Source organism: Cupressus sempervirens, chromosome 2 (genome assembly GCF_028749045.1).
Source record: "Cupressus sempervirens isolate cs-2001-9-10 chromosome 2, ASM2874904v1, whole genome shotgun sequence".
NCBI classification, from domain to species: Eukaryota; Viridiplantae; Streptophyta; class Pinopsida; order Cupressales; family Cupressaceae; genus Cupressus; species Cupressus sempervirens.
This window is the reverse complement of record NC_143119.1, coordinates 582,338,050-582,410,138: the sequence shown is the minus strand read 5'-3', so window position 1 is coordinate 582,410,138 and position 72,089 is coordinate 582,338,050.

The window sequence follows — 72,089 nt, the reverse complement described above, 5'->3', positions numbered from 1 at the left end:
ACATTTTTATAGTGTATCTTTCCTTGGAAGAGGACATGGACTTGTTATAATCCTCAACCCTATTAGGAGTTGGTTTTACAATACTTTGCAATTCTATTAATAGAGATAGATACAAAAACCTTAACATAGTGTTCATATCTTGAATATTTGGTTTGTCTTCTTGGTGACTTATTCAAAAATAATCATACAATTTGAATGATATATAAAAACATAAAATTTATATCAATATTAATCCTAGAAAATCTGCATTCAAACATTATATCATTACAATACAATGCCACACTTTGCTAAACAAAAGTGTTCTTCATTTTTTACCAAAACCTTTATTCTATCAACCTTGTTGCTTGATACTTTTCTAAATATTTTGAATTGTCTTTTGTTACATGTGGATTAAAATATAGGATTTCATCCCAACATTGATAAGTACTTTTTATGGTGAACCAAAACAATTTCTAAACCAAAACTCCTTTATTCTATCTTTACCTATGTTCTAAACTATTAAGTTGCTCCTGGTAAAACAAAAATAACTTCATCCATATAGAGTAAAAAATTTAGTGATTTTCCTCATGTGTCATATGCATAATTTTCTTCCTTATTGTAAGTTTGTATAATCCTATGTACTTCTAGCGAACTGCACTAAAGAAAATAAGTTGATTGTCTACTATTATGTTGATGTGCACTTAGACAATTTTTTGAACAACTATACTTCAAAGTTATCTTTTCATTTCTCCTTCTCAAAGTAAGATATATGTTTCCATCATTTACAACCTTAAGATATTTCCTTATCAAAATTTCCAAAAATCTCCATGGAAACATGGGAAAAATTGGCTAAGTATGCAAAATTTCAAAATTAATGAAGCATTCACATGGCCATCAAAATTTCAAAATGTAGATCATTTTTATTAATTTACCATCTTTTACATATATACTCCCCCTACGATTATACTTCTAACTTATATCTCCCTTTATAGTGCTATATACTATGCATGCTATATTTTTACAATCTTTCATACTAACAGTCTCCCCCTTTTACATAAATGATAAAGGTGAGTCTGAATTATATATACATGTCAAAATTTTTTTTACCTCAATTATGCCATTATGCTAAATGAGTGGGAAGAAGAGAAATACAATCTACAAAGTATTTCTATAGATTGGTGAACTCTTTGTCGCAATTATCTTTAAGCACATCTAAAATTCTAGTAAAGCACAAGGTCCATCAAATGCTACATTTGTTGCATCTAGTCTTGGATAAGAAATTTTTGCATAAGATTATTTTGCTTCTAAAAAATTATCCAACTACCTTTGAAAAATTTCAATCTTAAATTTCATGTGTTTCCTTAGTAGTGAGAATATTTTTAGGATTCTTTCTTTCTTCATCTCAAGAATTCTCAACTCATCATTGATCTTATTAATTTTTTTCTCTTTGTCCATAGTATTCCTATATCCCAGTCTATGATTCATTTATTTTATCACATCTAATCTACAAAGCACATCTCCTACTAAAGGCACATTCTTATCATAATATACTCATTCTTCCTATAATGGGGTATTACAACATTCCTCCTAAGAGTCTTGTTGTTTCTAATTTAGAATTTAATGAAGAAGATTCTCTCTCTACCATAGGTTGGTATTGAGAGTGTACTAAAACACTATCTCTAGGTTTCCAAGTAGGATTTGGATCTACTTTTTTGTTTTTTGTCTTTTTGAACCCATCCGAGGTAAATTAGTATATAGTGGTACTTCTGGATTGGCTCTTGTATAGGCTCGTGTATTCTTTCTCTTATCTGTCATTTGTAGAATCACTTGCAAATAAGCATTGGCTTCAAAACCTTGATCGAGTCGTCACCCTATTTTGGGGAAAATATAATATGAAATGGCTTTGGAAACTGAGAAAAAATGACACAGGAATAGATAAATAGATCCGACACACAAAGGGGGCCAATCAAAAAGACTTTTAGGACTGCAACTCTTGCTTGGTGAAAATGACACTTTAAAAAAATGGTATATGTAAGTTTTCTCTTTTAGTATTGGGTATATTGTAAATTCTCAAGGCTTTTCACTAAAAATATCCAATATAACATTGGCAAGATTTAATAGTAACAAAAGAAAGATGTATAACAATAGCACTAGAGACTACAATACGTTTTACACAATAACATGTGTTGGACAACTCCCCAGTAGAGTTGCCATTTTGTTGGTGTTTTAAAAATACCAGGTAACAAAATACCTAATACCAGGATATTGAGGATACAACCTAGTCTAAGGGTTATCTACCTCCAATGCTCAACTAAGAACTCTTTAGATCTGGACCCAACTTTAATAAAATTTCAGGGATTCTCTACTCTTTAAGCTCTGCAAGGCTTAGGCGGGTGCACCTTAGGGATAGAAGGCTTGATACTTTATATTTTCTTCACACTTCAATCATTCACTAATATTATTTCATCACACTTATCCCCTATAGAAAATATTGGTCACAATTATTCTTAGTTTTGATGATAATTCTTGGTTACAACAACTAACTATAACACATAGAGATTAATTACAAACAAGTGATGACCAATGATTTAAATTCTTCATACATGAAAGTAAAAATTAATTTGATTTTAAAATTTTTCTTCATGCAACTCCATGATTTCTTCAACATGCAACTAAATAAATGATTAGTGGCCTATCCATTGGCATTTAGAGTCTATCCAATAATTTTGACCTAATTAATTGCCTTACAATAAATTATATCAACAATTAACCCTAAAACCCATTCCTATGAATATCCTTCTTATATAATTCAAAATCATATCAATTTAATGAAGCATTTACTATTGGAATACTTAAGAATAACTGGGGGGGGGAGGTGAATTAGTTATCCAAGGTTCAGATGTACAAACAAAACTTTTCATAGCTTGGTGAACCCATAAAACATTTATCAATTCATGCATGCATCCATTAGATTATGCAATCTCTTAAAACTTGTAGGTTACTATTAAATCAATTTGCAAGAATGCAAACATGAAACATAATAGATTCATCAACATGCTTGACACAATGATTTACATGGAAACCCAACTTGGGCAAAACCACCAGTAACATGCTACTCTTTTTCACTCTTCTGAAGTGATGCCTTGTGAAAGACCAACCTTGTTAAAGGTTACAATGCACACTATTAAATATGACCCTATTAAAGGATTTCAATCACCCTGTTAGAAGTGAGCCTTATTAGAGGACTTTAGACTATTCACTTGGAATGTCACCCAGATAAAGGATTTACAAATGACTATTAGGTCAACCTTAATCCAAAGGATTTACCCTAGACTGATACAATTATTAGAGAGTAACATTAAGGCTTGATCTGATAATAACTTACAACTCCATTTGCAAATTATAGATCTCTATTCCAATCCTCCATTCTGCTTGGCCTTCACACATTTCAACTCTAATAGCTTGTTCACCCTTCAAGCATTCATACCCTTAAGCCTTCTTTCTTAACATTCCAATGCAAAATCTTCTCTTAGGTCACTTGATGGAGCAAAACCCTTGACTCCTTATCTTCCTTAAGTTCTCACACATGACAACCTTTGCTTTTGATCAACCATTCCTATAAATAGGAAATTAAGATCTTTTTTCTGCTCATTCTCCATCATCCAATTTAGGGTTAGGATAGATTAGGTAGGATACAATGATTCTACCCCATATTTACTATCTCTTCTAAAAATTTCTCCTTCAATCCTCTTTGACTTCTCCTCAAAATGGTTTACCTTGAATTCTATGCCACCAGCTCATCAATGTTATCTTCCACTTGGTTCACATAATCCAAGCAAATAAACTTATCAGCTTAGATCCATTGAATTCATGATATTCCAAATAATACAATGAATCGACATTAACTTGCTTCTAATGCTTGACACATACTACATTGCTCAAAATCCTCTGTAAAATCACTCAGCATGAACTAAAGTTCACTTGTGCTTGGCACCAACTAAAATTTACTCAACGTTCTTTTTTTTTCTTGGCATACACTAGAATAGAATTTTACTCGGCTCAAATTATTTTTCTGCTTCGCTTGCAATGACTTTTCTCGGCATCTACTATCCACTCGGTCAAGCTTGGTAGACAAGCTTTCTTTATCTTGTTCTTCTAAACTTTCTTAGTGTAAGAAACCTTTCTAACCTTAAGTATATTATGAATACATCATGTTATCAGTGTCTTAACTGATTCTTGTACTTCTTTATATAATCATAACTCAACCTTTCCTCTAGTTGCTATTGTTACATCTTTTGATCAAATCCTCTTCATCAATAAAATAAGTGATAGCACTTAAATCATATAAGTAGTTTTCTTACTAGAAAATATTAGGTTTGACATTAGTGACAAAACAATGATTGAAACATATTGATCATATTTCTTCAACATTATTCTTCAATCTATTCTCACAATCTCCCTCTTTGGCATTGATGGAAAACCAAACTAATCAACCAAATTGACTAGGTTAAAATAGTAAGACCAACAAAATACCAAAAAAAAAACAAATAATTCCTTGTAGTTACAAAATTCTTCCTTATAACTCCCTCTGAATTACTTCTTGTATCTCCCTCTTACTAAGTGGATGTTAGGATTTCTCTTTCTTTGTTCTCCTGATTCTCCTGATAAGTAACTATCTCCCTCTTTCTTGCATTTTCCTTTATCAACAATTATCTTCCTCTTTGAAAATAATACCAAAGACTTGTCATCTTAATATGAAAATATGAACTTATTTAGTTTCTCCCTCTATTACCTTACTTGTGATTAATTTGAAGTTTTAGCTCATTTACTACTTTACAAAGCTCTTAAAGTAAGATCCACTACATCAATCTGTAACATATGAAAATCAGCTTGTTTGATGTAGGATACTCCTTTTGTTACTTAGATAGCCTTTGAGAGGGGTATAACCCCTAGTTTACCTCTTAGATGATCATGAGCATCCTTAGGTAATGCATTTGTGAAGATATTAGCAATTTTCTCTTTTGTGTTAACATACTCAATCTTCACCTCTTTATCTTGAACTAATTCTCTTAAGTAATGATGATTGCAATGTGCTTAGTTTTAATGTGCATCATAGGATTGTTTGATATATTTATAACACTTATATTATCACAATAATTTGTCACTGGTTCTGTGATCTCTTCCTTCATACCTTTGATTAACTATTTGATCCATACAATGTTTGTACAATTTAAAGTAGCAACAACATATTCAAATTCAGTAGTAGATTGTGAAGTGTAATTTTGTTTCTTGCTAGTCCATGTAACCAAACTCTTGCCTAAGAAAAATGCTCCTCCATTGGTGTTCTTTTTGTCATCAATGTTTCCAAACCAATCAACATCAGCATAGGCTCTTAATTCAAATTTCTCATTTATTTTTATACTATTGACCAAACTCCTTTGTTCGTTTTAGATATTTCATTATTCTCTTTACAACCATCAAATGATTCTCTCTAGGATTAGCAGAGAATCTTGAAACTATCCCTATAGATAATGCAATGTTAGGTCTACTATGTACTACATATTGTAATTTGCTAATCATAGACCTATATAATGTTTGATTTACCTTAGTTGAATCGTCATTCCTTGACAACTTGTGTCCTATTACCATAGGTGTACTTACTAGTTTGGAATCCTCTAGTCCAAAAGTTTTAAGTATTTCCTTGACATATTTTGACTGAGTGATGTATATACCATATTTCATATGATATACTTGGAAACCCACAAAGAACTTGATCTCTCCAAACATAGGCATCTCAAATTCTTCCTTCATTTCATTTGCAAAAGTCTTACATAAAGCATCTTGACCTGTAAATATGACATCATCAACAAAAATTCTAGATAACAAAATACCTTTATAGTTCTCTGTCTTCATGTATAGATTGTTATTATCATCAATCTTTTCAAATCTAATCTTCATAAGATAATTATGAAGTCTCTCATACCATGCTCTTGATATTTGTTTCAAACCATATAGAGATTTGTGTAATCTACATACCATGTTCTTATTGTTAACATCAGAAAAACCTTCTGGCTATTCTATGTAAACTTCTTCCTCTAATATGCCACTCAGAAATGCAGATTTAACATCCATTTGATAAAATTTGAAACCTTTGTATGCAGAATAAGAAAGTAAAGTTCTTACTCCTTCCAATCTAAAAACAAGAACAAATATCTCTCCATATTCAATTCCTTTTTCTCTTCCACATCCTTTGCAAACTAATCTTCCCTTGTTCCTTGTGACTTCACCATTTTCATCTAGCTTGTTTCTGAATACCCACTTGGTGCCAATCACATTTTTGTCTTCTAGTCTAGGAACTAGAGTCCATGTTTTATTTTTCTCAATTTGTTCAATCTCTTCTTCCATGGCTTTACTCTAGTCCACATCTTCTAAGGCATCTCTCATTGATTTAGGCTCTTTCATGCTTAGTAAATATGTATCATTTCTCATTTTTTTTGCATGTCATTGGTCCAACATCTTTATCTTCAATAATTTTTGCAGTAGGATAATGTCTCTTAACATATTTGGACAATCTTGGTTCATCTTTAATTTCTTCATTTTGTCTTTCAACTTCAGAGTCATTGTGTACATCTCTATCAAGTAGCTTAGCATCTCTTTCATGTAGACTAATATTAGAATCAAAATGTGCTTCAACTTCATTCTGTAATTTGACATCTAAATGTAGCTTGGTTCTTGAATGCAACTTGACATTTATAGTATGTGACTTGGTAGTCACTAAAACTTATTGTTGGTTTGTAGATTGATTTGCAACATCTTCTTTGGTAGGCATTCCTTCACAAGATTATACAAATGATTTCTATCTTCTATTTCTTTCATAGGTTCAGCCTGATATACTTCTGTATATTCATCAAAATTTACATTTGCACTTTCTACAACTTTGTTAGTGTTAGTATTTAAACACTTATAAGCTTTACTTCTTGTGAAATATCCTAGGAATATACCTTCTTCACTTTTTGCATCTAGTTTACCATTCTTGTAGTCATTAAGAATGTAACATTTTCTTCCAAATACCTTAATGTATTTTACATTGGGTGAGTATCAATACCATAGTTCAAAAGGTGTTGAATGAGTACCTTTCTTGACTTGTACATGGTTCAAGGTATAGATATCTGTGCTTATAGCTTCTCTCCAATATTTCAAAGCAACATTTTTCTCCATCATGAGTTTTCTAGCATAGTCCATTAATGATCTATTCCTCCTTTTAGCTATTCCATTGTGTGGAGGGGTTCTAGGGAAAGATGTTTATCTATTGATTCCTCTATCATTAAAAAAACATCTTAAACTCATCTAATGTAAATTATCCTCCTTTGTTAGATCTCAAACACTTCATACTTTGATCTTTTTCCTTCTCAACTCTTGCTAAGTACCACTTTAACATTTGGAAAGTATCATATTTCTATTTCTGAAACATAACTATCATCATTCTAGAATACTCATCAATAAGAAACATAATGTACTTATCTCCTTTTTAGCTTTGCACTTCAATTGGACCACACAAGTTAGTATGAACAATCTCTAGTATTCCTTTTTAGGTATGAGTTTTACTCTTAAAACTTGACTTTGTCATTTTCTCTAACTGACATTGTTTGCACATTATATTATCAGGCTTCTCAACTTAGGCAAACCTTTAAATTTTCTCATGTTACTGATACTAACAAGGTTATCAAAATTGACATGACATAATCTTTTGTGCCATAGCCACACATCATCAAATTTTACAATTAGACAAGTAGCATCCTCTATATCAAGATAGAATAGATTTCACCTAGTTTGATCACCCTTTCTAATCAATTTCCCATCAGTGTCATATATCTTAGCAATATTTTTTTCAAACTCAACCTTACATCCTAAATTATTTAGTTGTGACACACTTAAGAGATTATAGTTAAGTCCTTCAACATAGTAAGCATTTTTGCATAAAATCTTATTTGCAAGTTTAATCAAACCTTTTCCTTTTATCAAACATGGTGGATCATTACCAAATCTTACACTACTTCCATTGTAACAATTCAAGGTAATGAACTTACTTTTATCTCCAATCATATGATGTGAACACCCATTGTCAATGATCCATATGTCATTCTTGTTCACACAAGTCACAAGTACAGTTGCCTCATCTTCATCAGATTCATCCTTCATTGCAACATACACCACTTCATCATCATGTTCATCAGATTCATCTGTTGTTTCCTCTTCAGCAATATAGCAAGACTTTTTTCTTTTTTCTTTGTAGTCCTTGTTGTCTTCATCTCCCCTACTTTTTTCTTGTCACCACCTTTGTAGTTCTTCTTCTTTGGACATGTAGCAACAATGTGACCAACCTCATTGCAATTAAAACAAATGATAGGTAATTTACCTTTGAACTTGTCGTTACCTTTGTAGAATCTTCTTGCTAGTAGTGCTTCAAGTTGTTCTACATCCTCCTCATCTGTATCACTATCACTGGAGACATATTTTATCTTTTTCCTATTTTTCTTCTTATTAGGTTCCTTCAATGGCACCTTAACTTTGAAAGTATATTCAATATTTCTAGGTTTATAATTATCAAAGTTAGATAGCTCAAATGTAGTGAGCCTACCTACAAGACCTTGAAGTGATAAATTATTCCCTGGTATACATCTCAGTTCTTGAATTGCAAAAACTCTAATAGCATATATAGTTAATAGTATCCTTAAAAATTTTCTTAGTACCATATCATCATCTATTTTACCAATAGCTTCTCTTATTGCATTAACAACTTCTTTTATCCTTACAACATATTGAGAAATATTTTCACCTTCTTCCATTATCATATCATCAAACTTACCTCTGAGAATTTCAGCTTTGGCTCTCGGAATATTAGTGTCTCCTCCATATATGGTGGTTAAGGCATCCCACATTTTCTTTGAACTTTTGAGACCTTTGATATAATAAAATTTGGCATAGCTTAGGGTAGAGGCAATCTCAAGCATTGCCTGGTTATGTTCTTTCTTTTTTTTCATATCCTTGGTAGTTGGGGCTCTAGCAGGATCAACATGCTCAATAGTAATGGTAGATTGTGCATGATCTCCAAGTCCTCCAAGGTGTAGCTTCATCAAAATTTTCCATGCAGGAAAGTCATCTCTATTGAGCTTGGGTACTTCTCTTTTTGACATCTTGATCTTTGTGCTTCTACTATCTTCAAACTAGTCCTCTTAAGCAGATGGTTTTGATACCAATTATTATAATACTTTATAATAACTAAGAGGGGGGCTAAACTAGTTATCCAAGGTCCAAATGTATAAATAAAACTTTTCATAGCTGAATGAACCCATCAAACATTTATCATCATGCATGCATCCATTAGATTATGCAATCTCTTAAAACTTGTAGGTTACCGTTAAACCAAAGTTTAGAATTGTAAACATAAAACATAATAGATTCATCAACACACTTGACACAATGATTTACATGAAAATCCAATTTTGGAAAAACCACTAGTAACATGCTACTGTTTTTCACTCTTTTGAAGTGATTCCCTATGAAAGGCCAACCCTGTTAAAGGTTACAATAAACACTATTAAATGTGACCTTGTTAAAGGATTTTAATCACCTTGTTAGAGTGATCCTTGTTAGAGGACTTTAGACCATTTACTTGGAATGTCACCTAGTTAAAGGATTTATAAATGACTGTTAGGTCAACTTAATCCAAAGGATTTACCCTAGACTGATACAATTATTATAGAGTAATAGTAAGGTTTGACTTGATAATAACTTACAACTCTATTTTTAGATTAAAAATATTTGTTCTAGTCCTCCATTATTCTTGGCCTTCACACATTTTAGCTTTGGTAGATTGTTCACCCTCCAAGCATTCATACCCTTAAGCCTTCTTGCTTAACATAGCAATATAGACTCTTCTCTTAGGTCACTTGATGAAGCAAAACCCTTGAATCCTTTTCTTCCTTTGGTTCTCACACATGAAAATCTTTGCTTCTGACTAGCCATTCCTATAAATAGGAAATTAAGATCTTTTTGCTACTCATTCTCCATCATCCAATTTAGGGTTAGGAAAGATTAGGTAGGATACAATGAATCTACCCCATATTTCATATCTATTCTAGAAACTTTTCCTTCAATCTTCTTTGAATTCTCCTCAAAATGGTTTAACTTGAATTTTGTGCCACTAGTTCATCAATCTTATCTTCCACCTAGTTTACACAATCCAAGAAAAAAACTTGTCAGCTCAGATCAATTGGATTCATGATCTTTCAAATAATGCAACCACTCAATATTAACTTGCTTCTAATGTTGAGCACATACTATGTTGCTCGACATCCTTTGTAAAATCATTTAGCACAAATTAAAGTTTACCAGTGCTCAACATCAAGTAAACTTTACTCGACATTCACTATATTTCTTGACATACACTAGAATAGACTTTAACTTAGCTCAAAGTATTTTTCTGCTCAGCTTGCATTGACTTTTCTTGGCACCTACTATCCACTTGGTCAAGCTTGGCAGACAATTTTTTATTATCCTGTTCTTCTAAACTTTCTTAGTGTTACTAGCCTTTATAACCTTAAGTAGATTTTCAATACATCATGTTATCACTATCTTAACTGATTCTTGTACTTCTTTATAAAATCATAACTCAACCTTTCCTCTAGGTGCTATTGTTACATCTTTTGATCAAATCCTCTTCATCAATCAAATAACTAATAGTACTTAAATCATATAAGAAGTTGTCTTACCAACAATTAGTAGGTTTGACATTAGTGACAAAACAATGATTGAAACATATTGATCATACTTCTTCAATCTATTCTCAACATTTACTTAATTCCTTTAGTTAAAAGAAAAAGTAAATTGATATACAACCTATCCTAGTTGCATTAAATTTCTTAATCCTTGCTCATACAGTCTCAAAATAATGACCACATAATAATGGAGACAAAATTTAGATAAAATAGATATGGTAGAACATTCCCTTTGTATTAATTATCCTTGAAAATTATACAACACTAATGTAAACTCGGAAATACTTCAAGGTATGACAAATTCTCATTCAATATGTTCCTGTATTCTTAGATTTATAGATGAATACATCACAAAATTAACACTAAAGGTTGACTGGACCAAATGCAAGACTAGCATAACACTAAAAATTGCATAAAATTTAGACCCTTCATCTAGCCTTGGGATATCATTTATATAGCATGGGATGCAACAAGCTATAGGATTAGAAGAGGATAGATGTCCTTAAAATATTTATAAAAGGACTAAACTATCATTGTCACAAAATGACAAAAATGAGGTACTTTCTTGCACCCTACAACAAAATATCTTTACCATTTATTAGTTTTTGGTGGGACAACTTCTATTGTGGCTTCTTGTTGCTGAGGGGCTTTTTTTAATGATTGATCCATTTTTATTTGATATCCTTCCAGCTATGGGACAATCTGATTTGGACATGAAATGTTAGGTTTTGATGCCTAGAAATTTATTACAATTCATTGCTCTCCCTCCATATCATCATGGATTGTCATGTCCACAATTACAATTGGTTGTTCTTTTTTTGAATCATTAGTTTGAATAACTATCTATTTTTGTGTAATTAGTTTCTCTTCTTTCCTTTCTTCTAGTGCATCAATTATTTGTAACTCATCCTAGTCTACACCATCTTCATTGGTTTCTTCATATATCAACTGATTTGCTTGAGAAAGATCTAACATCCACTTGTTGAAAAGTGAATCATCTGGCCAATTGAAGTTCAATATCTCTTGTTATTTCTTCAAGATATCTTCTCCTAATTTCTCAATTTCATCAAAATCCTTTTTGAAAGAATCAAAGAAAATTTGAACCATCCCAACTTCCTCAGTTGTCTTGACAAACCATATGCGATCTTTCTCATTTATGACTTTATTTAATCTAATGCACATCAAATCATCCAACTACTTAGTCCATTATTCTTTATCCTTCAATTTATCTATAGCCTTAATTACATAAGGGAAGAGCCTAAAAATTTTACCAATATATTTTGAAAAACAATTGATAATTCTCCTCTTTAGACAATTCTCTTATTATCAAAGTCAAAAAGGCCATTGGTCATATCAAATTTTCTTTCTACTTTTTCACAAGAAAGACTAATAATTGAACAACATAAAATAGCAATGTCACTATCCCTACTACTCCACTTGTTCATAATTGGCTTCAAAGTGGCCTCATTACTTTTCACCTCATTCTACACATCCATTAATTTTGAAAATTGATCATAAAATATAGGCTAGCCTATCTTGTCTACTAGATATGTAATTCTGTCCCTTAATTTGTCTTCATATTGAACACCCAACTCCACATGCATTGACCATAATTTAGTATTTTCTTCTTCAAGTTCTTCATCTATATATAATTTGGGTTCCTATGGGGTAGTTGGCATTTCTATAATTGGAATTGTGTTGAAAGGTACAATTGGAGGACAAGGAGGATAAGTAATCCTTGGCTGACTAGACTCTTCACCTACCTTTATTTTCCCTAATTGTTTCTCCATTTGAGTAATCAATTCTTCGATCTAGTTTATTCTCCTCCTTTCTTCATATGCCTCTAATACCCTCTCAAATTTATTATTCAATTCTAAGAGTTTGTTCTTATCTTTGATAGTAACTACTACTCCAAAATCTACTATTTCTTTGGTCATCCTAGCAACTTTGTCACTATCCACCTCATCTACCCTGTAGACAATAAGACTGCCCGTATGCTCAAAATCTGAAACCTCTTGAATTCTCGCTTTATCACTTTTTTGAATTGACAATATTATTAAGGCTTGATGTGTTAGAATTATTTTAGAATAACTTGGGGGGGGGTGGGGGGGTGGGGGGGTTGGGGGGTGAATTAGTTTTTCAAGATCCAAATGTACAAAATAAAACTTTTCACAATTTAGTGAACCTATATAACATTCTTAACCATGCATGCATTCATTTTTTGCTAACCAAAATTGATATGTTACTGTTTAAACTAACATGTGGAAATGTAAAGCATAAGACACAACATATCCATCAGTACACTTGACACAATGATTTAATGTGGAAACCCAATTTGGGAAAAGCCACCATTAACATGCTACTCCTTTTTCACTCTTTTAAAGTGATGCCTTATTAAAGGTCAACCCTATTAAAAGTTACAACACACATTGTTAAATGTGACCTCGTTAACATATTTTATTCACCCTATTAAAAGTGAGCCTTGTTAGAGGACTTTAGGCCATTCACTTGGAATGCCACCTATTAAATAATTTTCCAATGACTGTTAAGTCAACCTTTCTCCAATGGATTTACCCTAATCTGATACAATTGTTAGAAAGTAATAGTAGAGTTTTGATCTAATACAACTTACAACCTTACTTGTAGATTGCAGATCATTCAATTCTCATCTCTGCTTGGCTTCCTATCTTTGTAGTTCTGATAGCTTGTTCACCCTTCAAGCATTCATTCTCTTCTAGCATTCTTGCTTAGCTCACCATTGCAGATTTATTCACTTGGATCACTTGATGAAGAAACCCCTCTTTCTTCACCTTTGTCAAATTTTTGCATTCAAAAACTCTCTAACCTCTATCCAACTTTGCTTCATGACTAGACATCCCTATATATAGGAATTAGAACTCTTTTTCATGCTCATTATCCATCTCAAAAATTAGGATTTTTGATGGATTAGGTAGGATACAATGTATCTACCCCATATCTTGTCTTCTTTGGAAACTTCTTCTAGATTCCATTTCAATTTATCTTCAAAATGGTTTACATAAGATTCTATGCCTCCAACTCATCAATCTTATCTTCCTCCTGATTTAAAAGTTCCAAAAAAAAAACTTGTCAGCTTTTATTTGGTGAATCTTTGATCTTTTTCATAATTTAGCAGCTTGGTATTATCAATTTACTGATGGTCAACACATACTGTGTTACTTGACATCTACTGTAAAATCACTCTGCACTAGCTGAATTTTATTCATGCTTGACATCAACTAAAAATCACTCATCTACTAACTTGCTCGACATCCACTATAATTGCTTTCACTTGGTTTCAACTAAATTTTTGCTTGGCTTACACTAACTTTTCTCAACACTTACTAACAACTTGGTCAAGCTTAGCAAATGAACTTTGTCCAACCTTTTTCTTCTAAACTTTTTAAGTGTAGTCAATCATTTTGTAATCTTAAGTAGATCATCAATACACTATGTTATCACTGTCTTCACTGATTCTTAAACATCAATACATAATCATAACTCAACCTTTCCTCTAGGTACTTTTGTTACATCTTGTTGATCAAATCCTCCTCATCAATCAACTAAGTGATAGTGCTTGAAACATATAAGAAATTGTCTTACTAGCATGGGGAAAGTTTGACATTAGTGATAAAAAAATGATTAAAAACACACAGTCTTCTTTCAAAAATAACAATCTTTCTACTCGAATGATCTTTTCAATCATATATCAAAAATCTCCCTCTTTGGCATTGATGGAAAATTAAACTAATCAACCAGTCAAAGAAATGATGAACATCTTGTTCTATCAAACTAACTAGGTTAAAACAGTAGGGCAATAACAAAAAGAAATCTTGTGAATGACACTTCTCCTCTATCAGCAACTCCTTCTTAGGTTACAAAATATCCTTCTTATCTAATTCTCTTTTGTCATGGATCAGTAGAATATCTGAATAGATCCCTCTTTTGTTTTGATCCCTCCTTTGATTATTTTATGCTTTCTCACTTGTTCATTTTTTTTTCAGTCTTTTGATCTTTTGATGATGTACTGTCACTTCATTGTTCCTCTTGTGCACTAATCAGTTCATTGTGCTTTCTTCCAATGTAGTTTCTCCCTCTAAATTTTTCTACTTTGACAATATTTTTCTTCATCAGTATGCACTTGATCAGTTTCTTGTACTTTCTCCCTCTTTGACAACAATGCCAAAGATATATACTCAACACTTGACATCTTTTGTATATGTAGATATAAGATTTTGTAGGCTCTTCAATTTGCTCCCTCTATCACTTTTCTAGTGACTAATTTGTAATTCTATCTCTATAATTACTTTAGGCAACTTCCTAAAGTAAGATCCACTGCATCAATGTGTATGAAATGAATATCAACTTGTTTGATGCAGGCTACTCCCTCTATCTTTTACATAGCCTTTGGTAGGGGCATCAACCCTAATTTACCTCTCAAATACTCATAAGCATTCTTAGGTAATGCTTTGGTGAAAATATCAGCAATTTTCTCCTTTGTGTTGATATATTCCATCTTCCTTTGTCTTGAACCAATTCCCTTACATAATGATACTTTATTGCAATGTGCTTTGTCTTTATATGCATAACATGATTCTTTGATATATTTATAGCACTTATGTTATCACAATAAAGTGTCACTAGTTCAGTGATCTCTTCCTTCATTCCCTTAAGTAGATGTTTGATCCATACAATGTTATTACAGATAATGGTAGTAGCAACATACTCTGCTTTAGTAGTAGATTGGGAAGTACAACTCTGCTTCTTCTTGTCCATGTAACAAGTCTTCTGCCTAAGAAAAATGCTCCTCCACTAGTGCTCTTTTTGTCATCAATATTTTCAGCCCAATCAACATCAATGTAGGCTTTTAGTTTAAACTTCTCATTCTTCTTATAGTATAAACCATACTCTTCTATTCCTTTCAAGTATCTCATTATTCTTTTCACTACCATCAAGTGATTCTCTCTAGGATTAGTAGAGAATCTAGAAACTATCCCCACAACTAATGCAATATTAGGTCTGTTATGTACTACATACTACAATTTGTCAATCATGGATCTATATAATGTTTGATTTGTCTTAGTTGATTCATCATTCTTTGATAGCTTGAGTGATGTTATCATAGGTGTACTTACCGATTTTGAATCCTCAAGTCCAAATATCTTCAATATTTCCTTGATATATTTTGACTAAGTGATATGTACATCATACTTCATTTGATATACTTGTAATCCCACAAATAATTTGATCTCACTAAACATTGACAGTTCAAACTCTTGCTTCATCTGATTTGCAAAATCTTTACACAGAGTATCTTGTCCTCCAAATATTATGTCATCAATTTTTTTTTAAAGATAATAGTATACCTTTTTCTTTATCTGTCTTCATGTACAAATTTCTATTATCATATGTCCTTTCAAATCCAATCTTAATAAGATAAGTGTGAAGTCTCTCATACCATGCTCTTGGTGCTTGTTTCAATCCATATAGAGATTTGTGCAATTTACATATCATGATCTTATTGTTTTTATTCACAAATCCTTTTAGTTATTCTATGTAGACCTCTTCTTCTAATATTCTATTCAGAAATGCAGACTTAACATCCATCTAATAGACTTTGAAACCTTTGTATGGAACATAATCAAGCAAAATTTTTACTCCTTCCATTCTTGTAGCAGGGCAAATGTTTCACCATAGTCAATTCCTTTTTCTTGTGCATATCCTTTTCTACCTAGTCTTTCTTTGTTTCTTGTCACTTCACCATTCTCATCTAACTTGTTCCAAAATACCCATTTTGTGCCAATCACAATCTTGTCCTCTAGTCTAGGAACTAGGCTCCAAATCTTGTTATTTTCTATTTGCTAAATTTCTTCTTCCATAACCTTGTACCAATCATGATCTTCCAATGCATCACTCACTATCTTAGGTTCCTTCATACTTAGTAAACATGCTTCCCCTCTCAACCTATTTCTTTTAATTAGCCTTGCATCTTTGTCTCTAATGATTTGATCTATAGGATAGTGTGTTTTGACATATTTGGATAGTCTAGGTTCAGTTCTCATGGCTGCATTCTGTCTCTCAGCTTCAGTATCACTATGTGCATCTCTATCAAGTGTTTCAACATTTCTTTCATGTGTGCCACTCTCAGAGTCAGATTGTGCATTCTCCTCATTTTGCAACTTGGCATGTGAATGCAACTTGGCATTTACAAGATGTGACTCAGTAGTTGTTGAAACTTGCTATTGGTTTGCTACATGATTTGTAAAATCTTCTTTAGTAGGAATTCCTTCATAATAGTACACAAATGTCTTATAATATTTTGGTTCTTTTGTTGTTTCAGCCTCATGTGCTTTTGTAAACTCATCAAAATTCACATTTGCACTTTCCACAATTTTGTTAGTGTTAGTAATTAAACACTTGTAAGCTTTACTTCTTGTGGAATAACCAAGGAGTATACCACTTCGCTCTTTGCATCAAACTTTCCACTGCTAACATTTTTAAGAATATAGCATTTGCTTCCAAATACCTTAAAATATTTCACATTAGGTGGATGGCCATATCATATTTCAAAAGGTGTTGAGTGAGTACCTTTTTTTACTTGCACACGGTTCAAAGTGTATACTCCAATATTTATATCTTCTCTCCAATATTTTCCAGCAACATTTTTTTCCATCATAAGTGTTCTGGCATAGTCCATTATTACCTTGTTACTCCTTTCAACAATTCCATTTTGTGGAGGGGTCCTTGGTGGTGATGCCTATCTCTTGATTCCTCTATCATTACAGAATGTCTCAAATTCATGTGAAGTGAATCCACCTCCTTTGTCTAATCTCAAACATTTCAAGCTTTTATCTGTTTCCTTCTAAACTCTTGCCAAATACCATTTAATCATTTGAAAATCATCTAGTTTTTGTTTTAGAAGCATGACTATCATTATTCTAGAGTAATCATCAACCAGAAACATCATATACCTATCTCCTTTGTAGCTTTGCACTTCAATAGGTGCACACAAGTCAGTATGAATAATTTCAAGTATTTCCTTAGAGGTATAAGCTTGACTTTATCATCTTGCCTAGCTAGCATTGTTTGCACATTATATTTAATGGTTTCATCAACTTAGGAAAACCTCTAACTCTTTTCATGTTGCTGATACTAATTAGATTATCCAAGTTAACATGACATAATCTCTTGTGTGAAAGCCATACATCGTAAAAACTTTGCAATAAGACAAGTAGTATCTTCTATATCCAAATAGAATAGATTACTCCTAGTTTGATCACCCTTTCCAATCAAGTTTCCATTTGTATCATATATCTTGGCTGATTTATTTTCAAACTCAACCTTGCACCCCAAATTATTCAATAGTAACACACTTAACAAATTATTATTCAATTCTTCAACATAGTAAGCATTGTCACATGAGATATTGTTTGTAAGCCTAATAGACCCTTTTCCTTTTATTGAACATGGTGCATCACTACCAAATCTTACACTATTTCCATCATAACAAGTTAAGGTAATGAAAATACTTTTGTCTCTAGTCATGTGATGTGAGCATCCACTATCAATGATCCATTTGTCATTCTTGTTCACATAAGTCATAAGTGCAGTAGCCTCATCCTCATCTGATTCATCCTTCATTGCAACATATACCACTTCATCATTATTTTCATCATAGTTCTGTTCATCAGCAATGTAGCATGACTTCTTGCCTTTGTCTCTATAGTCTCTTCCATCATCTTCTCTTTTATTTTTTTACTTGTTCCCTTCTTTGAAGTTTTTCTTCTGTGTACATCTTGCTGCAATATGGCCAACTTCATTGCAATTAAAATAAATGATAGGTAGCTTACCTTTGAATTTACCTTTTCCTTTGTGGAATCTTCTAGCTAGAAATGCTTCCAATTGTTCAATGTCTTCCTTATCTGTACTATTGTCACTGGATGCATACTTTATCTTGCTTTTCTTCTTCTTTGAATTTACCTCCTTAGAATCCTTCAATAACAATTTTGCTTTGAAATTTAATTCAATACTTTCTGATTGCAATGAATCTTCCTACCAAACCTTCAAGGATTAGATTATTCCCTAAAATACATCTTAACTCTTGGATTCTAGACACTCTAATGGAATACATAGGCAACACTATTCTCAAAAATTTAGTTAACACAATATCATCATCTATTTTACTAGTAGCACCTTTTATTGCACTAACAACTTCTCTTATTCTAGCAACATATTGAGCAATGTTCTCACCTTCTTCCATTCTCATTCATCAAACTTACCTCTTAGGCTCTCTGACTTGGCTCTTTGAATATTTTTGTCTTCTCCATAGATAGTGGTTAGGGCATCCCACTTCTTTGCACTTTTAAGTTCTTTGATGTCATCAAACTTAGTATAGCTTAGGGCTGAGGCAATCTCCAACATCGCTTTATTTTTCTCTTTCTTTTTCTTCAAATTTTTAGTAGTTAGGGCTCTTGCTAGATCAACATGTTCTACTATAATGCAAGTTTATGCATAATCTCCAAGTCCTCCAAGGTGTAGCTTCATCAAAATTTTCCATGCAGAATAGTTATCTCTATTCAGCTTGGGTAACTCTCTTTTTGACATCTTGATCTTTATGCTTTTAGTACCTTGTAACTAATCCTCTTAAGCAACTACGCTCTAATACCAATTGTTAGAATTAGTTATTCAAGGTCCATATGTACAAAATAAATATTTTTAGAATTCATTGAACCCATGTAACATTCTTAACCATACATGCATTCATTGTGTGTTAAGCAAAACTAATATGTCACTATTTAAACTAACATGCAGAAATGTAAAGCATAAGACACAACATATCCATTAGTACACTTGACACAATGATTTAATATGGAAACCCAATTTTTGAAAAATCACCATTAACATGCTACTCCTTTTTCACTCTTCTGAAGTGATTCCTTATTAAAGGCCAACCCTATTAAAAGTTACAAGACACACTATTAAATGTGACCTGATTAAGGGATTTTAATCACCCTATTAAAAGTGAGCCTTGTTAGAGGAATTTAGGCCATTCACTTGGAATGCCACCCTATTAAAGGATTTTCTAATGATTGTTAAGTCAACCTTTCTCCAAAGGATTTACCCTAATCTGATACAATTGTTAGAAAGTAACAATAGAGTTTTGATCTAATACAACTTACAACCTTACTTGTAAATTACAGATCACTATTAAATCCTCATCTCTATGTGGCTTCCTATCTTTGTAGTTCTTATAGCTTGTTCACCCTTTAGGCATTCATTCTCTTGTAGCCTTCTTGCTTAGCTCACCATTGCAAACTTCTTTTGGGTCACTTGATGAAGAAAACCCTCTTTCTTCACCTTGTCAAATTTTTGCATCCAAAAACTCTCTAACCTCTATCCAACCTTGCTTAATGACCAAACATCCCTACATATAGGAATTAGAACTCTTTTTCCCACTTATTATCCATCTCAAAAATTAGGGTTTTTGATGGATTAGGTAGGATACAATGTATCTACCCCATATCTTGTCTTCTCTAGAAACTTCTTCTAGAATCCATTTGAATTTGTTTTCAAAATGGTTTACATAAGATTCTGTGCCTCCTGCTCATCGATCTTATCTTCCTCCTGATTTACAAGTTCCAAGAAAACAAACTTGTCAGCTTTTATTTGGCAAATCTTTGATCAATATTTTTCATAATGCAATAGCTTGGCATTATCAATTTAATGATGCTTAGCACATACTTGTTACTCAACATCTATTGTAAAATCACTCGACATCAACTAGATTTTACTAATGCTCAAAATCAACTTAAAATCACTTGGCATCTACTAAATTTCTCGACATCCACTAGAAATTGCTTTCACTTGGCTTCAACCAACTTTTTTCTCAGCTTGCACTAACTTTGCTTGGCACCTACTAACAACTTGGTCAAGCTTAGCAAATGAACTTTGTCCAACCTTTTTCTTCTCAACTTTCTAAGTGTAGTCAATCATTTTGTAACCTTAAGTAGATCATCAATACACTATGTTATCACTATCTTAATTGATTCTTATGCTTCAATACATAATCATAACTCAACCTTTCCTCTAGGTACTTTTGTTACATCTTGTTGATCAAATCCTCATCATCAATCAACTAAGTGATAGTTCTTGAAACATATAAGCAATTGTCTTACCATCATGGGGTAGGTTTGACATCAGTGTCAAAAAAATGATTGAAAAAACACAATCTTCTTTCAACAATAACAATCTTTCTACTCAAATGATCTTTTCAATCATATATCAACATGATGATCATCACTATACTTTAACCCCTTATGGGCTTGTAAGACTTCTTCCTTAGTCTTAAACTAGGTATCTTATGCCTTCTCACTATGTCAAAGATCATTGCATTAGCAATGTCCCACTCAAGTAATATCAAAACTCCTAAATCCTTCAGTAGCTTCCTACCCCCTTTAGGGGTTATCTATGCAAATTCTTCTATAAGCTCAACTTTAACGTATTCCTCGATTTTATAATCCTACCTATCAAGTTTCTCTATTTTAATCATTTTTCATTTTGCATCAAAATTATTAATGTTTCTTCTCCATAAAAAATGGGTGAATACCCTTGATTTAAGAAAACATTCATCATCTAATAACTTCTTAGATGCCTCTTCCACTACAGGATCAATCTCCTCTAAAATCTCCCATAGTGAGGGCTAATGTAGGCATATGGGGTTCCTCTATATCTAATGTGGTGATCACAATGTCATTCTCCCCTCCTATGTGTTTCAAATGTTCCCTTAAGGATATTTCATCTTCTATGGGAAGGGGAGTTTGTGTGGGGAAATATTCTTTAGCCCTAGAAGAGGAACCCTATTCTAGTTTCTATCTCTTAGAAGCAGGTGCAGTAAGTGGGCTCTCAATGTGTTATCTCTTGTAAAGATCTATACGTTGTACACTCTTTGATACCACATATTCTGGTCTTTTTTGCAATGCATATTGGCCTGGTGATATGATTTTTCTATTGCCTTGTCTGGAAAAGTTTGGGTTAGGATTGCTTTCTATTTGTTCACAGTTTGCATAAAAATAGCAAAAAATTTCATAAGAAAATCCATTTTGGTACCCCAATGTTTATTATCAGCAAGTGGATCATATTTGGGCTCAAAAACATTTACAAAATCAAGCACCTTACTATATACTTTCCACTTTTCTTTCCTAACCTCTTGTTCTTTCAATGAGAACCAATTTTTTATTACATCTTTCAAGGAGTAGACAATATGTTCATGAGACTTGGTTCTTGTTCTTTCTTTCAATAGATCATAAAAACCCTCAGGATCTATGAACCTAGAATGGGATTGAGCCATTTGATACTTATCCATAAATGTCTCTAGATGTCTCCACCCTTTTAACAATAGAAAAATTATTCACAATATTAATTTGAGGGAAAAAGGTACCTTTGGATCTACTAATCAACTCTTTTTCTTCTATCAATCCTATATGCCATAGGATTTCAACAATCCCTACCTTTAAAGGCACCTGGTATGGCAGTACATGTAGTTTCCTAAGGAAACCATATACTCTGAACACAATGGATACTACATATGGGATAATGTCCCTCCAATTATGGTTCACCTTCATCCCTTTAGCATAATCCTTTGGTTTGATTAATTCTATTAGGGATTAAGGTATTCTTGGGTTGTCTCTTCTTAATAGGATTCTGAGCTTGGAGGAAAAGGACCTATCAAATCTGACGAAGCTAGCATTAATAACATCTTGTGTCATCTCTACACTCTATAATTAGATAGGAAGCTTTTTCTCCATCTTTCTCTAATTCTAGTTTCATTTATTTGGAGAAGAAAGTGATGACTTTGTACAAACACGTGTACATAAACATGGAATACCAACAAAAAGGTTTTTTAACTTTTTCCTTGCTTATTCCTATTAGTCCCTTATGAATTTCTCCTTATAAGTATTTAGAAAAATCCAATATTGAGCTCATGCCATATTGCAATGTCCAAGCAATGATAAACACAATAGATCCTTAGATATGCTACTTTTTATCCATCCCAAATATCTTGCAAAGAGAAAAATAAAGTTCATGATCCCTAGGGTTAAAATATTTCTTCAACAATAACTCTGCGGTTTTTGCAATTACCAACGACAATTGACCTACTTTAACAAAAATGCTCTTGTAGTGGCCCTCTTCTCAAGTATACCCTCTGTACATCATATCTAGTCTACAAATCCTCGAAGTCAATCTATTTATGCATTGCATGATTAGGGTTCAATTTGAAAACTTTCCTAATTAACTCTAGAAAAACCCTAAAATGATTATCTCTAGTATAATTTTTAACTATCCTTGATATGGGGTTGTATTTCTTTGCCATCATTGTGAGTAAATCATCATCAAAGGAAACTCCTGGGACAATTAACCTACCAATGTCAAATTCCCATACATTATTTAAAGGAGTGTCAAGTTTTCTTTCTACGAACCACTTTCAAAATAGTTTTGAACCCCCAATAGATATCCCAGCATCCCTAAACCAATTTTCATTGTCATAGAAACCCTCACTGACCAATAACCTAGGGTTCTTTAATATCAATTATTTTCTCTTAGAGAATTCATTTGTAAATTGTGGCATTTTTTCTAAGAAATCATCATGCACAACCCTTTGGTGGTAGTCTACTTTCCCTAAGAAATCCCTTCATGGAGGCATATTGAATAAATTATCTTATTGTGACTATGACTTCTCAATTAACTAGAAGTTTTGATACCTACCCATTTTTCCTGTTTGTTTTACTAAAAAATCTATTAGAAACAATTTGCAACCCTTAGAAAATGCACTTCAAGATCTAAATATTTCTACTCTTTGATAATTTTTTAATCTTGGTTTTCAATAAGGAGAAAATAAGAAATCTTATGGAAAATTTGGTCTCAGACAAAGTTGCATTTATCAAAATTAATACTTCTAATAGTCATATTTTTGGTCATGTCATGAAATTTAAAACCCATATGTTGATCTATACCAAATTGGATGATTAAGCTTTAAAATAAAATGTTGAAACCTTGCTTCCCTAATCTTCTTAAAGTTTGATCAATACCAAATGTCGAAACCTTGCTTCACCTCTCTTCTTAAAGTTTGATCAATTCCATAATATGGGGAAGTGATGATCATCGATCACCAAATGATCGATGATCCTAAAAAATCCATATTATTAATGTATTCACCTTAAGGTTTTGGGCCCATTGAGCCAACTCAACATCCACCTCTACATACACATAATACATCTTTAAAAATCAAAATAAGAAATTTGGTATGCAATCCATCTCAGTAGTACCTGACAACCTTAGAAATAGCTAGCCCCACATGGCCAAGTGTTGCAATGTCACCTCCCCACTTTCTTTAAAACTTGATCATCTGTATAATGTGGGGAAGCAACAACCATCAATCTCCAAATGATCAATGGTTCAACAAGATCTTCTTTACTTTAACATAGTCATCAACTGTATCCAATGAGGTAATGCCAATTTTCTAACTTATTCTGATTACTTTCTAGCTATTTTGACACATTTCCTTTTTGTGGCCCAAAAAAGGAATGAGCTTACCAAATCCATGTGGCATCACCACACTTTTCTGATTTCTTTAAAGTTCTTTCATTTTTAGAATCCAAGGAAATGCCTATCATCGATCTTCTTAAGATCTTATGGATAGGAAAATTGCTCGATCTTATAATGTTTCAAAAGGTTGAATGGGACCCACAGAAACAGGCATCATAACTGCACTTCCCTTCTTTGCTTAGAGGTTTACCATTTTCAAGATATGGGGATACACCTATCATTGATCTTCTTTTTTATCAAAGGTTGGGAGCTAAACCAAACAAAGGTTAAAACTTTTCAAAAGAACACTATGCTAGTTAACTTAAAGTAAAACCATGGTTAAAGGAGTAAGGGTTGAGGTAAAAATATTTTAGAGAAAGGATTTTTAAAATATTTATGCAAAAACTATGAAACAAAGGTTTCTCTAAGGGCATTTAGGGCTCACAAAAATTTTGTGCACCTTTTTTTTAAAATCAAACTAATGCAATCCTATTTCTGAAAACATAGGGCACAAATAATATTAGGATAATGTGAAATTAGAGGTTTTATCTAGGGAAAACAAATTTGAAATACACAACCCCTAATTTCAATAAGTCAATTGGATTTTCACTGTAAATGCCAAAAAATATTAAATGTGAAAAACCAGGCCAATAACTTCCTCATAGAGTCCTCCTATTATCTGAATTGTTCTTGTCTTTTAACTCAATAATGGTTCTAGTCTCCTCTTAATATCTTGAATTTGGCTTTCATTTTCTATAATACAAAGTCTTTGTATGGCATTTTCTCTTATCTTTTTAGCTTCTTCAATTGTTCTCTTTTTCTTCTCTATTAATCTCTCATTAAGATCATTTGATGTGTTTCCATGAATGTGTTAGAATTTTTTTGAAATCTATTATGTATCTAATTATTGCATTCTCCAATCATCTCTCATGTGAAGGATCATATAATTCATAATATTTATTAAATTGAACTAATTTTCCATCCTTTATGATCATTTAATTTATTTCCCTATTTCAGGCTCCCATTTTTTCTTTTTCTTCTCACTTCCTTGTTCTTGTTGTGATATGTCTTGTTGTTTGTCTTTTGGAAGAGAAATTTGACCTCTGACCTTTTTCACTAGTTTATCTTCCTCTTCTTGTCCTTTGGTCTTATTTCGAACATAAGTAGCCAAGTCTAGTTGTCATCTCTTTAATCCTCTTAGATCTCTTAAGATTTTATTCCTCATTTTCTTTCTTAACTATGAGCTCTGGTGGTTATGACCTTTTTGATTCTCTTGTAAAAGTTATTGGTTGAACATCAACAACTTTTAATTCGTCCTCTTTTGTAGGTTAATCTATTCAGGCTAAAGGTGTTGTAGGTGTTGTAGCATTTGGTGAAATAATTGGAGGTGGTGTACTTTTTAAAGGTGCCACTGATAAAGGTTGAACTAATAAAATGCCACTTTCCCACTTTCTTTCATCTTAGAAGCTACTTTATAAGCTTCTATATATTCTTCCTTGGTTATTTGAGTATCTTTATTGATTTTCATTACCACATTGTCTAATTTATTCTTAGCTTCCATTTATATTTGTATCTCTTGTGCTTCTACTAATATCTTCTCTTTTGTGCCCCATCTATCACCATTGTCATGAATTTATGATTTTAGTATCTCTTTAGAATATTCATCAATCATTTCCTCTTTTACTTCAAAACCCAAATGGCTCAAAAAATAGAACTCTTGTTTCTACTACTTACATGCATGTTTTTATCAATTTCAATCATGGAATAAATAACACCCTTGTATTTTTCTATAGTAGATTGGGGAATTTTAATCCTCTTTTTCATCTCTATTTGAAATGTTCTCATCATACTTGTTATACTACTAGTCATGTAATACTTTGAAGTTTTCATGTAGTAGTGGCTTACTAACTCCATAGTAAATTTAGAAAATTTTCATTCAGATTGAGGGATGTTGGGAAATCTCTTCAAAACATGAAAGAAAAGATAAGTACATAGTGATTCAAATCTAAAAGTGGCATATTGTTCTTCTTTATCCTCTCAATTTTATCAACTAGTTTTTGTCTAAAAATATCACAAAGATTCAATTATTTTTTTTCCACACATCTTACAAGTTGCATTAATGAATCTTGTTGAAACTTCATCTTCTCTAGAACTAGAAATCATATTATAGGCCAAAATAATTTTGATGCATTAACATCATTCCTCTTCCATTCCACTTAAATTTTGTATTTTTTTGTACAATTTTCTTCACATATTTCATGTGATCACATACAATCATATTTCTTTATGCACTCTTAATTGTGGGTTCCTAACAATATTTCCAGGCTTCCCTCAAGTGTGCAATTTTTTTTTTTTACCATTCAAGAGTCTGATGAATATCTAGTGTATTATCTCTTATTTCCTTCATAAAGATGATTCCTTAAGTTGATAGGGATTTTTCAATTACAATTACTAATTTCATCATGTTCTCTAATGTATATTTTTTCTTCTCTACCCATACCTTAGTGATTTTAGGTGTTAATTTTATAATAAATATTTTATTTAGACTAGCAACTTGTTTTCCTTTCACATTCTCATTGCTTCTTACATTGCTATTCATGTCCCTTCTAAAATTCATGTTATGTGTTTTCATTTTATTCATTCTACAAAACCTTTTTGTATGTCCTAAATTGTTGCAAATCTAACATGATATTATTTTGTTTCCATATCTAGGTCCAAATTGATTAGTTTGTAGTCTACAATCCCTACAAATACAACCAAAATTGTTGCACTTATAACAAATAATTCCATTTCTTATGACATTAGTTTCTCCTAAAGGTTTATTATCTATAGGGTTAGTATTTTAATACATTTCATTATTATTATTATATCTAGATTTTCTACATTCATTAGATTTATGTCCAAAAGAAAAGAAATTATAAAAATAAACAAAAAAGGGTTTGCTATAATTACATATGTAGTCGTTCTTCATATGTCCAAGCCAATTACATGCAAAACATCTTCCATTAAATTGTTTCTTTACTTATTTATATTGTTTAGGTTGTCTAAGTACTTGTTGACATTTTTTCACCAATTATCCCATTACAGATAATCGATTAGAGGCATCTTTCATGAGATAAGTTCTTAAGTTTTTAGCCAAGAAACTGTTGTAATTTTTTTACATTCTTAGGTGCATGAAAACATTTTTCATTTTTAGGCATCAAAGGAGCTAATAAAATGATTTATTTGCCAAATGAGTTCTTTTTTGTTCATTCAATATTTGTAGGTCAAAATTTTGGTGTGTTTTTGTGCCAATGTAGGATCGCAAGATAGTTTGAAGAGAAGGAAATATTTATTGTGATGTCATGTAGGCCAAAAATGTGGTGCATATTCTAGAATCAAAGGAACTTCATCAAATGAGTTGGCTTACCAAAGGAACACTTTTTTCTCATTCAATGTTGTGATCTTGTGATGTTGCTTTGCAGTAAATTTTCATGTGTGCACATGATTGTAGGACATTTTGATGAGAGAAATTTAAGGTTGTGATCTTTCCCTACAAAAGGTTTCAAATTTTTGCATTATCATAGGGCTTTCCAAGAAGGAGATTCATCTTGCAATCTCATGCCCAATGCATTTTTTGTGCTTGCACGATATCATGAGTCTTTGTGCCAATGGATGTTTTGATGTTGCAATGTTGTGCTATAGTGCACTTTTTGTGCTCTGCACAATATCACAAGTCTTTTGTTTAGAAGGAATTTAATGTTGCGATGTTTTGCAAGCTGAAATTGGTGTGCATTTTTGCACTATGTTATTTTTTCTTGCTGATTGTAATGCAACCTAAGAGCTAAACATTTATTGTTGAGCTACTTTTTGGATCTTTTTTATGTGACATAAAGATTTTTCATTCCTATGTTTCCACTTGGAGATGGTATTATCATGATTTTCCTTATTGTATGAATATTTATTGGCCCATTCTCTATCACTTCATGAGAAAATTTTTGTACAAAATCATATTTTATCTAATTTTTCTTGATTTGCACTCTGTGATCTTAACTTTAGTTGGTGGAATTTGAGTTAGATAATTGTAACTGAGTTATTCCTGATCTATTTAAAGGAAACCTTGTATATTCTCAAAAGATCTCTTTTTCTACTTCTATTGTAGAATTCTTCTTTGTAGATGTCATTTCCCTATTCAATAGAAATCGCTATTTTCTATCTACTTTCAACCCAAATAAGCTTGTGTAGTTTTTTGCCTTGTTTTTTTGGATGTATCTTCATAATCTATAACATTATATGATTATATTAAATCACATTTAGTATATCTGTTAAGTGGACATCTATTTTCCTTTCCTGATTGTATTGTTTTTTATCTTTCATCTTGTGCTAAAGTTGATAAGCTATTGGAAGTAGTATAGTTTGTGAGTTCTTTTAAATTTAAGTACAAATGATTGGAAAGAGTAGAAATTCTATCTAGTGCATCACCTCCATTTCCCTTTTAGCATTTTATTTTTATGCACTCCATCCCCTTTTTCCTTGAGAATTCTAGTTTGGGTGCATCATGATAGTAAGGAATCTTTCCTTCTTTGGAGATTCAATCTCTCATTTTGAGTCCCACACTTGGAGATTGTTTCAATGTTACACAAGGTCATTTTGGGGTCACACCTCAAGAAAGATTACTGTGCAAACTTGGCATGCCCAATGGGACCATATTCAAGATAACTAATAAGTCTACTAGTTTGTTGGTGTTGATTAAAGGACTTGAACTTCTATATTGAAAATATAGTGCTTCTCTCAATATTATGACCTTGAAGAGGCTCATTTTTAAGCACTTGACAACTCCATCTCTAAATTTTGGTTTCCAGACCAAATTTGTTGCAATTCATGCCCAAGATTCAAACATGGGCATCTTCTAGAGGTAATTTCTAGTTTACCCAACTTTTATTTTCAAATCCTAGAAGAAAAAGAAATATAATTTCTCTATCACTAGTCATAATATTAGAAGCAACACATAGACCATAAATATCCCTTTCTACTCCTCTAGTTGATAGATTATAGCCCAAGGCACCATCTTTCTATTTTTATAGATCATATTTCACATGGCTCTCCCTAGAAACTAGGTTTTTGATACCTTTAATGGTGGAAGTCCTCTTGTTTTTTTGCAAAGACATGATATACTAGTGTCTACTCTTAAGATTCTTCTAGATTTTTCTAATGAAACTTCTATTTCCCCAATAGAACATATTCAATAAGTTTCAAATATTTACAATATACAAGGTATTACAAATGATGATGTTGGTGCTAGAGTTTTAGCTTCATCATCAAAAGGAAAGGCCTTGCAATGGTATAAAGGATTACCACACAATTGTATCCATAACTGGGATGAGTTAGGAGAAAGGTTGTGCAAGCACTTTGAAGATAAAAGAGATCATTTGTCCATTTTAGAGTAGCTAACTCCAATTAAAAGATCACCCCATGAGTTTATGACATATTTTAACTATAGACTTAAAAAGACATGGGATATAATACCTAGTACAGTGAAGCTTTCCCCTAGTAATGCTTTCTTGCATTATCTTAGAGATTTTAATAGTAACATTGTTACTACATTACAAACATTGGGTGGGGATACTCTACCAGAAACATGTGATATTTCTATAAGGTCATAAAATACTTTAATTGAATGAGGAAAATTATCTTGAAGACCTCTAATGCCACTCTTTCCCAACATGCCTATACATCAACCTACAATAGCTCCTATTCCTACTATGAATGCAAGCCAAGCTCTTGTTGCTCTTCAAATTCTACATCTTCTAGTGGGATAGATAAAATTGAAGCCATGATGGAAGCTATGATGTAAACCATAAATCAAAAGGTTTAGGATCATAGTTTTGAAATGGAAAAGAGATTGCAAGATCATACTACAATGGTGCAAAAAAGGAACAATAAATTTTTGACTCTATAGAGATAATAGACTCAAGATATATTGCCTCATCAACCCCATTATCAAAATCCTTTATCCTTTAGGAAGTAAAATCATAATCAATCTTCATACAACCAAAATAGGCTCATGGGTATAAATTATTGTGATTCCCAAAAAAAATTTGTTTTCCTGTCTAGAGACTTTACTAGACAAATATGTGGCTATATTATGTTTGATTGGTCTTACATATTCTTTATGACTAGATATGAAATAGAAGCTTCCATAGAGGCAGAATCATTGGTCCTTAATCACATAGATACATATACACCAAGCCATATAAATATGAATTTCAAACTTCATGAAGAGGATGAGAAATTCATTACCCATGAAAATGCTACTTTCTTAACAAAGGTTCTTGATTAACTATTAGATGAGTGGGCTAATGCTTTCCAATTTGATCTAGTACAAGAGGCTAAAGAAGCAAGCCTTGGGAATTATTGTATTTTTGAAGAAAATTCCCCTATTCCAAATTTCATGAAAGAACAAGAAGATACTAATGGGTTGTGAAATATGTTCTTTGATGGCTCAAGGAATAAGAATGGTTCAGGTGCTGGTGTAATGCTTGTTTCTCCCAATTTGGAGAAGTATTATTTTTCATAAAGACTTCAATTCAATTACACTAATAATATGGTTGAGTTTAAAGATTTGAGCCAAGGTATCCAACTTGCACAAAGAAGATGTATAAGGCTTTTGAAGGTATTTGGGGACAACGAGTTGGTTGTGAACCAAATAAAAAATTAGAATGTCACAAAGAATAGCCTTCACAAATCATATAAACATATAGTTTGGGATTTACTTAAGGGCTTCCATGCATTTAATATTAAAAGTATTTCTAGAAATTAAAACAAACATGTTGATAGGATTACAATAATTGGTGCTCATTATGACATACTAGAGAATGTTACAGACATAAAGGAACAACATATCAGACTTTTTGTAAGGCCTACTATCCTAGATAATTGTACAAATTGGAAAGTGTTTGATTCTTATTTACAAATTGTTACTTTTTATAAAATGAAGTAGAGTTCTTTGCTAAAAATCAGTCAAAACTAAAAATCTAGTATGGAGATCAAATCATAAAGCTTAATTCCAAAAAAAACCTAAAGTTCTAGTTAGCTTAGAGAACATATTCAACTCTGATGATCAGGCTAGAAGTAAAGGATTAAACCTGGCTACAAGGGAGGATGACCATGGGCCTATTGCCATTGTTGATCAAAAGAATCTTAACTTGGGAAAGGTATGCTTTGAGACTGAATAGGAAGTTTTCATTAATTTATGTCAAGAATTTAGTGGTGTTATTGCTTGAAAACTTAAAGGGTTTTGACCCAAGCTTATCCCAATATACCCATAAAATTTTCTATTCGATATCATCAAAAGCGGGATAATAAGCCACTCATTGATAGATTAACATTTTTATATTTGATTCAACTACATTTCCAACTCTTTTCATGTACTTTGTATCATCGAGTTTCATTACTTTGTATGTGCAATATTTCCAATACTATGTTTTATATTTTGATCTCTATAGTCAACATCTACCTTTAATAAGAAACCTTTATTTTTTCTCCATTTGAGCAAGCTACAGAATTGGTTTACAGGAAATTTCATTTTATCCATTGCTCTTGACATTCTAATGGATGATACAAGAGAAATAGTTTTATATCTAAAAGGGCATCTGATTTCATCTTCTGATATTGGCTTAGTTATTTTTGAAGACCTTTGGGCTATAGAGGAAGTTTCTAAATTTGGATGCCAAGCTACTTAACTTTTTCGGATGCATATACCCAAGTATGTAGATTGCATAGGCTCCACGAAAAAAAGACTCCATAGTAGACAACAAGCTCTTACAAGAAATTAAGAAGAAAATAACTCATACAATAACAATACCTTTAGATCCTGCAACTTCTAATTCTTCAATCAGTTATTATGAAGGTAGCAAAAAACTTCATCACATATCACCCCTCATTCCAGAACTAATAGTTGCAAAGGATATCTCTAGAAATCAATTTCTTGTTACCTTCAAAGTCAAGCACTACTTAGAAACTAATCATAAAAAATTACCATTATGCCCCAAGCCTCTTTTATCTAAGGTGATAAACAATTTGGCATCATATTTTACGAGAGGATTGAGAGGAGAAACAACAATGGGTGATTAGACTTTGACTAGGACATGTTCATAATGTGGGATTCAATGGAAGGAGGAAAGTGAGCTTACAATGGGGTTCTATCAACATTGGGGATGATGGAAATGTTGTTTGTTGATACGAATAAAGCAAGGTTCTTCATGAAGATCTCCACACTTATTCTATCCATCACTCTCTTCCCATCTACACCCCTGCACAGATGGTCTTGGTTCTAGTTTGTGATCCTCTGATCTAGGCAAGGTAGATCCCCCTTCCTTATTTCATTTTATCTTAGTGTGCATCACATGGAACTTGAAGTTCATGTGGCAATGCTATGGAGCCTTTAGAAGTTCTTTTTCTTGGAGAAAAATTGTCCACATGAAACCTATGCTCAACACTATTATTACTTACTGGATATGCCCTAGATCCTTGACATTATAAGAATGGATGGTGTTCATAAGTAGGGGATCTATTCAAAGTTCATCATGATAGTGATCTACTTGGAATCTATCTTTAAAACACTACTTCTACACAGTTTATTGCATATCACCCCTCATTCTACAACTAATTATTGCAATAGTTGAAATTCATAAGATAATCTTTGTTAGCCATGAGGATAATTAATCACCAAGTGACTCACTTTCTTTCAAAAATGATTATAATATAGGGCCACATAACCTATTTTCATTGGAGGAAGCAATAAACATTGCAACAAGTTGGCCACCACAACAAAAGTGGGAGAAACTTGAGCCATCAGTCTTAGAATGAAGGGTGGGTGCCATAATTGTAGTGCCTCTCCCATTTGACTTTTGTAAGTCATCCTGATGGATGCAACCTTGATGATCTTTTGTTGTGATGGGATCATGATTGTGACCCTGAGTGGTCTACACCGTTGAGGTGTTTGGATTTATGGTTATGTATTAGTTGCTTTGTTTATGCTTTTGTTTGATCGATGAGATTATGATGTGATTTTTGGTTCACTGAGGTTTGTGCCAGTGGTTACCGGGATCGATGTGGTATCATGAGGTTGTTCCATGATTACCCTGAGATGTGTGCAGAGATTGCACTGTGTACTATCACCATGCTACATTGGACTAGGTTCTTGTAGTAGTGGTTAGTCATGTTTATGACCGTGTTTGCTTATGCATTTTAAGTGCCCTTTTTAATGTTGTTTAATCAATCATTATTAAATGCTTAAGTAATTAGAATGGATTGTTCATGTTGGATTCTTTTGTTAGGTATTGTGGACCTTTACCTTGTTATTTTTCTGATTAGAGAGATATTTGTTACTCATGTTATGTTTACATTTGAGATGACCTGAAGGTCAGATGTTACACTTTGATTTTAGTATCATAGATTTTAGACTACTATGTTTTTCAATTAATCATATTGCATGATGATGCCATTTTGAGATGACAGTGTGTTTTATGACGATATCTGGTCATCTGGTTTTAGGACATACCTCTGATTATGTTATGTGATGGATTTAACACTATGGTTATTTACTTCATTCCTGCGTTGTTATGCTTTATGCGAATGTGAGTGATGTAAATAGATTATTTTAATATAATTAAATAAATGGTTAAATTAGGTGATTTAATGCATTTATTGCTTCGACTATGTTATTATATGAAATTGTACTTGATCGTGTTGTTTACTATGCAGGATTTATATACTTGGTAGTGGCACATGGAGTTAGTGATTCAGCGTTTCATATTTTACCAATGTCATCCTTATATGGTCAACGTATCTTTAATTAAATGGTTAATTTAAACCTTTCGGTGATTATTAAATCCAAACTCATTGCATTATGTGATTAGACTAGTAAGCGTGTCTGTGCATTTAAAGGTTCGCATTGTCGCAAAAGTTATTAAGGAGATTTATGTGTTTTTGGGTTTTTGGGCTTTTTAATTGATTTATTTTAATTTTTGGCAGCTTTTCCATAGATGAATTCCTATTTATAGGAATAGCCTGTTTTCGTTTGGGTTGACTTGGGGTTTAACTAGGTTGGCTGGTTAATTGTCCTAATCGATTATTCACTCGAAAAGTGAATAAATATCCAAAGAGGAATTTAATTCCTCACTTCTCACTTTCAAATTGGAAAGTTGGAGAGTAAAACCCAAAATCCTCTTCATAAGGATTTATTGTTTTGTTAGTTGCGAGAGCTACGGGTGTGGGATCATCGCGAGGTTGAGCTCGTTGGATCCAGCTCAGGGAAACCTTGGATTGCCCCGATTTTCAGCTACTTCTACGAGATATTTATTTTATGGTTCAGATTCCCATTTTGCCCTTTTGGCTATAAGGTAGGGTTTTCCTATTTTATTGTTTCTGCTCCGTTTCTGCTTCTGTTTTTGGTAGCCATTTGTTTGGAGGCTGAGAACTAGTGTTCCCCTCCGTTTTTGTATGTTAATTCTACCCAGTTGGGCAGGTATGAACATTTTCCTATTTTTTGGGATGAGGGTTTGAGATTTTACACCGTTATGCTGGCCATTTTTACATACGGTGTTCAATTCTATTTATTTTTGGATTTTTGGAGTTTTTGAACCCAAAGGTCAAATGGGTTTTAAATTTGGAATTTTTTTAAAATTTGGAGTTTTTACCTCATTTTGTGTGCCACCCTATTTTCTCGAGTATTCTTGGCACAATGTGGGTCGTGGACTTGGATGATCTGTTTGGATATCAGTCAGACCACTTCTACACTTTTATGTTGCATTGGGATGCGTATTACATCCGTACTCCCAACTTTGTGTTCAGTTGAGTGATTTCTTACCTATTATGGTTTCTTTTGGACCTTTGCTTTTGTTTCGTGAATGCTAGGATTCGTGTAGAATCCATACTCTTGGATTGAGGCCAGTTGAGTGAGTTCATGATGTTTGGTCTTGTTACATCATTGGGATTTGTGTAGAATCCATGCTCTCGAATTGAGGCTGGTTGAGTGATTTCATGATGTATGATTTTATTGGCTTTGGGATTCATGTAGAATCTATCCTTCCCATGTTTCTTTTAGTTGGGTGTTTTCTTTGCATTATGTTCTCATTCTTATCCTTGTGTTATGATCTTCATGATGGTGGTGCGCCACATACGAGTACGCCCGCGTACATTTGTTAGGTGACTTTCGAGGCCCGATCTTTCATGGATTTGCCGAAAGTTATGATCATTGGGGTTGGGATGGGAGTATGCATACCCACGTGCACTTTTCGTAGGATGAGCATGGGTAGGGTAGGGTAGCTTATGGAGGGGGCTTCTATCTCGCAGCCTAGTGACCTTAGTCCCATAGGGTTGGCGGAGGATAGGAAGTTTTAAATAAGTGATAACTAAATAAAATGTGTAACTGGTAATAAAACTTAAGATAATAAAATGTGTGTGTGGGGCCCTCCGTTGAGGAGTTGAAATGCATGATCCAAGCTTGGGCTTTTCGATGCCAAGCGACTCTCCATGATGTTAGTCCCTACATAGTAGCCTATTGAGTGTCTGACGAGGACTTGTACTCCTTGCATTGTCTTAGGTTCTTGGTTTAGCCATCATATTGTCTGGTATGAGTGTTAGCCTTCGATGTTGTGCTTTATGTGTGTTTGTGGTTGGATCATTATCTCCATCAGCACGGTGGGTGTGGACCTATGGGCGCCACATGGTTGGGAGGCATAGCTACCTTCACCACTGCTAGGGATTGGTGTATAGAGATAATCTTTTGTCCTAGTGCGATCATTGCTAGATGTTTTCACTTGGTACTTCAGGCTTCAGAGTATGCTTTCTTGTGATTTATGCTTTCATTAGGATGCTTGTATATCATGTTTAGATGATGTTAGTTTACTTGATGCATTCCCTTATCATGATGTTTAGCATATGATTAGATGATGTTATTTGATTTAGTAGTATTTCTGTTGCTTACTGTTGTTTAGCATGTGATAGGTGATGTTATCTACGGTAGGATTATCTTATGTGTTATCACTAGCATGTTAGATTTCCTTATGCTTATATTGTTGCATATTTTAGTAGTGATGTCCCTATTACGATAGTATTGACAATCTAGTCGGTGGCTTGGGATGTTACGTGCGGGGGATGGCTAGGACCCACGATGGTCTTATGATGCTATTGACGGTTGGGAGGAACCACATACTTAGTTTGGTTCTTCAGCTCTTCGCAATGTTTATTTCAGTGTGTTCTTTGCTATTGTAGTTTAGATGGATAGATGTTCTTCTTTCTGTGTTGTTCTTGCACTCGAGTGTTCATTCCTTGATTCACATGGATCTGATACTCCCTAGTGTGGAGGTTCTTTGGTCTGTTCTTCGCCTTTTTGAGTTCTAGAAGTGTCTTTGTTTTCTATGGGCAACATTTTTTCAGCATGGTGTGACACTTTAAAAAGTATCACATGCCCATGCAAACTATGTCGTACGACACTATAAAGTATCATACACCTTCTTGAGAAGTGTCGTACGACACTGGAAGAGTGTTACACAACTTCTTGAGAAATTTTGTATGATGCTGAAAAGTGTCACATGCCTTTTTGAGAAATGTTGTATGACACTGGAAGAGTGTTGCACACCTTAAGGAGAAGTGTCGCCCTCTCTTAGTAAAAAGTGTCGCATGATTTTTGTGAAAAACCTACGCGTGCCATCAGCAGGCACTTTTCTTCGTGATTCAAACTTTTTGAGAGTGGTTTTGGATACCCTTTTGGGCGTTCTTCGACCCTATGCTGTTGCATTTTGAATTCTGTCGATTTCTCTTGAAATCGAGTTTTCGTGTTTCTGTTTTAGTCTCTTGGGGTTTAAAATATATCGTTTAAGTATAAGTTGATGTATATTTAATTCGCATATAAGTTGATGTATAAGGAATACATCAACTTATATGCGAATTAAATATACATCAACTTATACTTAAGATATATTTTAATATATGCGACAAATCATTTGAGATAGGTTTTAGACCTCTCGGAGATAAGTTATGGATTCTAGGAAATTTCAGGGCTTCAGAAATCCAGACTTAGCCAATTTTCAGGGCTTTAGGATTTCAAGCTTAGCCAAATTTCAAGTTTCTGCATATTACCCCAGCTTGGTGTTTTGTTGATGAGTGGTTGTTTCTTGTGCCCTCATCATGTGCATTGTCGTTGTTGGCTTTGTTTGTGTGTGTCATTTTGGTAGTGGCGTTTGGAGATTCGTTGGTTGCCGGGATGGTGGTGAAGTCTTCTATTATGATCGTTGTGATCCCTATATGATGTTCTCATGTGCATTCATACTTGTAAAAAAAAATTCTTGGCTTGTATTTCATCCTTGTTTCCAAGGATCTCCTGGTGGGGCATTACAATAGTGGAAAACCTATGTTCTAGAACCATGTTAGCAATTGAGCTAAATGTACCACATAGTTTGTTGTGTATTCTGGAAAAATGAGCTATCAACATTTTCTATTTCATTTGTTAGGAACTATTGAGAGGCAAAATTTGTTAGTGCAATTGTCATTTTTGATAGCTAATGTTCAAACCAGTGTAAAAATGTAATATATGCTAGAAAAAATTGAAGAAATCATGACATTAATTAGGTGTATTATTAAAAAATAGGATGAAAACTAAATATCTTAACCATTGGATGTAGAAAATAAAAAGCTGGAGCTTGGAGATAATTAGTCAATGTCGAACAAGCTTTACCTAACAATCAATAATTGCTAATTTTTACTATTATTTATCACATTGGAGAAATTTCCCTTTATATAGACTTACTCAAACCATCAACCAATTTCTTTATAAATATAAAGCACAAAAAAAATCTTTCCATGACTGAAAACATAAACTTTTGGCTGTCACAATCTGGTTTTTATGATCATGTCTAAAAAAGTGAACAATGTTCTAAAAACTTTCCTCTTCATTCATCTTCTAATAGGAAAGTTAAAGAAAAAAAAATAGATTGATGTATCCAAAAGCAGAAATGAACTGTGGCAAATTTCATGCAATGGCGACATAACAAACTACTTACTATAGACTATGAATTTTGAAATCTACCAAGCAACCACACATTCTTATGAAAAAAAAGAAATGCATTTCAACAAAACACCCAATGGTATTGGTTAGCATCTATAGTGGTTGGCCCCTACCTATCAACCAACCTAGCATTCTCACCCTCCTTTTATTTTGTTGGGTCAGGATGATTATCATATATTGAGGTCATAAATTAACTTCCCACTATTCAACTTCTATAAACATAAGATTGGAAATTAATATTTATGCAAGCCACTGAATAGCTTCCATATATTAAAAATGCTCATGATCAAATTGGAAGAGAGTTGAAGGAACAGTAGTTCTCCAATAATAAGTTTACATCATGATAAAAACATCATTTGCATCAACACTACAAAGTACTTGTTAGTTGAAATCAAAATTTGGGGTTAAATCTAAACAATGTGCCTTCAAAAATAAGCTACATCGCCACCAAAGAATTTTTATATTCAATTGAGATCAACCAAAAGTTGATTGTAATGGATATATAATGAAATATAATAAATTTACAAAGATCATAGGCCAAAAAAAAACAAAAACAAATAGTGTAATTTTTAACTAAGAGCAAAAATAGAATAAGACTCCTTGCCCTTGATAATGTAAGTAGATGCCAAAAGAAAATATGGTTAAAAATTTCATTCATTGATATCATAGACCACATAATTTATAGAGATAGGATATAAATATGCCAGTCAACACTTAAAAAATAACTAAGATTTTGACAATGAAAAAATATGATCTCCCCTCATTACCTTTAATGTTTTGTCCTTCAAAAAGGATAGTGAATCTTTGGAAGCCTCTTCTAAAGTGATCACAAAGTGCTCAAACCTATAGCAATTAAAAAAGTGATTCAATAGACATGTCCAAAATCAATGAATATATGACTATATATATTGCATCTAAATGAATTGTAGATCTTTAAATATGCATGTTTAATATACTAAAAAGCAATGTAGGAAAATTGCTAAAAACATCAGAGAGAAACTTTGCATACAGTAGATGATAGATAAGCAACCTTTGGCTCAATTTTTTCAAAAGTGGTAAGGAATACACAATAATGATTTCTATCTTCTATAGAAAAATATATGCCAGTGAGTTTAAATTATAAAAATATTTTTCCAATAACAAAATCTAAAATATATCTAGTTGTATGATTCATTTTGAAGAAAAGAAAAATGCAAACCTAATTACTTACAAGCTGAGCAACCCATAACATACGAGACAAATAAACATCATAAAGAATGCAAACATATAAATTTGACTTCCAGATACCTTTGCTTTAAGCAATATTCCTAGTGCCAAAAGAAGAAAAGTGAATTTCTATCTCTTGACTCCACAAGAGCATGGAGTGGTTGTTGCCCCAAATATTTCAGTTTTCTATCTGGTATCAAGCTAGCCCAAATAAAAGAACAATCAATAACATGATCATTTGAATCTGTGATTGATTAATCTATATTTTTCATTAAAAAAAAAGAAATAGATAATGGCAAGACATCAGTAGAAAGCTCCATCCCAACAGTTTCATCATTAGGAGTACAACCTTCTTTCTTCATTTGATTCATCACCAAAAGAGTTTTCTCAAGGTCATGTCTATGGCACAAGGTAGAGTGATTGGAATTAACCCCTTTTCTCTAATCTCCTTAAGCATTGAAAAAGTCATGTCTACTTTGTTTTCCTAGCAAAAACAATCAATCAATATAGTATAGGTTAGAATAGTTAGAGTAATACCAACCACTTTCATGTTTAGAACATATGTCAAGGCCCTACATATTTCACCAATTTCACAATGGGCATCAACTAGATAGTTATAATTGATTGCATTAGGAGTCAACTCTTCAATTAGCATCTTTTTCGTGAGTGAATGAGCTATAGAAAGATCTCTTTCCTTGCATAGCTTATCAATGGTTGTATTATATGTTTCATCATCTAGTTTAGAATTCCAAATTCCATCTCCTTTAAAATATTTCCAACCATATGTTTCCTATTCTTCTACATTTTACATCTCCTTTAACATCAAGAAGATTTCCCATGTTTTCTATCACAGAGAGAGGTGTAAATGCTTACTTTTCCTTATTTCTTTGACATAAACCACCAATTAGAATGTTGTAGGTAACAACATCAGGGAAGAAGCCTTTCCTTAACATATTTTAAAATAACTTTTTTTTGGTCTCACCTAGGAATGATAATTAATTAAGGAATGATCCTAACATTTCCAATACTACATCATTTATGCAATCATATAGGAGATGGCATTCTGACCTACTTCTGTGAGCCTTTATTACAATTGATGCACTTACCTTAGCCAACTCAATGTCACTAAAATTCCTTTTAGACAGTGTCATGTATTACCTACAATGGTTATTTGCAATGTATGAGCAAAAGTTACTCAAGCAACAAAAAGTTGCTAGCAACTTTTCAGAAGTTGCTCAACAAATTTTCTCTTTTTGTTTCCTAACTTTGCTAAGGGGTTAAAAAAAGCCATAATCAAACATAAAAACTAAGGAGAAGGCTATAAATTTCCTAGGGAACCCTAATGAAAGGGTTGGTAAATGTCATTGTGTGACTATAGTATGGAAAAATAGACTGTGCCTAGAATTGCAGTGATAGTTACTAGTTTTAATTAAGTTTTGAAGTGAATAGAGAAGTTTTTATGGATATTTTGGGATGGAATAGTGTGTATAGTGTTAATTCCTCCTTGTGAAAGCATTAAATTAGGTCTTTTTGAGTTTTGCAAGTGCTTAATTCTTTCTAAGTAGACTATGCTCTGCTAGTTTTGGGGAGCTTATAAACATGGGGTTGTACATCTTGTTTCCACCATGGTCTCACCATGGTACTTTGGAATCTAGAACTATAGACCCTAATCTTTAAATATGTGCAAGTAGGGGCCCACCAAACAAGTGCAAGCATTTCTTTGATCATTCCCTAGGTGAATATAGCAGTATGTGACTAGGAGTGGATAGCAACTAAATAGTTGTTAAAGGCAGAGGAGTGAATTTCATGACAAGTCATTTGGAGGGGTTCAAGAAGGGTATTAGGAGGTGTGATGTTGTGAAGGATAAGTCTTTAAAGTCTTTGGAAAGTTTTGTAGAAGGGTAGGACAACAAGGTGTCTATGAAACCCTTAAAACCCTCATTATTGGCCAAAATGTTGTACGACTTGTTAAAGGCTTGAGACTCAAAAAATCCTTGAGAATGGGTCATTTATAAAAATTGTTCTTATTAAAAATTGTGTTGAATCTTTGAAATAAAGGAGGTAAAAGCCCTAAAAATCTGCAAGGAGGCCTAATTAGGTCTCCTCTAGTAGCCATATTTGTGAAGAAACCCTTCAATCGAGTATTAACCCATCCTTGCCATTATTTTGGTTATGTTGAATAGGTTGTAAAACCACTCTAAAACTCATCACAATACCTATTGGATTTTGGGAAAGGTGTAGGACCCTAGAAGACCTTTATAAGCCTTTTAGGGAATTAGGTGCTAGAGAACAAGTTTAGACTGCAAGGTGAAGGAAATTCTAGTTGCACTATTGATGAAATTGCCTAGAATCACATTAAACCAATTCCATGGGCCAATATCAGAAACCATAGAAAATGAACATGAATTATGTTCGAGTAACACCATTCTATTTAATTCTATAAACATATATGCAAACCCAGAAAGGTATTTGAAATTAGATACAAAAGTAACAAATAAAACTAAACATACCCCAACAATGTTATCAAATGAAGGCTACCTTTAAACATTGCATACTCACATGCTACTTTCTCTACTACTGTCTTTGAATAGCAATACCAATTCTAAGCACCAAAAGAGATAAAGAATAAATTAGTTTAATAAAGTTGGAATATGGAGATAAGTTTACAAGTCTTTCCATGGTATACAAAAACAAAGTAAATGGGTTACCTTGGTTTGGATGTAGTAATGAAGGTTGCTTTAATAGTCCTCATCCACTATGGTTTGTAGATTTCTTATGGGTTTGAGGTTGTTCAAAGTAACTATCAAATGACTACTGCAAACTAGAACACTAAGGAGGGCTATAATTACCTAATTACAAAGTAGTTAAGACCAAAGAAAAACATCTATTCAAAATAAGGATTGTTTCTACAGTGGCTTGTGGACTGCAACACAACCTATTGTCATATGGGAGTTATGGTAGGAAAGAAATAGATGCATTTAAAAAAAATAAAAGGATAGGATAGGAACAACTTACCGACAAGATGGAGGCTGCCATTATCAAGATTGTGAATAATAGAATATTGAAAATGCAAAAAGTGGCAAAAAAGATGACTTATTGGGATGAGAAGATGAGATGTAGATGGATTTGGGTTTTTTGATTCCTTGGTATGTTATTTTGAGCTTCACTTGGTTTTGAGAATATTATAATATCTCTACTTAACAAGGCCAACCATGTGAAGGTGGAAGCTCATCTAGCCTCACCCACCTCCCCCTAACATCAATCTAAATTACCCATTATCATCTAATTACATACTGCATTCATTCATTCATCCATTTATGAACTATAACATTCAATCAATATAATCACATAACATTCATTAATATGATATAAAATTCATTAAAACATAATACTAATCAAGACTCCACTAACACATAACAATATTTGTTAACATAAAATAAAAATCAATATTAATATGCAACATTCATAGATAATTACTTAAAACAAAGTTCTTTCATTATCCAACAAGGTTCATCAAAGAGCATTTGTAAAACATTATTTCTTCTGATAAGTAGGACATTATTTCCATAGCAAGTCAAATTGTGATATTTCTATCAGGATTTAATTGTGTGATTTTTGAGTCAAACTCATTGACCCATAAATCACACAATTAAATCATGATAGCAATATCACAATGATTTCTTTTTTTTTTTTTTCTTAGATCTATTAAGAAAAAGTCTGATAGGAGCATCAATATCTTCCTCACTATCCTCATCTTGTGGCACATGTAATGTCAAATTATGATGGCTCCTCCTCTTTGGAGGAGCATGAGGTTGTTGCACTAAAGGGGGCTCTATTGCAAGAACAAGTAAATGGGTTAAATTGGCATACTCTTTTCCTTTTTAAAACTATTACAAGTATATAATTAAGTACTAGTACAACATAACATGCATTTTTCTTACTTGACAATGCAACATCATGTACATTAAAATTTTGATCCACTGCCATGTTAACATGTTGAACACTTGGAACATGCTCCAGTCCTTCACCATGATGTTCAACATGCTTTAAAATATTCAAAAAAAGGATACACATCAAATTGAAATTCAAGATGTTAAATTGTATTCATAATTGCATAATTAATTTCCAAAAGAAAATTAATACCTCCACCACTATAATGCACATCATGGCCTTCATCACGAATAGGTTCTATGATAGGATATGAAGGCTGCATTAAAATGTTATGTGCATTGTTATGCAATCAATTTATGTTCAAAACTAACACCAAAAAAGAATTTTCTCAACTATTCAATTTCATTTACTTTTCATTTGACCAATTTACCTATGAATCATTTGGTGCACCAGATTCTTGGGCAAAGCTTTCAGATTCTTTGCATAGGCGTGTAACCATGACTTTGTAGCCTTCCTTCAAGGCAATTTTTCTATCTTCATCTGTGAGCTCCACATTGAATTCTATGCCCTATTTGTTTTCTTAATATTATCATTTTTCCATGTATGGTTTCATTAAAAAAAATTATTTGCAACATTATATTACAAAAAGTATATGAAATTTAATTGCCGCCTCTTACAAGTCGAGACTAAACATTCATATAGCCACCAAAGCCAAGTTTGTGTTGGCCAACCTTTTCTAGTCTCACTTTTGTAGCCACTGATGTGTCCTGTAGTCTATTGACAATTTCAAGCATGTTAGATTATATATTTACAAACATTACTAATTAGTGCATGATTACAATGTACTTGATTGTATCATGAAATACCTTCTTTTGCCTCGTCCTGGTTCATTTACTCTATTTTCACATAGCCTTTTCTCCTTTGTATCTTCTATTACTTCATTCCACTCTATCATTGGAATCATAGGAGGATGATCATACTTTGGGTTCTCCTTAAGACCCCTTCTATATTGATCCCTTATAGCCTTTATGTGCATTGATGCTCTTTTCAGAAGTAGGGCGATGTCAAAAATGTTTTTTCCAAATAGGTCTTCAAAAGATGTAATCAGCTGATTTTTTAATTCAGAAGCATGTAAATTCCACCCTTTAATAAAAAATTAAATTGTTAGATCAATAACTTTAATATAGTACAATAAATAGAAGAAAAGAAAAATTGTGTAGCAATGATATGAAACTACATACCTTTTATGTATGGTGGATCCAAATAGCTTCAATGTCATATCAAAATGATGATCAAAGAAAACATTATTACCTAAAAAAACATAAATGGATTATCAATTCAAAATGAGTTATGTATAAGTAAGCTAAATTTCCACTTTAAATAATAATAATTTTAAAGCACCTGGAAGCTTTCGTAATTTTAACAAAAACATAGTTTTCTTGTTCAACAATAATGTCCCTACAAATGAACCAATACTAGTCACACAGATTGCTCTAAGAAACAGATCAGCTTCAGTAGTACTAGTCTCTTTTGTTCTATCAACTGAAGGTCTATCTATTAGTGCACAAAATAGGTACATGAGTACAAAATCCACCCAACAAAAAAATAATGCATGATTAGCACATTAGAAAATATAGAAAAACAAGGTTTTACCAATTGTAGTGGGCATAGATGAGGATGTTTGCATGCTCCTTGTTGCCGACAATGCACAAGGAAATATTGGACCGCCGATTGAAGGAGGCTTCTACACTTCATCATGAGCTGGAAAATACAATATTGTTAGCAAAGACATTTGCAATAGATAAAGATCAAGTGGAATACTAGCTAGAAGCATCCAAAAAGAAGTTAAGTGTTATAATGTTGATGAAAACAAATAAAGAAAGTGTTACTTACACGAAGGTTGTGTACTACAACCCTCACCATGTTCACCACACGATGTCACAACTGTCACATATTTATGTACAATAACACATAATATTTTAGATCATGATCCATAAGATACCATAAAATATTAACATCTATTGAACTTCTATTATTGCTTTAGATAAATTATTGCTTACCTTCAAAGATTTGACCCTACGGTCCAATTCTTTTCTCAGTGCTTCTTTTTCCTCACTTGTGTCACACTCAATGATAATGTTAACAATTTCATCAGTGTATCTTTGTTTGAGTTGTTGGGCCATGAACATAGGGTCAACACTAAGGGCGATGTCATGTAGAAATGACGTCTATATTTTAGATCGCATTTGATCTGTTGTCATTCTAGATTTTTCCTATCATTTGTGACATTAATATTAGTAAAATTTCATCAAAATAACTCCAAAGTCATAAAGAAAACAACATAATAATACAACATTTGTTTCTATATAACAATAAAATTATAATAATTAATGTTTACCTCCACTGAAGGTGCGTGAGATGATGCATCTCTGCCTATGCATGGTGGTCTACCCATGTTGCCCTATGAAAAAGTTTACTAATTCTTAGAAATCAGCAGTGAAATGAAACTATTTGACATGTTGTACTTAAAGTTTGTATCTGCACATATGGTTTTGAAAGAAAAAATTGGTGTAACTAATGTGTATATCTGCAAAATTCAAAATCAGCAAAATTTCATCAAAATAACTCCAAAGCCATAACAAAAAGAACATAATAATACAATATTTGTTTGTATATAACAATAAAAATTACAATAATTAATGTTTACCTCCATTGAAGGTGTGTGAGATGGTGCATCCCCCCCTATGCATGGTGGTCTACCCATGTTGCCCTGCAAAAAAGATTAGTAATTCTTAGAAATCAGCAGCGAAATGAAAATATTTGACATGTTCTACTTAATGTTTGTATCTATACATATGGTTTTGAAAGAAAATTGTGTTGTAACTAATGTGTATATCTACAAAATTCCATCAAAATAACTCCAAAACCATAACGAAAAGAACATTATAATACAACATTTGTTTCTATATAATTTTAAAAATTATAATAATTAATGTTTACCTCCATTGAATAAGGTGTGTGAGATGGTGCATCCCTACTAGTGCGACGTGGTGGTCTATCCATGTCACCCTATGAAAAAGATTAGTAATTCTTAGCAATCAATAGTGAAATGAAAGTAATAGACTTGCCAAAAAAAAGTATTAATAATAAAGTAAATTGTATAGGTAAAACATTTATCTTAAGTTAGCCAAAAATTTGGTATAACTAATGTGTATATCTGAAAAAGAATTGACATGTTCTACTTAATGTTTATATCTATACATATGGTTTTGAAAGAAAAATTTGGTTGTACATGACCCCATGATAGTTGACATTGATTGCACTTGGATAGACATTTCATTGATCATCATCTTCATCCATGTCATCGTCATCATTACCATCATTGTACTTGTCACATTGATCATCATCATTACCACCGCCATCTTCATCACCATCATCATCATGACCATCATGACCATCTTCATCAGCATGATCATGATTGTCATCATCATCATCACTATTATCATTAGCATGACCAGAATCATCACCATCTTCATCTTCTTCATCATTGGGTAATAGTCATTTGTGATAATCATTTACTTCATCGTTGCTTCTTCAATATCTTATTCTTCCATCACATTATACTTTACTGACCTTCCTCTTGGATCATGTCTAATAACAAATGATCAACTTGGTTTGTGTGGAATGCCAAAGTAAAACACTTGCTCACATTGGCTTGGGAGAATATAGGGCTCATCTCTAACTAGCTCAAATGACCTTGTATTAATCATTGCAAATCCACTATCATGTTCAATAACTATCCTATCAGGATCATTTTGCTTTAGCCATAGCCTCTACGATTTGATGAAAAATAGAACTATTTTAAATGAATTAAAGTCATAGTCAAGTATATCATCCAAATCGTCATAGTATTGATTTTTAGATTGTTGAGGATGTATGTTAGTTCTAGACGAAATATTGGTGACCACAAAGATTGCACTTATCCCAGAATCACACATTTTCTTTGTATTGTCTGAATTTTTTATGCAAAATTTATAGTCATGGTAGTACATAGCTTTGTGGTGTTTGACCTATGATTATTGAAATATGTCAAAATTATTTGCATCAATCTGTGAGTTGATATTAAACTTATGGCTCATGATTAGTAATCTTCTGCATACCTTTGTATTTGTTAAGCCATATATTAGATCAAGTACCATTGGCATAACATTGGGATCTCCATTATGATGAGCTTCTTTAACCAATGGTGCAACACTATCCCATGTTAATGAGTGACCATTTTCTTGAGACTGTTAAATCTATACCGTCATCCAATCAAAGATTGCTTGCACTATACAAATGTAGTGCATCCCACTCACGAGCAACTATAAAGAAAAAAATTAGACCAGTTAGAAACAACTTATATTGATGATGGATAAAAATTAATAAAATACAAAAAAAAAATACTTATAATTACCTATCACTCTCTTCAATCTACCTTTCACCGTCAGGTACTCCCCTTCAAATTTTTCACTAGAGTTGGGATCCCAAATGTGATCTACATGGATATTTGTTGCAAACTTTGAAAGATATTCACTAATGTACACCATTGTCTACTATAATATATATCCTTGTACCATAGAACCCTCAGGATGTGCTCTTTGTCGAACCAAGCCCTTTATAAATTTCAAGTGCCTCTCAACCATCCACATTGACCTAGTTTGTACAGCTCCACACAATTCAATCTCCTCAACTTGATGTATGAGGTAGTTTTCGTGAGCATTGAAAAAGGTTGAAGGTAGACACTTTTGCATTTCACACATAAGCTGTAGAATTTTTCTCTTCCAATATTTTATATCTTTTTTTATCAATTTCTTTAGATGATAACTATCTAAAAGAGATTCAACACGCAAGAACATATATATGAGATTGCAGATAAAATTATACAAATCTAAGAAAAAACATTTCTAACCTCATGTATTTTTCAAGATCATATAGAACTTGTTTAATACTATTGTCAAACTCATGTGGGAGGGATAGAGGTAGGATGTACTGCAATCATTAAAAAATGATCATTTCAATAAATTATTAAATAATACAATAGATAGTACATTCAATTTTACAAATACACTATAAATAGAGAATATGACTTACCTTGACAAAAGTATGCCAATAATGTGTTTTCAACCCTAGCCCAAAATCACCTTTCTTTGATAAAAGAGTGCTTACATTTGCAGTAAATCTTGTTGGAAATTTTGTTTTTTTTATGACTTCTTTTAATGCATCACTTTGTTGCTCCATTAATAATCAAGGAAGGGAACTTGTATTTATGCGGTCTCCATTACAATTTGATTCAATGAAATCTTTTACTGCATGATTGGATTCATGAATGTCAGTATAAATTTTGGTAATTTTTTCTCTATCATGCTTTCCATCCAATATTTTCTATAGTGTCTCTTTTATATTCTTTCCAATATGCATAGCATCAAACAAATGCACGAATGGGAGATCCTTGTAGTATAGTAACCTACTAAATTGAGTAGGATAACTTTTCATTCCTCTAAGAAGTTGGTCATTGATGCCTTCATGACCTTCACAAGCATAAATTCCATCATTAATAAATATAAGACAATATCAAAATACAAATTTTAAACTTCAATCGACAAACTGTACATTACCTCTATGATTTAGTCGATCGTATTCCAACTTCCATAGATGAGGTGTCATTATTTGTGGCCTTGATGATGTCTCTTCTTTCCCATTAAAAAGATGTTTTTTAGTAATTTGATACTTGTGATTATTATGGAGAAAGTGCCTAAACTCATCGAACGCCTACTTTCCTAAACTTCTTGAATGATGAGATTTCATCTTTGGACCACAAACTAGAAATGCAAATTTTCCCTTTGTCTGAAGACCTAAAAGATCATGTGCAATTATCATGTGTGACTTAAGCATAAAATAGTAATGTGTAGGCACTATAAAAGACAAAAAATATGTGATCTTAACAATATAACATACTACAAAAATGAGTTAGCCCATGGGCATCATGTATTGTCCATACAAGCATTGCATAGAACTAAAATTGTCGATGTCCTATTGGTTTAGAGATGTCATACATAGTGATGCCATTCCATAACTTCAACAACTCATCAATTAGGGGCTCAATATACATGTTCATATCTTTAACTTGGTAGATTATTATGATCATTTTCATGCACTATTTATAAATTAATTTAGATAACTATTAAATAAAAAAATACTTGGCACAATCATTGATAACATTATGTGCTCCCTCTTTATGGAAATCCAAGGAGGAATGTTATTGTTAATAGAAAAAACATGCCACACTAAGTAAACAAATCTCATATCTCCAAATGGATTGACACTGTTCACTACTAATGAAAGCTTTAGATTATGAGGTTCTTCTTTAAAGTGTGACCATATTTCTTCTGTATCTTTAAATGCAGAACCATCCGCAAGCATTCGCACAATATCATCTTGACTTCTATTGAATGCATGGTAATCCATAAATTGTGCCAAGCTAGTGCACTTTAATAATCGTTGAAGACATGGAATAATGAGAATGTACCGAAGAACCTTGTGAGGCACCTTTTTGTTATTTGATTTGACTGATATCTACTAATATGACAATCAAAAAATTCTATTGCAAATTCATGTTGTTTATGATATAGGATGTGATCATTAGGATATGCATGTATTGTCTGATACTTCATTCCAATCTGATTCATAATGGTAGATAATTCTTGGTACGAATGAGAAAAAATGTTTGATGGTGGTAATAAAAACTCACCTATCAATCTACAATAACAAATATGTATTTTTAATATAATGAATAGTAATTGTATGCTAACATTGAAGATGACAAAAATGGCATACCTTAGCATACGTGACATTGCTACATTGGATAAACCATTCATAACCTTTATGTTTATCAAAAACACTATAGCCAAGAGAAGAGTTGTTTGGGAGCCTTCATATAGGGGCTTGTGTGCCTTCTCAATTAAAGGTATACCAAGACCATCTTCATCATCATTATCAGATGCACTAGTACCATCATCATGAGCCTCTTCATCACCTGCTCCAATGTCATCTTCTTCAATCATGTCCTTTGGCACATTATCATCTTCTTCTATGGGAGTGTTATCCTTAGCTTGGATATTCACACCTTCATGTTCCTCCAGTAGGAAATCCATATTTAGCAATGGAAAAATATTGTGGCCCCTTTCAACGTGACCATGTTGCCTACAATGAATCTAGGATATTGCGATTAGAATTATTTGATTCTTTAAGCCCTTACACTTTTTGCAAGGAAAATTACATTTATCAACTTTTCTTCAGAATTGAGACCACAATGTAGCCATTGTCTCACTATTTTGTTCTGGGTTCATGTTGTTAGGTGTGGTCTTTCTTCACAAAAAAATATATCTACAAATAAATTGGACATGTTGTACTTAATGTTTATATCTACACATATGGTTTTGAAAGAAAAATTTGATCTAACTAATGTGTATATTATTTGCAAAAAAACTAAAAATGTTGTACTTAATGTTTATATCTGCACATATGGTTTTGAAGGAAAAATTTGGTGTACCTAATGTGTTCTCTAATTGTAACAACACTTTTGCATTATAATAAAATGATTGTTTTGCAATTTTGAGTGCAATTCCCTAGGTCTCCAACAATCCAAAAAATAAAAAGATAGTAAACAAATGGATACAAATATTTTGGAGCAATAACTCTTAATGAGCATACCATTCAATGCATTGAATTGTGTAAAACGTAGTCATGATATAAAACTAGAAACCTGAATAAGTTCAACTACTTCATTTAGTCATAGGATAAACAATAGCATTTACATAAGAGATATAAACAATTTCAAAACTTTATTTTCCATAGATGCCTTGAATATTAAGCATAAGAGACCATGAGCAAGACTTGATGCAGAGCCCTCTACTATCACACTACTTAGTGTTGAATCATCCTCCAGGAGTGTTCCAAGGTGGTGACTCTTTATTGATAGATCTTGGATTGAAGGTGGGATTTAGAGGTTGATGAGTGAAAAAAGATTTGATAGCAAGTATAGCGGTCATCATGGAAGAGAATGAGGATACAAAATGATCTACAATAGCAATTATGAAATGGACATAACTTTCTGAAGACACATCAAAATTCAGAACTATAAAATGTTCTAGAAAGCTCTCTAAATGGAGCTTCTGTCCATATATTTTTTTTGCAAAAATAGTTTATATATAAAGAATAGTTTATAAAATAACAACAAGGGTTTCTAATGAAATTATACAAAAAAATTGAAGAAGATGGTGATCACTTTTGAAAGAAATCACCTTCACTTGGTTTTGAATGGACAATTCTCTACAAATGAATGAATAAGCTTTAAATATTTTCTACTTTTGTTGAGAGCTCCAGAACTAAAATTATTTTTGACAATTGAATCTAAATGTGAATACCAATCGTAGGGATCAGATAATACTCTAATACCAACTAATATGGAAAAATGAAAGGCAACAAAAACAAAGATTTAATACTATCAATGAAACAAAAATCTTTGTAGTATGAGAATAAATTCTAAGCATAGACAAAATTTCCAGCAAGTAAGCTACATAATTTCATTTTTCCAATCTACCTCCATAAAGTGATGGCTACAAATTAGATGGAAAATAAAAACAATTATAACCTTTTCCAAATCTCAACTTCAGATGGAAAAATATAATAATAAAACCATATACGCTTAATTTATGTTGACCTCCTAACAACTAGGAAACTAACATTTACTCTTTACTTTTGACCTTTTACATAAGAGGGATAAAACTAATAAAAATAATACTAAGCATAATATATCCTATGAATACCCTATGAATTCTCATCAGGTATAGTCATGCTACCTAGAGGGACTATTAAATTAAATATTAAATTATTTCAAAATCACACATTTGGTTCTAAAATATTCTTCATAGCACTAGTTGAAGTAGAATATGCATATAGAATAAACCATTGTATATTTATGTCAAACCATTACTTGTGTCAAATATTTTAAGACACGGTACCACATAAAAATGTGTCTGGGCTTGTACACTTGTCATTGTGTCAAATGATGTATCCATAGGAAGATTGCCAACATTCTATATGGGGTCTTGGGGGGATTATGTTGAGAGCCATAGTCTAGAATCTTTATTCCAACCTCTAGTAACATTTTATCTATACTATCACTTGCTACAAATGACAAAATTTGCAGTCTAGCTTAAGCTTTGATTGTCATCTAGCATCAAGAGAGTGCATGTTGTATTCACAATAATGAATGTGGCCCTTCATATTTTTTTTATGCCAGCAATTAGCATATTCACATTGCATGATTTTTCTATATTTTCAAAAACACAAAAATATTCTTAAAAGGTAGTGTGGTAATTCTAAGATTGCATGAGAAAGGGTATGTTATCATCACCTCTACTCTAAAACATGTCAAGTAAGTTTGTAATGTTCTTGAAAGAACATGGACAAGACTGATTGGTATAACGGTGCTATTATATATTTTTGAGAAATTAGATTTCATTTCTTAGAATCAATGTTGTTGCATTTTTCATGGTCATAGAGTAAAAGCATTTAATTTGTTACTTTTAATTTGTGCAGTCCTGGTGCTCCATTTTCCATTTTTTTTCATTTATTTTCTATATTATTTTATTTTCTTATGGGATGGGTGGAATTCTTTTTTTAAGTTGAATTCTTATCAAGAATGCAATGAAAATGCTTAGGCATGCAAAATGAATTTTTAGGCTAACATTATTTGTCTGAATTGGCCTTGTATTCCCCTTATGCCAATTTGCTAGAGAATATTTGTGCATTCCATTTTTTAGCGAAAGAAAAGATTTCCTTGATTGAATGAAAATTCATGTATGATTTAAATGGTATGAAAGACCTGTAGTAATCTTTGGATGAGCATTTTATAGTGATTGCGGTCGCATTTCAGACTTGTAGTAGTAATAAGACTCACTATTTTCAAGGTACTAATGTTTTGATTTTATTCCCAAGATCATACTTGATTTTGATTATAGTGTACTATTCAAATGCCACAATAACCTAATTTTGTGAATGGTAGTAGGGTAAAAGAACAAATATGTGTCACTGTTTAGGATATCAAACCCTGTTTTGGTCAAATCTTATTTCTCTATTAAAATTCAATTTTTTTCAAAAACAAAAAATACCTTTTTATAGATCTCAGTTTCAATATCATCATTATATAAATTTACGAGTATTTTGATTAGTTATAATATGTTACAATCTCAAAATATTATAAGTCGATATTTCAAAATTTTAGAAGATGCTCCCTTACAAAAGGGAAAAAATAGTATATCATATCAAAAAATTAAAAAATCATATTTATCTCTAGAGGAGAGAATCCTCTTCAAGAATATGTACTTTTTGTTCAATAAGGTATAGATTTGATAGGGAAGTTTTGATGGGAGGAAAAAATTGTTAGATTCTGATAAGGTTGAACTTGAGTACTTATAACAAAGAAAATATACATCAAAAATAATTATTTCTTTTTTTGTTCCCTAGCTATACATGTCATCTATAAGATATTTTCAAATTAGAACAAAAAAAGATGATTTGCATATACTTCTTTCATGGGAACTACACCCTATATTTTTTACAGTTAAAAAATAGGCTTCAAAATAAAATAAAATGAATAAATTCTTACTCCAAAAAATTATTAAAAATATAGGCATAAAATTCATCGAATTCTACACATTTCATCAATTTACATCATCTTCATATTCTAAACACAAATATCATTTTTTTGCCATTAATGTTGAACTGTCGCATTTTGATATCTTCTTTCTTTATAAAAGGTGACATAGGTTTGTGCTTTTATCTAGTATGAGGGGCATATATATTTCAATTTGGCATGAATTAAATGTTTTTTCATAGTTATGTATTTTCTATTGATAATCTAATGAATAAAACAAATTAGGTTAGTTAGTGTGAGCATTTATTTATTGGCTTGGGCTTGAGGATATAGAAGGCTTGACATGTCTCAAGGACTTTCTATGACCCAAGTCTTGGGTCTCCATGACTCATTTGGCATGGTTTACCTAGGGACTTGTAGATTCTGGGTGAGTCTTATAATTCTTCTCAAAAAGTTACATTTTAGCTATGTCAAAAATCAAGATCAAATGATCTATCACACAATAGGTAGGTTCCTTCAATAGCAATGCCAAATTCAAACAAACATCTTTGTGGAAGTTGGCAATGAAAATTAAGCTGGATCCCTTTGCACATTACTTATTCTAAAATGCTTTGCCAAATGTTACAATGCAAGGTGTTTTTATTCTAATTCATACAACAATGCCATTGAACTTCCTCTTTGGTTTGACTGTTACTTAGATTTTGAAATTCAACTACTCAAAATATACTTAGATAGCCATATTGTACTCTTATTTATTGTTCAGGTGGATCAAGGTTTCTATGGTTTATAAGTTAAGTGATTATTTTGTATCATTATGAAAACTTGAAGGATAATGAAAGGAAAATGGAAATAGAGCCTAAAACAGTGACAATCAAACATGGTTGTACAATTCTAAGAAAAAAGTTATTTCAAGCATGAAATTGTGAATCTATTGTTATCAATGTAAAACAACAGTGATCTTACATTAAAATATTAAACATTGATATTAGCTTATTGAAGATCCCAAAAAAATTAGTTAATAAAGATTTTTAGTTCTTAAAAATCAGTGAGAAAGAGAGAATCTATCATGGTTGTGTTAATGTTAGAAATTGATAATACTAGGGGGGGGGCGGGGGGTGTGAATCAGTATTTTCAATCTTTTTTCCCACAACTAAATTTTATTAATTACTTTTCCACATGCATTAAAGAGAGAACCAATAGTGCAAAACAAAATAAACAACCATACAAGAGGAGAACTCATAACACCATAATTTTTTAACTAGGGAAATCTTGGCCAAGTGAAAACCCCAATGGGGATGGAACCTACAAGATGATTCACTATATAAAGGATCTAGTTAAGGATATTGACCTTGTTAGGAGTCTATGAAAAATGTATAGTGTCTTGAGTCCATGTTAGGAGACTAGGCCTTGTTAGAAGCCTCAACCCTATTAGGAGTTGGTAGATCATATAAAAATGTGTGCAAGAAGAGTCCACTGCCCTAATATGCAACTATACAATAAGTTCTTCAAGAAATAAGAATAAATATAGTACTGAAATACTTGTTGTACTTTGCAAATCTTATGATTGTCAATTCTTCATACAAAGAGTGAATGTGCTTATATCAATCAACATCATATCTCGCATGACCTTGCTTTGTATCATAAATCATAACAATGTATTCACTTATCACTTGTATTTCACAACATTCACATTACTTAACAATTGTTGGTTACACATGTATTTCACAATATCACATTACACCTAACTTCACAAATGAAGTTCTTTATTTATACCAAACATATTGGTAAATTCTTCCTTAGTTGGCTCACATATCATTCTTAGAGTTGACTCATCAATAAATAATAATTAAAACAATTATTCAAGTAATTTAACACATTCTGTTGACATGCTCTGTTCTACACTGTATTATCACTGCATCATTGTTTCCTTCATAACTTGAACTCAATTGATCGTATGAACATGCGCACTAGTATGCATTATCAGTATGACATTATGCATCTTTGGTTAACTGTGCAAGAGAATATTCCAAAAGAATCTTCTACTATCAACAAATTTGACATGTTGCTGTAACACTATCTAATAATTAGACAATTTTCCTTCACAAATAATCAAGACTAATCTACAAAACAACTATGTTTCCATAAATGACAACCATATAACTTACCTTATCTAATTTATTGGTCATATTTCCAACAATCTCCCCCTTTGGCATTGATGGCAACATTTTGGAAAAATTGGCTAAGTTCCAAACATGCTATCATACCAATAAATAAATAACCATAACACAAAAATAAACATTGTATTCATGTTTTGAGAGGATTACATCCCTTATAAGTCTGATTAAAAAGTTTTCTTAAAGAAAAGCTTACTACTATACTTCAAAATATAAATATTAGTTACACTTTTCCTTATTTCTCCCCCTTTGACATCAATGACAAACGTGCCAATGAAAGGAAAAGAGAAAGAAATCTCAAAAACTACATCAAAACTTGGAAAAACAATCACTGAAGTTGGTCTTCAACTACACAAAGTGTTTCTTCCAACTATTTTTTAGTGCATTAGATACACTGATTAGCACACATAATGCATATGTGGCTAACCCTATTGCGTTCAAATCTATAGGAACAAATTTTTCATATGAGGTATTTGCTACCAAGCATTCCTCTAACTAATTTTATAGTAGTCTTACCTATGGGAACAAGTGATCTCTTAAAAGTGTGAATCTTTTCATAACTTTCTCCTTTTTTGTGTGTAAATCCTTGATGGATGTATGCCAAGTTGCACTTAGCATAAGCCTATTTTCCTTCTTCTATACACTATCTTAATGCCTTAATACATGTATTCAAAGTTTCTATATCATTCCTTATATTAATACACATGGTATTAAGGAGTTTACCATCATGCTCTATTTGCACTTGAATTGTAGCCACATTAGAAAGTTTTGAGAACTTATTATCAAAAGCTTTAAACAAAATTGTTGCACGCTGTTGAATATTAGTAGGTGTGTCAAAAGGGCTTACTATATTTTCCATTCTATCTAGAACTGAATTCAAAGTCTTTTTAATGGACTTGATTAATTTCTTCTTCTCATGAAATTTACTCAAGGGAGATATGAGATTTTGCGCTTCATCTTCTTCATCTAACTAAACTATTGCTGTTGTTGTTTAAGTAGGTAGTATGGAGGGTGTTGTTGCTACTGCTGCTAAGGGCACACTTGAAGTAGCTACTTTAATGCTAGATTCAATTTTCTCTGTAGAAGGTGCATCATCTTCCTTTGGCTTTTGATCTTTTTCTTCATTAGATGAGCTATTGTAATCCATAATATTGCCAACAATGCTACCACCAAAATCTTTGAATGGGTCCTCAGTTCTGTCAACTATCACATTGGTGTTATTTTCTTGCATAGATTCACTACCAATGGTGATATGGGGTGAATCATTGGAAATTGGTGTTCTAGTTGGTCACTCAAAACTATGAGGTGGACTAACTATTGTAGGACTTGCTTCCTCTATCTACATACACTCCTTAGACTCCTTAGGCATAGAGCTTGCTTTCTCTAGTTGCACACTCTTTTCTAACATAGGGCTTGTCATTTATGGTTGTGCACTCTTCTTTGGCATAGTAGTCATGTATGTGACTATTTCCTTTTGAGTTTCTTTATTTACTTTTTCATAATTTCCTCACATGAGGAGAATGGATCTCTTTTTATTCTTTAGTAGTGGTGCTATACCTTTCAAAATTTCTATTAAATCTTCCTCATTATTTATAGTACACAAATTTTTCACCATATTAATTTTTATTTGTTTGTCTTCCTCTATCACTCTTCTTTTTCTATTTAACAATCTATTGTATAGATCTTCTAGTATTTGACCTCTTATACTATCAAACCTTTTAGCTTTAAGAATCATATTCCTAAATAAAACATTCTCTAGTTGTCTCCTATCCATATTATTGTACAAATCATATTACTTATTTAATTACACAAAATTAATATCATTAATTATTTGCATGTTGAGATTCTCTACCTTGGGTTTCTATGCCTTTCGTCTGGCTGAGGTCTTTACTTCCTAATCAGTTGGCTCTACTGGTAAGTCACCAATTTCTTCTTCAGATTTAGAAGAACTAATCTGCAAGGTTCTTCTCTTCTTGCTTGGACCATGTGTAGTCTACTTGACTCTCTTCTTAGGAGGGGTGGTCTTTTCCAATCTGGTACACTTCTTAGGTGCATGCACTTCCTTAGTCTTCACTGGATTCTTTGGAGGTTGCGCACTTGTCTAGGTATAGTAGGTGCTTGCACACTTGTCTAGGCAACTATGACCTCTTCAGTAGGTCTAGCCACTACAATGGGTGTAGGGGTCAATAGCTTAGATTGACCATTGGTCTTCATTTCCATGGCTATCCCTTTCACCTCATCAAATTCCTTTCTTGTCATTCCTAATTACTTCAAAATAGAATCAATCGCCTTTTCCACCTTCTTCTTAAAATCCTTGATTATTTGAATTGTTTTAACTTCATTCATCTTTTCAATATATGTCCCCCATCTGGGACATTTAGAATCAACTTCTGAGTGAAGGATTATCTACACATACCCTTTAATCATCTCCTCACTCATTTCATAACCCATAGGTTCAATAAATTTAACTCAAGGAACTACTACCTCCATACAAGTGAAATCTATTTCTACCATGAAGCACAGTTCATCCTTGTATTTTTTCACTAGTGCAGGAGGTATTCTATACCTTTATTTCATTTCTACTTGGAAAGATTTCATTACTCTATCAATATCACTATCTTTGACTATTTCAATTCTGGCTCTATATGCATGAGTGATTGTTTGCATTGCACACTCACTTCCATCCCAATTTGTGATACCAAGAAACTTCTTAATTATGTTGAAGAATATATGAGTCAATAGGGATTCAAACCTAAATATTGCACTCCTATACTTCTTGATTCTTGATATATTGTCCAACAACTGTGTTCGAATAATGTCACATAGATTAACATCTTCACCTTTTACTGCTAGGTAGGCTGCATGAAGGAATCCTACTGGAACTGAACCTATCCTTGATCTATGATTGAATTTGTATCCCAAAATTTTTCTAATCAGTCTCACTCTATCATTTTGAATGTTGTTGACCTTCATGTTTCTTCCATCCAAACATGTGTTGAGATTTGTCTCAGTTATTTTGTACACATTCTTAATATTCACTGGATTACTTCCTTTATTACTAAAACCTGTGACCTTGTGAATTAGGTGATTATCAATACATATGATAGAATATTCTAGCCATAGAAGATCATCATATACTCTACTCAAAATTATCCTTGTCCATTCATGATTGTCGAAGTCTGTGTAGAACATATGTTTAACTAGGTTAGGTTGTTCTAGATATCCATATTCTAGTTTTAGTGACAAATCATTTCTACACATTTTCTCCAGTTCCTTATGAATCTATGTATCACCTATGCTTTCAATTTTTCAATGAATATAACCTCTTATATCCTCAGTGTGAAGAACCATTTTTGGAACTTGCAAAAATGCTCCAATTGGGTCATCAAGCAAAGAGACAAATGGGTGTTTCTTGAAATTGTATCTAGATCTATTGCTCACATTAAAAAATTCTTCTCTTACCAATTCTGAAAGATTATGCTCAAAAAATTTATAAAATACCTTAACTTCACATATTAGGGTTTTCAATGACTTCACATGTCTACATACCTCTTTAACACTTCAAATCTTGCTTTGATCTCACACTCAGATTTCACACAAACAAATGTTGTATGCAAATAAATTTGCATCCTTTAAATCTTTCATAATCTATACTTTGCATTAAATTCATATCTACCACTAGCTTAGTATATTGTCTTTGTATAATGGAGAGGTTATTCTTCTGATATATCCTTATCCTGATCATATTAAGAAATGCACACTTCATTGTAGACTTCTCTCAATGTCTAGTACATACTATTTACTGTGCAACCCATGATATTTTCTCTAACATTAATTATCAATAATTGATGCTCTATTTCACTGAGAATGCTTAATTTTGGTAGGAGGAGTCACAAACAATAAGTGACTTTATTGTCTTGTTAGTTACATTAGGATGAGATTCTTTCTAAACTGTGTGAGAACTTCCAACTTCTCTTGCTTTTACAAATGTTTCCTTAAATTCTTTTGTCATCTTCTTGGTTTCTTCCTTCAGATTGTCATCATTTCTCTATTGTTCCCTCTATGATTCTGATTCCTATTAAGGTTTCTTCTATCCATTCTACAAAACTTTTTTGTGTGTCCAAAGTTATTACATAATTGCATAGAGGTACATTCCTTCTTGGTTCATTATTCTAGTTGTTAAATGCTCTGCAATTCCTTGCTATGTGTCCAAGATTGTTGCATCTTTAACAAATAGTCTTCTTTCTCCACTTTCATTTCTATGAGATCTTCTTCTATTGCTTACATGGTTAGTTTTCCTAGACATTCTACTATTTACATTGTTACTATCAAATTTAGGTTTCTTACAGTCCACTTCATAATGTCCATATCCATGACAATTATGACAATAAAAATTTGAAGTAGGTTAGAAAAACTTACCTTTTCAATCATCTTCAATATGCTTAAGTTCATCACACTGAGCATGAGATTCCTTTCTTTTGTTATCCTTATCTTGATCAGATTCTGAGTACCATTATCTTTGTCTTTAGATGTATGATATTTTTTTCTTAGATCCTTCTTGACTTGAGGAGTATTAGATTATTTTCTCTCAATAGATTTCTTGGTAGATTGTCTAAGAAAGAATCCAAGTCCAGTCCTATCATAACTAGGTTTTTGTATAGATATTTTTTCTTCAATATTTTTACTGCTGGTATATAAATTTTCAAGTTTCTATTTATTTTGCACCAACTCACCTTTCACAATAGTGTTTCATTTCTCTAAATTTGCATGCTCTAACTTGATAGATTCCAATTCAGACGTTACCTTGCTTAACTAGGATCTTAGGTTTGCATTTTCATCTTTAATTTCAAAGTCATTCTTTCCTCCATTTTTCTTAAGACTTAGCTTAAGTTCAACTATTTCTAACTCATGTTTTAGGATCTCATTCTCTTTCTTTAGATCTTCAATATCATCATCACTATTTTTCTCACTAGGTCTTTTTTGCTTCAAACCATCTATCTTGTATTTTAGTTCACCAATGTAAGCTTTTGCATCTTTGTATCTATCTTTTAAGGCCATCTCTTTCATTTATAATTAGATCAATCTATTCAAGATTTTCTTCAAGATTCTTCTTCAAGTGTTCCGTATTTGTAGGGATCTTATTCAAGCTATTAAGCCTCTTCTGAATAAGTAGGCTTTGATACCAATTGTTAGAAATAAATAATACTAAGAGGGGGGTGAATTAGTATTTTCAATCTTTAAACCCACAACTAAATTTTATTAATTACTTTTCCACATGCATAAAAGAGAGAACCAATAGTGCACAAAAAAAAAAAAAAACTATACAAGAGGAGAACTCATAACACCATATTTTGTTAACTTGGGAAACCCTGGCCAAGGGAAAACCCTAGTGGGGATGGAACCCACAAGATGATTCACTATATAAAGGATCCGGTTAAGGATATTGACCCTGTTAGGAGTCTATGAAGAATGTATAGTATCTTGAGTCCCTGTTAGGAGACTAGGCCTTGTTAGAAGCCTCAACCCTGTTAGGATTTTCTTCAACCCTATTAGGAGTTGGTAGATCATATACAAATGTGTGCAAGAAGAGCCCACTACCCTAACATGCAACTATACAATAAGTTCTTCAAGAAATAAGTATACATACAATACTGAAATACTTGTTGTACTTTGCAAATCTTCTAATTGTCAATTCTTCATGCAAAGAGTGACTACACACATATCAAACTACATCATATCTCACATGACCTTGCTTCGTATCATAAATCATAATGTCGCATTCACTTGTCACTTGTATTTCACAAAATTCACATTACTTCACAATTGTTGGTTACACATGTATTTCACAATATCACATTACACCTAACTTTGCAAATGAAGTTCTTTACTTATACTAAACATATTGGTAAATTCTTCCTTAGTCAGCTCACATATCATTCTTAGAGTTGGCTCATCAAGAAATAATAATTAAAACAATTATTCAAGTCATTTAACATATTCTGTTGACATGCTCTGTTCTACACTGTATTACGACGGCATCATTGTCTCCTTCATAACTTGAACTTGGTTTATTGTATATATGTGCACACCGGTATACATCATCAGTATGACATCATGAATCTCTAGTTAACTATGCAAGAGAATATTCCAAGAGAATATTCTACTATAAAAAAATCTATCATGTTGATGTAACATTGTCTAATAATTAGACAATTTTCCTTCACAAATAATCATGACTAATCTGAAACAAAAATATGTTGCCATAAATGAAAACCATATAAATTACCTTATCTAATTGATTGGTCATATTTCCAATAGTTAATATGTGTCAGACAATGTTATGGTGTCATTGTTATAAAGATGTTGTCACAATGTCACACAGAATGATTGTGAAGAGGGACAAAAGAAATACCAAGGTAGAGGGTATCATGGAGAAGATTAGACCAGATCTAAGATATATTAGATTTCTCTATCAATGGTAAAATGATTTGAGTAATTTTCCATCTAAAAGAGCACAGTTATTGTCAAAAAACCAAGAGCATCATTGAAAAACACAAGAGTGAGCAATCATAGTAGTCAAAGGGGTGATAGGCATGGTGTTAAAAGTGAATAAGGGAAAACTTTGATAGGGTATTCACATGGGATATAAAGATGAAAATGATTTATAATATGTTTAAATATAGTGTTAGCCACTACCTTTAATAGTTTAAAGTCAAAAGATCATGAGGGGTAGTAAAGATGATTAAAGGTAGAGAACAATACTTTTTTGACAATGAACAAAAGATTTTTAGGATAGTGTTACTGAACTAAATACTAGATGACAATATTCAAATATGCAAATTAGTTTCAAAAGACCCTAAATCAGTCATAACCATGATACAATATAATTATACAAGTATCACTACTCCCTAATATATGGTGAGTACATTGTAGGAAATTTTTTATTTATCATTTCATATTTCTTTGCATTTTCATTTTGTAGTGAACATGGTTCCAAATGGCATGGGTGGAGAATGATTTTGGTTTCTATTGTAGTTTAACTACCCCTTTTCCATGGATATGTATACCTTCTTATTATAATTATGAGATAACATAGTTACTAAAGCTTATCTGCTAATACAATTCTTTCTTCTATTGGATTCTAATGCAAAACTAAAGGCAAAAAAAAATTATTATTAAGAAAATCATTTCAAGGTCTCAAAAGTTTGATTGCATATAGGTTTCATTGATTGAATTATCACATGGGATTTCCTTATGCCCTAATTTTTCAATTCATTTTCTTTAATGCATTATTGAGCATCATTTTTTTTCCTCATGAATTATGAAGAAGCTTACATCTAGCAAGCCCTTCAAATGGGAAAAAAGAGACACTGCCAGGGTTTGACAAAATTTTATCTAGATTCCTCCAAGTCTTGTATAAGACCTTTACATCAGATAACATATAGATTGAAGTCAGGAGTCCTACAAGTACAATTGGTGGAAAAAGTTTGTTTTTAATCATCCATAGTGTTGGTGGTCCTTTTATTTTCATTTGTATAGAATAAGAAAAAGAAAAGTTGCTTCTATTTTTAATATTTATTCACCTAATGTTTGAGATATTCTGTGGCTTGCAAGGCAAGTTCAACATCTGCAAAGATTAAAGAAACTGCTACTTTTCTAGGAACTTCAAGAAATTATCCCTTCATCAAAGGTCAAAGTGAAAATGATACAATGGGTGCTTTGGCATTGGATCTTTATGAGGAATTTTACATAGGTAAGCTGCCTAATTATCTATTAACTCCTTGAAAATTAAATTTATGTGGAGGGTCCAATTTGAGATCAAGTACAAATTATGTAATTGTCACTATGATCAGACTTGTTTCTATCTAGTTATCAATGTTCTTTTGCTTGTAAATGGATTGTTTTGTGCCCTAACATTATTTGGGTATGGAAAATAATAAATCTAATTTCATTTGAACCTATTCTCATGTCTAGTTGTGAGTCACATAAAAGATCCACTACATTTTCCATAAACTTTGATAACCTTGCCTCAAAAAATTCCTTCATGCTGCTTAGCTATCAGCTATCCTTGTACCTATATTTTTGTAAGCAATGGACTCCTTGAAAAAATTCCATTCCATTTCCACCACTCCCTTGTTGTAAACCTAATTCCCTACCTTCCAACTAGAGTGATTTTCCTAATGATCTCTCAAATGAAAGTTGCTGACTACAGAGTACAAGTCTAGAAACTATCATCAAAATGAAACTCACATCATTAAAGGATAGTTGTTTAGGAAGAATCTAATATTAGTAAAATGGATTGTTGGATGAAATATTTCCTATTTACCAATATTTATTGAAGGTATGTTGAATATAGGGTAGTTGCAAATATTTGATGATCAATTGATCATGTAAACATGCTTATGTGCTGACAATCAAACTAATAGGAAATTTCTTCTAATGAAGTAATACTCAATATGAAATAAGATTGTTGTCAAACCAACATGAAGGGGATAAGGACCTGATATTAGAATGATTTCCTACATGTTGTACCTTGAAAGGTACAATAGGTAATGAAGGATCATGGTGATAGGGTCTAGAATATGAAGGTAGTAACTTGCTGCATTGTAGATTATTAATGATTCTTAGTGTGATCAATTACTAATTATAGTTAAGGACACTAACTTTTGAATTCCTATTGATGTATTGGAAGAATATAATGCTGATGGAATTGGTGAGTTGTTGAGTATAGAAAAAAGGTAATTTCTTTGTGAATAGTTAATAGTATGTGTAGATTGAAATGATGAAATCCCAAGGTCTAGGATATGATATGGAACATTTGAAAGAGCTTACTTGTGATTTGATCCTAGACCATAGTTAATGATTTTATAATCATGAGACAATCTCAAGAGTTGTTTTTGACCTTATTAGAACTAGTCAAGGCTATACATAAAATTATCTTATACAAATCTTATTTTGGTTTTGTATCCCCTTACTGATTATCTCTAATTAGTAATTCATGTTGCTAAGAACATAATATTATATTGCTACAAAATGTATCTAGTAATGATGGAAATGAATGAATTCTGAAAATAAATTAATGGGTGCATGCAAGGTAAGTTTTTAGAGCTTGTATGAATAACGACTTGAAATGAATCAAGCATGGTATGGAAACTTCCTCAAACAAAATGCACTATCCAACCTATGCTTGATGGGAGTGAGATTATTGATTCTCTAGAGTCCCTCAACCTTATGTTTAGGAAAATGAAAAAAGTACTATTATATTGCATTTCCTTTGTAGGTTTTGGAACTCACTCGTTACCTTCAATAAATATTGACACTTTCATGGAACTCGCCCCTTACCTTTCAAGATCCCCTTATTTTTTGTCCACATGGTTGAGAATTCTCTGTCGGTGACTTAGCACCTTTAAACATAAACTTGTAATGTCTATAAATAACACCATTAGTTATGCATTCTAATTGCAAGGAAGAATGACATAACCTTCTTCTATACTCCATCCATCAAACTATTTATGTATATAGTTAAATCATTATCAAAGTCTTTAAATAATAAACTACTTCTTTTGATAAATAAACTTTTTAAATCTGACTGTTACTTAATTTTGATAGTATGAATACTGATTAGTTGTTAAGAAGAAATTGCAAAGTCCTTTTCCCTCTAGTTAGAAATTAATTAATTCAATGCAAATCCATTGGCAGGTACAAAGAAAATGACTAACATCTTTTTGCTAAACCAAGTTGTACATAAAAATCATTTTGAAATGTAGAATTCAACATGTGTCCAAGTTCTTTAAAGTTCTATATAGACAAAAAATTATACCTTGTATGACATTTTAGACATGCTCTAACTATTGTAATTAGAATTTCTAGAGTTTAAGAGTAGAATCGTCCAAGGACAATGGAAGAGCTAAAGATTTTCATAGAGAAACAACATTAAACATACAATATAAACAACTACAATTGGAAGCATTATTTTCAAGCACAAAACCTTCCCCTATGTACATGCTTCAAAATTGATAGAATTATTAAATGAAAAGTGAGAAGGTACCAGAGATGAGATGGTATTGTTTTGGCAGCATGAATGTAATTTGTGAGCTTTTAAATCCAATTGGAGCAGCATGAATGCAATTGGAAGGAACACTAACCTGTAATGGATGCAGAAACATTTAATCTTCCTCCAGTGATTGATCACTACAAAATGAGCCCCAGTATTACCTGCGATCACTATAAAATGAGCCCGAATGAACCCATTATTAGCCACAATCAAAATGAGTCTACAAAATGAACCTAGTATTAGCTACAATCACTACAAAATGAGCCCTAAAATGAACCAAGTATTAGCCACAATCAAAATGAACCTAGTATTAGCTGTAATCACTGCAAAATGAGCCCTAAAATTAGTTGCAAATTTCCATCATAGCCAACATGGGAATGAAATGATAAGATTAGCTACAAATTTTTCTTATAGCCCAATTTTTCTTATAAGCCCATTTTTCTTATAGCCCAATTTTTCTACAAGCCTGATGCATGATGCATGAAATAACATTCTATAAACCCAATTTTTTCTTTTTTATGACCCAAGTTGTTCAAAATTTTGACCAACTTGGGAAAAATCAAGATATTTTCAACTTAGGAAAACTTAAGTTGGTCAAAATGTAGACTAAAGCAAGTATATAATTTTTATTTTCTACCAACGTGGGAATGAAAACAAAAAAAAGAAGTATTCATAGCTTTGGTTTAAAATTTTGGTAGAAAAACAAGTGCAAATGTACTAGTGTTGTACATGACAACTTTTCTTCATGACTAACCATTCCTATAAATAGGAAATTAAGATATTTTGCTGCTCATTTTTCATCATCCAATTTAGGGTTCAGATGGATTAGCTAGGATACAATGTATCTACCCCATATCTCATATCTCTTCTAGAAACTTCTCCAATAATCCACTTTGAATTCACCTAAAAATGGTTTACCTCAAATTCTATGCCACTAGCTCATCAACATTATCTTCCACCTAGTTCACAAAATCCAAGAAAACAAAATTGTTGGCTCAGATTCTTCGAATCTTCGATCTTTTAAATAATACATTAGCTCAATATTATCAACCTTCTAATACTCAAAATATATTACATTTCTCGGCATCCATTGTGAAATTACTTAGCATGATCTAAAGTTTTCTAGTGCTCAACATCAACTAAACTTTATACTAGAATGAACTTTTACTCGGCTCCAACTAATTTTCTACTTGACTTGTACTAAATTTTCTCAGCACCTACTATCCACTTGGTAAAGCTTAGCAAAAAAACTTTGTGTAACTTGTTCTTCTAAACTTTCTAAGTGTAACCAACCTTTGTAAGCTTAAGTAGATTATCAATACATCATGTTTTCACTATCTTAATGGATTCTTGTACTTCATTACATAATCATAACTCAATCTTTCCTCTAGGGTCTATTGTTACATCTTTTGATCAAATCATCTTCATCAATCAACTAAGTGATAGTACTTGAGTCTTATAAGTAGTTGTCTTACCAGCAAATAGCAGGCTTGACATCAGTGACAAAATAATTATTGAAACACAATCTTGTTCAACAATCTCTGTCTTTCAATAATCTCTCTCAAAAATGATCTTTTTAATTAGTTTTCAACAATCTCCCTCTTTGGCATTGATGGCAAACCAAACTAATCAACCAAATCAACCAAATGTTAAACATTTGTGTTCAACCAAACTGACTAGGTTAAAATAATAAGACAATACCAAAAAGAAAACTTGTATTGATATCTCTCCCTCTATCAGCAACTTCCATTTTTTGATTAAGTTACAAAATTCTTTCTTATAAATCACTCTTACTCTATCTCCTGTTGACTAGGTAGATTAGGATTTCTCTCTTTTTCTTATATCCTTTTCAATGTCTTTAACAACAATCTCTTGATATCTCTTTCTCAGCATTTATACTAGCTTGATCTATTTCCTTCTTGATCAGTAAATCTCTCCCTCTATGATTATGCATACTGGCTTGATTAATAGAATATCTCCCTTTGACAAAAATGCCAAAGACATATACCAAAAACTTGTCATCTTAAACATGCAGATATAAACTATTTTGGATTTCTTCAGTTTCTCCCTTTGTCACCTTGCTTGTGACTAATTTGAATTTTTAGCTCTTTGATTACTTAGGTAGTTCCTAAAGTAAGATCCACTACATCAATGTGTAACATATGAACATTAGCTTGTTTGATGTAGGGCACTCCTCTTGTTACTTAGATAGCCTTTGATAGGGGTATCACCCCTAGTTTACCTCTTAGATACTCATGACAATCCTTAGGTAATGCTTTTGTGAAGATATCAACAATTTTATCCTTTGTGTTAACATATTCCTTCTTCACCTCTTTGTCTTGAACTAACTCTCTCAAGAAATGATACTTGATTGCAATGTGCTTAGTCTTTGTGTGCATTACTGGATTCTTTGATATGTTGATAGCACTTGTATTATTACAATAAAGTATCACGAATTCTATGATTTATTCCTTCATTCCTTTGAGTATCTATTTGATCCATACAATGTTTGGGCAATTTATAGTAGCAACAACATATTCAACTTTAGTAGTAGATTGTGAAGTACAATTTTTTTTCTTACTAGTCCATGTAACTAGTCTCTTACCTAAGAAAAATTCTCTTCCACTAGTGCTCTTTCTGTCATCAATGTTTCCATCCCAATTAGCATCAGTGTAGGCTCTCAATTCAAATTTTTCATTCTTCTTGTAGTATAGACCAAGTTCTTCTGTTCTTTTTAGATATCTCATTATTATTTTCATAGCCATTAAATGATTCTCCCTAGGATTAGTAGAGAATCTTGCAACTATCCCTACAGATAATGCAATATCAAGTCTGCTATGTACTACATATTACAATTTGTCAATCATAGACTTGTATAATGTTTGATTCACCTCAACAAAATCACCATTCTTTGATAACTTATGTCCTGTCACCAAGGTGTACTTACTAGTTTGGAATCCTCTAATCTAAAAAAATTCAATATTTCTTTGACATATTTTGACCGAGTGATGTATATACCATATTTTATCTAACATACTTGCAAACCCACAAAAATTTGATCTCTCCAATCATAGACATTTCAAATTCTTGCTACATCTGATTTGCAAAATCCTTACATAAAGCATCTTGACCTCCAAATATGATATCATCAACAAATATTTCAAATAAAAAAATACCTTTGCCTTTCTTTGTCTTCATGTAAAGATTATTGTTATCATCAGTCCTTTCAAATTCAATCTTCACAAGATAATTATGAAGTCTCTCATACCATGCTCTTGATGCTTGTCTCAAACCATATAGAGCTTTGTGTAGTTTACATACCATGTTCTTATTGTTAACATCAACAAAACCGTCTGGTTATTCTATGTAAACTTCTTCCTCTAATATGTCATTCAAAAATGTAGATTTAACATCCATTTGATAAATTTGGAAACCTTTGTATGCAAAATAAGCAAGTAGAGTTCTTACTCCTTCCAATCTAGCAATAGAAGAAAATGTCTCTCCATAGTCAATTCCTTCTTCTTGTGCATATCCCTTGCAAAATAATTTTTCTTTATTCCTTGCGATTTTAACATTTTCATCTAGGTTGTTTCTAAATACCCACTAGGTACCAATCACATATTTGTCTTCTGGTTTAGGAACTAGACTCTATGTTTTGTTCTTCTCAATTTGTTCAATCTCTTCTTCCATGGCTTTGTACCATTCAACATCTTCCAATGCATCTTTTACTAATTTGGGTTCCTTCATGCTTAGCAAACATGTTTCACTTCTCAATCTGTTTGTTGTCATTAGTCTAACATTTTTATCTCCAATGATTGCGTAGTAGGATGATGTCTTTTGACATATTTGGACAATCTTGGCTAAACTCTAGTTTCTTCATTCTATCTTTTAGCTTTAGAATCACTATATATATCTCTATCAGGTATCTTAACATCTCTTTCATGTGTACTAATCTCAGAATTAAAATGTGCTTCTACTTCATTCTATAACTCAACATCTGAATGTACCTTGGTTCTTGAATGTAACTTGACATTTATAGAGTGTGACTCGATAGTTACTATAACTTGTTGTTTATTTGTGACTAGATTTGCAACATCTTCTTCAATAGGCATTACTTCATAAAAGTATACACATGATTTTTATTCTTTTGGTTCTTTCATAGGTTCAGCCTCATACACTTTTGTATATTCATCAAAGTTCACATTTTCACTTTCCACAATTTTGTTAGTGTTAGTATTCAAACACTTATAAGCTTTACTTCTTGTGGAGTATCTCAAAAATATACCTTCTTCACTTTTTCAATCAAGTTTACCATTCCTAACATCTTTAAGAATGTAACACTTACTTCCAAATACCTTAAAGTATTTTACATTGGGTGAGTATTCATACCATAATTCAAAAGGTGTTAAATGAGTACTTTTCTTGATTTTCACATGGTTCAAGGTATAGACAGTTGTACTTATAGCTTCTCTCTAGTATTTTAAAGCAACATTCTTCTCCATCATGAGTGTTCTAGCATAGTCCATTATAGATTTGTTCTTTCTTTCATCTATTCCATTTTGTGGAGGGGTTCTAGGGGAAAATGTTTATCTTTTGATTTCTCTTTCATTACAAAACATCTCAAATTCATTTGATGTGAATTCTCCTCCCCTGTTAGATCTCAAACACTTTAGATGTTTACCTATTTCCTTTTCAACTCTTGCTAAGTACCACTTAAACATTTGAAAAGTATTAGATTTCTATTTTAGAAGCATAACTGTCATCATCCTAGAATAGTCATCAACAAATAGCATTATGTACTTATCTCCCTTGTAGCTTTGCACATTAATTGTTCCACACAAGTTAGTATGAACAATCTATAGTATTCCTTTAGAGGTATAAGTTTTACTCTTAAAACTTGACTTTGTCATTTTGCCTAATTGACATTTCTTGCACATTACATTATCAGGCTTCTTCAACTTAGGTAAACCTCTCACTTTCTTCATGTTATTGATACTAACCAAGTTATCAAAATTAACATGACATAACCTCTTGTTCCATAGCCGTACATCATCAAATTTTACAAAAAGACAAGTAGCATCCTCTATATCAAGATAGAACATATTACTTCTAGTTTGATCACCCTTTCCAATTAGTTTTCCATTTGTGTCATATATCTTAGCAATCTTGTTTTCACACTCAACCTTACATCCCAAATTGTTTAGTTGTGACATACTCAAAAAATTATAGTTAAGTCCTTCAACATAGTAAGCATTGTCACATAAAATCTTATCTGTGAGTTTGATAGAACCTTTTTGTTATATCAAACATGGTGCATCATTACCAAATCTTACACTACTTCCATCATAACAATTTAGGGTAATGAACTTACTTTTGTCTCTAGTCATGTGATGTGAACATGCATTGTCAATGATACATCTATCATTCTTGTTTACACAAGTCACAAGTGTAGTTGCCTCATCTTCATCAGATTCATCCTTCATTACAACATATAAAACCTCATCATCACGTTAATCATAATCATCCCTTGTTTCCTCTTTAGTAATGTAGCAAGATGTCTTGCCTTTGTGTTTATAATCTTTGTTGTCTTCATCTCTTCTACTTTTGTACTTTTCACCACCTCTATAGTTCTTCTTCTTTGGACATCTAGTAGCAATATGAC